General features: G+C 44.3%; 1 protein-coding gene across 1 annotated transcript; it reads right to left on the minus strand.

The window, feature by feature from the left end:
* Positions 1-11,252: 11,252 nt before the first annotated feature.
* On the minus strand, positions 11,253-42,887 carry EMP1 (epithelial membrane protein 1). Its single transcript, XM_048501975.1, has 5 exons — positions 42,729-42,887; positions 23,348-23,464; positions 15,207-15,300; positions 14,945-15,085; positions 11,253-13,363 (listed from the first exon to the last, which is right to left on the minus strand). The coding sequence occupies exons 2-5, from the start codon at positions 23,423-23,425 to the stop codon at positions 13,203-13,205; spliced, it is 474 nt and encodes a 157-aa protein (XP_048357932.1). The 5' UTR covers positions 23,426-23,464; positions 42,729-42,887; the 3' UTR covers positions 11,253-13,202.
* Between the last annotated feature and the right edge of the window lie 29,202 nt (positions 42,888-72,089).

A 72,089-nucleotide genomic window follows, 5' to 3' on the forward strand; every position in this document is an offset into this window, starting at 1 on the left:
GTGCCCCCCCCCCCGGCAGCTGCTGTGATGCTGGAATCCACCCCCAAACAGCATCACTTTCAATGGCATTTAAACTAGAGAGCCCAAATTCTCCTTTTAAATCCACATTAAAGGGAGAATCTGAGGCCCCTAGTTAAACAACATTGAAAGTGATGCTGTTTTGGGGTGGATTATCCCCCACCCTGAAACAGCATCACTTTCAATGTGGTGTAGTGGTTAAGAGCAGGTGCATTCTAATCTGGAGGAACTGGGTTTCCCTGCTCTGCCACTTGAACTGTGAAGACTTATCTGGGGAATTCAGATTAGCCTGTGCACTCCCACGCAGGCCAGCTGGGTGGCCTTGGGCTAGTCACAGCTTTTGGGAGCTCTCTCAGCCCCACCCACCTCACAGGGTGTTTGTTGTGAGGGAGCAAGGGCAAGGAGCTTGTAAGCCCCTGTCAGTCTCCTACAGGAGAGAAAGGTAGGATATAAATCCAAACTCTTCTTCTTCTACACTGAGGACCTCAGATTCTCCCTTTAAATCCATGCCGAAGAGGGTGGATTTAAAACGAGAATCTGGAAAAATTGGGGGGGGGGGTGCCTGCTGTCAGGGGTGCAATTGTTAAGCTAGAAGCACCAAACTTTCAGGGTATCTTTAGGAGTCTCTCCTAATGATACCACCCAGGTTTGGTGAAGTTTGGTTCAGGGGGTCCAAAGTTATGGACCCTCAAAGGTGTAGCCCCCATCTTCTATTAGCTCCCATTGAAAACAATGGGGGATGGGGCACTCCCTTTGGGAGTCCATAGCGTTGGACCCCCTGGACCAAACTTCACAAAACCTGGGTGGTATCAGTAAGAGACTCTTCTGATAAAACATCCCAGGTTTGGTGAAGTTTGGTTCAGGGGGTCCAAAGCTATGGACCAAACCCGGGTAGTATCATCAGGAGAGTCCCCCAAACAATCCCTGAAAGTTTGGTGCTGCTAGGCTAGCCCAAACAATGCGCCCCCTGCCGGCCAAAAAACAAAAAAGCACTAAAATGTTTTTAAAACCCACAAACTGGTGGGCGGAGCTTCAAACATGAATAGGGGGGTTCAAACCCGAGAAACCCCCCCCCCTTACCTACGTGCATGTACAGGGTCAATTCAAGTAATCTTGGGTGGTTTTACTTATGTGTTCTCAGAGTTTAGCACCCTTCACTACCTCTCTTAAAAATAGTTCCCATTGATCTCCCTGTACATAAAAATTCTGATGTTAAATAAGGATGGAAGAAAAAAATCACCAGGAAAGCTGCCAGATACCTACTCTTCAAAGGATAATGTTAATGGTCTGTAATAGATGGCCGCTTTTCTCCCTCAGTCTCTGTCTGTCACTCTCTCTGCGTTCAATTTACCAGACATGATCATTTGGGAAAGCACTACAATCCCTGAATATGTTTCTGGATCTTCCCCTGCCCTCTCCAATTACAATGAAGTTTTTAGGGATTGTCACTCCTTGCTGGACTTCCTGTGAAGAGGGGGGGGGGGTTCCCCATTTAACACATGTTAAAGAATTCCCTTGTTGAGTGGGCACCCTCCAGGTAGGCAATGATGTTATGTCAGAATTCCAACTTATCTCCACACAGCCCAGAAAACCCACCACAACCAGTTGAATCCGGCCGTGAAAGCCTTCAACAATACTTGGCTTAATGTTCTAAGAGGCAAGAAGTGTCTGGAGGTAGGGGGAGGCTACCTCAATTATAGTTTCTGAACACAGCCAATGTAAATGAGGGTGGTCTTGGGAGAGGTTAGTCAGAAATTTGAAAATTAGATTAGTATTTCTAGAAGAATGACTGGCAGGAAGTCACGTTAACATACTCTTTGTTTCACTGAGGCATGTATACCAGGGCTGGAGTTGGAAATTAGCTTTCTCAGGATGGGGTATTATCTCTTTCTTTAGGAATAGGGTAAAGTAGGTTATTTGCAAGGCTAATGTTGATTTTGTGTCCTTATGGGTGACACTGAACCAATGCAGAGAATGGTGCCCCATCTTGGCACTGCACTGCGTGGCCATCCCAAGTGTTTCCTTAAAAACAGAGCCCCCCCACCATGGTTCGGTCTGCTAACATGGGGAAGACAGAGCCCCCCCCTCCTTTAATCCAGGCTGCATTTTGGGATGGGGTCCAGGGCTGGCCTCCTGCCCCTGCACAACTCCTCACCTGGCCAGATACCCCTCCTCACTTGGCCACACACCTCTCCTCCTCTGCCTCCCTTCAGGCTCACAAGTATACTCCTTTCCCCCATGGCAGCATTTGCCCATCTTCATGACAACTTTGAAGATGGGGGAGCACATACATGCTTTAAAAATGAGTTGTTACCAATATGCTCTGCCTTTCATATAGATAGATTGCTGGCCTTTGTGTTGTCAGTGAGAGAAAACCATTTGTTACTTCTTGCTTAAGGGGTGGGGGGGCAACCTGGCACCTGCACCCTTTTAAATCTGCATGCTTGCTCAATATTTTGTGCAGGATGCTGGCAAAACCAGGTCTTACAAGCATGACTTGAGACATCTGCTTTCCTCCCATCTTCTAATTTTGTGACATCCAGTTCCATGCACAAAATATCATGTGGTCTTTACTTTGGGGCAGATTTTCACTTATGCAACAGATTCAAGACATTATCCAGATTGGATTTTCATTTATGCAACTGTTCTGATGCTGCTGCACTTCTTGTGAATGAAAGGACAGATTTTCCTGATGTGGGCCAACTCTGACTTTTTTCTCAAGTTCGCCAAGAATGCTAGCCTGATTGAACGTGCCATGTCATTTTGGTTGGTCCTCATGGAAGGTATTATGTGGGCTGTGTTCTCTTTTTCAGTAACCTCAACTCTGTGGAGCAGATATACTGCCTGTTGGATTGTGTGTGTGGAAAACAAATTACATTATTTATAATTCGCCTTTCTCACTTGGAGTGAAGGCGGATTACACAGAGTGAGTCAATAAAATCAACAAAATAGGACATTCAGCTAAACAATAAAATAAGCTTTGGATTGTAGATTCAACCAGAAGCCTAAACCAGAACTGAAGCAAAGCATAAGTGTTAAAATGACACATTAAATGGTGCACAATTACATAAGAGTATCCAACAAACAGCAAACAATACACAGTAGTACAGACCATAGTCCTTTAAGGCTTTACACGGCCTGGGGCCCTCGTATCTCCGAGACCACATTACTCCATATGTTCCTGTATGGCCTCTTCGTTCAGTAGAGGCCAATTTATTAGTGGTCCCCGGCCCCTCGATGATACGGCTGGCCTCCACACGGGCCAGGGCCTTTACGTCTCTGGCTCTGGCCTGGTGGAACGCTCTTCCACCTGCTGTCTGGGCCCTGCGGGATCTCATTGAGTTCCGTAGGGCCTGTAAGACGGAGTTGTTCCGCCGGGCCTTTGGTGGAACCAGCCGTTGATGGTGCCCCCCGGTCCGCTGGCCCGCTATATTTGGGCCTCTGCCATCTTCGGATCTGCCGGTCCTCCTTGGGAGAGGATTTAAAAGGGGATTGCCGGATGCCACTTTATTTCTTATTCTTAGTACTTGGTTATTATGTGTAGCCTTTATTTTTATCGCTGCTTTTAATGGTTTTAGTTGTTTTATCTTTACTTGTGACTACTTTGCTGTACACCGCCCAGAGCCCTTCGGGGATGGGGTGGTATAGAAGTTGAAAGAATGAATAAATGAATAAATGAATGAATGAATGAATGAATGAATGAATAAATAAATAAATAAATAAATAAATAGTCCCCAATAATTTATCCAGTAACTTTGTAAAAACCTTTTATTCAGTGCAGGTCTAGTGCCTGTGTAGAAAAGCCCTCTTGAGCAATCTACTACTGCATCATTTTTTTTAAAAAAGCCTGGCTCTTGGTCAGAAATGGCAGAGACTTTGCCCCCTTCCCCAAAGGTGCCAAATATGAAGCTGTGGACTTCAGGGACTTGGTTACAGCTTTGATCCTCTCCTCACCTGCCTTCTGTCATGCACCAAGAAAGGCATTTGCTTACTCCTGCCATCCGGCTTCTGTCCAACAGATGAATTGGCTCAGACAAGAAGGGCTTCTGTTAGTACAGAACAAGGTCCACCCCAAGCCTCTGATTCAACAATATGATGGGAGGGTGGGGGGACTCCTCACAATAATGTAGGACACCTCACAATAATGAGTGATCCAAGATGAGGAAGCAGCTTGTGAACCCGAGCTTTACAGGGGTTGAAGCTCAATGACTGGTTCCCTGAGTCATGTGCTGGAATCCAATCAAGCCATGCAGGGTTACCGACCTTCAGCTGGGGCTGGAGATCTCCTGGAATTTCCAGGTGAGAGAGATCAGTTCCTTTGGAGTAAATGGTTGCTTTGGATGATGGAGTCTATAGAGACTGTTGAGGCCTTTCCACTCCCCAAGGCTCCAGCCTCAAATCTCCTGGAATGTCCCAACCCAGAGTTGGTAGTCCTACATTTTACCCCAGGAAAAAAAAATTCAGTCGAGGAGGCATTCTGGGTGAATCCCCACTGAAAAAATAATTCAGGTAGTTCAACATGGATGTGATGCCATAAAATCCACCTTCCGAAGCTGCCATTTCCTTTTGGACAACTGATTCCTGTAGTCTGTTGTAATTCTATGAGATTCTCAGGCTCCACCTTGAGATTGGTAATGGTAAACCTAATCAAAACTGGTAGGAATCTTGATTGGAGTTCTTTACTATTGTTTTGTGGTATTATTGGTGGTTGTGTTGGTTTTTACTGTTGCCAGTGGCTGATTGCAGGATTAATTTTTTTATACTACCTCAAGAGCATAGTGGCTCTTAGACAACGTAGAACAAGGTTAAATAAATAACTGTAGAGTGTTTTTCTTTCTCTCTTGTGTCTTTTATGATGAGTCTTCCTCCCACCTTAGAAAAATTGCACTGCAGCATTTGCCTGGAGGACGCCCTGTAGTTCCAGTGTGCTTTGAATGATCTGTTGAGAAAATGCAGGATAGGCTCCAAGTATGTATAACCTCCCGTGAAGAAGTAATGCCACACAGATGCCTTAATGAGTCCAGTTTCAAGGTCACTGGAAAAGTTTGTATAATATTGGACATGATTGCAGTTATGAGCACACATTGCCAATTTCTGTAATAATTGGCAGTCAGGTCAGAGCTCATTGGCTTCCACCAGCGAACTCAAACTCAAAATGTTACTTATCAGTGGCAAAATTATTGCTTGTCTCCCCCTGACCTCTAGTGGCATTGTAGAAAAACAACAGAGCTCAGATCCTGCACTGGTGTGCATCAAGGAGGAATGCAGAGATGGAAATTAGAGAGCAGAAATGATTTAACCTTCAGAATTTACATTTCAACATACAATTGATATAGCGGTTGCAATGGATTGTAAATAACCTGATCCAAAGAGAAAACTGAAAAGTACTTTGGTACTTCAGATATTAAGGATGAAATCCTAAACAAATGTATTTGATCCCATCATTGTGAGCATGCTTAGTGTGAGAGCCAACCTATACAATCAACAGCCCCACATGGTTTGCCATTGCCTTCCTTGTCATAATAACCCTGGTATTCCTTAATGATCTCCCATCCAAATACTTACCAGGGCCAACCCTGCTTAGCATCTGAGCTCTGATGAGATCGGGTTAGCCTGGGCCATCAAGGTCAGGGTACCCAGTTTCTTACAGGTATACACCAGGGAGGAGGTAATAGTCTAGCTTTCTGCCTGACATGGTAGGTTTATTTATTTATTTATTTATTTTATTTATTATTTGATTTAATATACCGCCCTATCCCCATATGTCCCTGAATGCTGAGGGAGCCTTCAGATATTAAATGCTACTACCAGCATTGTGAAGTGGCATAGTCTAGGAGTATAACTCTTGGGAAGCTTTTGACCACCAAGCTCAGCTGTAGAGGTGACTTGCTGCAGCAAAAATACTACAGTCTGCTTCATTGCAGACATCCAGTAGATTGAGGTGGCAAAAGCAACATATATGCATGAGCTCAGGAACAGGGTGTTGCCCGACCAACCTATGGTGGACCAAGGGGACCCTGTTTGGATACAGTGGCATCTCTACCAACTTAGCCAACCCTTGGAGTGCCTGACAGTGCAGTGCCAAAATGGGGTGCCCATTCTTTGCATAGGCTCAGTGCACCCAAGGACTATGTCTGGACTTGTCTCCCTGCAAAGCAACTTGTACGATGCTTCTCTCAACCTTTCCTGACAGGATTAAATCAACACAAAGACCTTGCCCTGGACAGAGATTCCATCTCCAGCCCTATACCATACACCCAAGTGAAGACATTAGATGTGTTAATGTGCTTACCTGCCCAGTTTGAACTAATATTTCTTCCTCTGACTAATATCTGTAACAACCACCTTATTTTGCATTGTCACTGTTTCACAGCTTTAATTCCATCAGCTAACTTCGTCCTTGGAGACACTCGTGAGCCTGGAACATCAGGCTGCTGTCTCAACCACTAAAGTTGAAGTTTTTCTCTTGTCTTTCCCAGGAAAGGCAGGAAATCTTTCTGTCTAGAGAGATTAAGGATCACTCTGCATAACACTGAGGATCTGTTTTTTCCCCCTATAAGAAGCCCACTCATACGGTGTTCAGTATCTTTGGACATCTGTCTGTGATACAGTTCCACAGCACTGTTCATCCAGAGCTAAGCACAGGCCACTCAGTTCTATTCATTGGTTGATTCCACTCCAAGATCAAATGACTATAACTTTTATTGTCCTTCTTCATCTATTCCAGACCTATCCCCTCAAAACAGTCTATAGCTTAGGACTGTGTATGTGTGTTCTGCTGCTTTTATTGTGTGTGCTGCTTGTGTACCCCCATTGTCCCTTAATAAAAATTGTTAAACTTTATTCACTCTTCTGTGAGTTTCTTGCAAAGGCTGACTCTCATATACATAGGCAATCAAGGTCTTGTGTTGCCCAGCCTTTAGCTAAGCCAAGAACCTGCTCCTGCTAATTCCCCACCCTAAAAGAGAGAGACTTCCCACCACTTTGGGTAACAAGGGAGAATAGGTTAAGATGCATTCTAATCACAGTGGCCATGATAAAAAAAAGAGGAAATGGATATACAAACAGGTAATCTGCACATTTTCATAAGACAAAAGACCTGACCCACAAGTTGGGGCTGCATAATGTGAAATTTTTGCAATGGTGCCAATCTATTTGTGTGGGGAGGGGGAGGGGGCAGGGGAGGTGGGGGCAGAGAAGCAGTGACTGTGATTCAGTTCAGCATTCCTCCCAACCCTGGGGAAAATTATTAGTGCTATTGTGAAGGCTGTGTTTGCAGCATCCTGTGCATACTTCCTGATCAGAGTATTCTTGAGGAAACAATTATATTTCCTCCTGGATCATGATGAACAAGAATGGAGAGAGCATATCTCAGTAATGAACTACTTGGTCTTCAGGGAGCTTTGTATTGTTTCACTTTACTGTTATTGTTCTTGTTTGTTGGAACAGAGTCAAGGTGCCTCCACACTAATCACTTTTTCTAGTACTGACTCTCTTCCTTTATCTCTTAGAATCTGGACAAAGACTCCCCTGCATTTAGATAAGTGGTGCAGGTCTCTCTAACTCAGGGGTCTGCATCCTACGTGGATCAGTGCAGAACCAAATATGGCTGTTTTCAAAAAGAAAAGAAATTCCGTAAATTAAGGTGTGTTGGAGGGATAGGCGTGGTACTTGAATGAGAGGCAGCCAAGAAAGGCTTTGCAGAGGAAAGCAATAATAAACAACCTCTATTTCTCAATTGCCTTGCAAGCCCCTGGTCAGGGTTGCCATAGGTTGGCTGCAGCTTGATGCCATACGCATACTTACATACAGTGGAGCAGATGGGATGAGAGAATAACCACATGTGAAGGGAATGACAGGCAAACTATTTTATGGGATTAAAGGGCTTTACCGAAAGTGAAAGGATAAGAGGTGAACAGTGGTCAGTAAATCCAACTATGAGTCATGCACATATTTATCCCAGTACACTAAAACTATCATACAAGTTGCTCCTGTATATATTTATTACTTATTATAAGACCTTGTATGTGCTACTTTCTAATACAGAATTCACAACAGCCAATGTTTTGATTGCAGAAAATGCCTTGCCTGGAATGGCGTCTCACAATGTGACTGTCTGCGCTGCTTTCCATATAAGTATGTCCCCCGCTCCTGCAACCCACGCTTCACAATTATCACAATGTCCTGGCCTCAGCACTGATGTGGATTCTCCTTCCCTGTGGAAATGCAGCTATATGAATGAAATGCAGCTACATGAATGAACATGTACGAGTCATGAAATGGGAAGGTGCCAGTCTTCTCAAATATATCATCTAAGAGAACACTGAATGGATCCAGGGTAGGTGAGAAGAACAGGGTTTGGAGCTTAGAGCACCATCACCTCAGGCATGCTGCTGATAGAAGTGATCATTATGTCCCCTTTGGGAAATGCATGCTTTTCCAGTGAATGGGCTGGAGCCCAAAAGACTTTTCCGCATGCAGAAGTGTTCCCTTCACAAAAGACCCATTTCACACATCACGCAAGAGTGGCCCACGAGAAAAGTGAAACATAATGCAAAGTAGTTCTAACTTCTTCCACTTGCACAAAAACTTTCCTTTTTTTCTTAATAATTCTAAGGCTAAATTCACTTTCTTTCAATCACCTGAGCAGAGATTCTTGTAAACCCCTGTGCACATTTTCCTTTCAACTTAAAGCTTATTGAAGGTATATGTATACCCAAAGGTTATCTGTGGTCCGTATTACTTAACACAAAGAATGGATACAGCAGTTAAAATAAGGAAAGGTCAATCATTTATATGTATATGGTGGCAGGAAGTGCTGTCAGGTCACAGCTGACTTATGGCAACCCCTTAATTCTTTTCAAGGCAACAGACACTCAGAGGTAGTTTGCCATTGCCTCTTGTGCATACAGACCCTAGACTTCCTTGGTGGTCTCCAAACCTATCCCATCCAAATACTAACTGCGGCTGACACTGTGTAGCTTATGTATAGGTATATATTATATAATTTTATAATATATATAATGATGTCTGGGATGTGCAGTATTTCAATTTCTTCATTCAATGGCATCTTAATGAAACCTTCAACTTAAAAAAAAGAACTCAGTGGGAGAGTATTTGAAACATTACCAAATAATAGACTGCTTTATTGTACCCCTGTAAGTGGTGCAAGGTAAGGGAAAATTAGTATATATATCCTTTTGAGATCACTTATGAACCCCAAATTGTAGGAGGGTTAAATTGCTTCCTGGTTATTCACATTTTGCTGGATTTGTTCTCTTTTTTAACTTGACTGCCCCCTTGTTCTTTCTTTTCATCTTCAAACAAACATCTTCATTATGCTGCCAACAATTCCCCCTGGATCTTGCTGCTGAGATCTTGAAATACTTCAGAATATATTTGTATTATCAGCCCTTCTGGCTAAGATGAATTAACCGGTGTTTAGCTCAAGTGGGACAACAAGAAGAAGAGTTTGGATTTATATCCCCCTTTCTCTCCTGCAAGGAGACTCAAAGGGGCTTACAATCTCCCCGCCCCCCGCCCCAACAAACACTCTGTGAGGTGAGTGGGACTGAGAGAGCTCCGAAGAACTGTGACTAGCCCAAGGTCACCCAGCTGGAATATGTTGGAGTGCACAAGCTAATCTGGTTCCCCAGATAAGCCTCCACAGCTCAAGTGGCAGAGCGGGGAATCAAACCTGGTTCTCCAGATTAGAGTGCACCTGCTCTTGACCACTACACCACGCTGGCTCTCAAGCAGGTTGAGGAATGAGGGTCATGTAAAAGATGCACCGTGCAATGAAGAACTGAAGTTCATTTGCTCTTTTAGCTTTATATGTTATCATTGTATTATTTTCATTACTATACATGCACTTAGATGCCAGGCCAAGCTCATGGAATATAGTTTTAGTGATGCAGTTCCACAGATTTCAGTGAGAAACTAAGACTGAATCTCTTGTATGCTTGAACAGGCAAGTTGAGAACACATACCCAGCACAGCACTGAAGAGTAGCATAGAAACTGGTCATAGCCAGAGTGCAGCCACCCTGGGGCATGAATTGTTTCCAGCTCAATCAAAATGAATGAATTTTCCAGGTATCTGGGGAAGGGGGCGAGCAAAAGTAACTGATGTCAGACTGTGGACATTGTCTGACAGATAAGATCCAAAGTTGCCAATACAAATTAAATAATAATATGCTGGATCAGAACAAAAAGCTTTCCAGTCTGAAACCATGACTAGCTAAGGGGCTTTCTGCCCCCCTTGCTAGTGCAGCTTCTCCTACTTCCCCCTCCAGCTGTTAAGCATTAACAGAAACTGTGGGCCAGCTCAGCGTGGTAGAGGGAGTTGCTGCTAAGAGCTGGGAATAAGGAGAAAACAGTGACCTCTTTCTGCCTGGTGAAGAGAGGGTTTTTGCTTGCACAGCGGCTGGCATCCAAGCTCTGTCTTGCACAGTGCCAAGCAATGGTCCTGGGAAGCTTTAAAGAAGCATGGCTGAGGGTGCCACCTTTGGTAGCTTGCCCTCAGCATCTGGAAAACAATTTTTTACTGCCTTTATATATGAAGAAGGAGGAGGAGGAGGAGGAGGAGGAGTTTGGATTTATATCCCCCCTTTCTCTCCTGCAGGAGACTCAAAGGGGCTTACAATCTCCTTGCCCTTCCCCCCTCATAACAAACACCCTGTGAGGTGGGTGGGGCTGAGAGAGCTCCGAGAAGCTGTGACTAGCCCAAGGTCACCCAGCTGGTGTGTGCGGGAGTGTACAGGCTAATCTGAATTCCCCAGATAAGCCTCCACAGCTCAGGCGGCAGAGCAGAGAATCAAACCCATTCCTCCAGATTAGCGACATGAGCTCTTAACCTCGTACGCCACTGCTGCTCCTGTGTGGAAGTTCCATTGCTTCATGACCAATAGTGGTTGAGGACAATCCTTCATGAATCTGAGCAATCCCTTATAAACCCATGGGGGTAATGGTAAGTTGCTTTGCTCTTTAAATGTGGAACACCTATAAGTGGCATAATGGTCAATTGCATGTGATCTCTGAGAACTGTCCTCTGATTCACATGCAAAGCTGATGAAAGGCATCATATCTAGCTTGGCCCTTATTTAAAGTGTTCAGAGCTCTTTAGTAAAGGATCATGGAGAAATGCTCATTTTGACATTCAAACCTGACTATATAGAGGGGAAAAGGAACAGTAGCACATACTGAAATGAAATAAATTCAAACAAGGTTCTTATCTATGAGAAAAGGAAATGGATTGTATTGGTGTTTTTTTTTAATATCCCTCCATTCAGGAATATCTGTATCAAAATATTTACAATGACTGCACACAGAGAAATAGTAAGTACAATATTAGAACATATCCACCAAATTCCAAAAAGCTTACATGTAAAAAGAATGTAACAAAGAGAGAAAGGGAATACTGTTTATACTAAACCTGCTGCAGCCCTGAATTAAGCCAGATTCAAATGTGATGCTGGTGAGGCAAAATAGCTGTCCTGGGGGGCTTCTGTGCATGCACTGCATTGGCTACAGAGTGAAGTTTGCACTCCAGCACAGGATCTGCAAGGACTGTAGTCTTCTGTCATGCAAACTAAGTACACACAGTAGATCTGTACTGGTTGCAGCAAATAAGACTGCAAAGTTCTGCCAAGTCATACAGGGAAGCTTTTTCTTTGCATCTCCTACCTCACATTCAAAACTGGCTTTTGTTACCCCTTACACAAGGCTAAGCGGGATGAAGCAGAGAGAGAGTCAACCAACTTCTTACCAGTCGCTACTTAGATGGATCTAACTGACAGGAGTATCTGGCCTGAATGTCTTGATGCAGACAGTCACTATGACACTATAAGAAATCCGTTCTGTTCCCATGCAGCCATTTCCTGCTTACATCCATTTGCTAAATGTCATGAGCTGACTTTCTTCTTACTTCCCCCCTCCCCAAGAGGGGGTCACATTGAATGCATTGACAGTATAGGCAGAAACTGAAGATTGACACAACACAGTGAAGGTCCTTTCTTGAAGTCATGCAGTCATCTCAAACCCTGACTCAGGTAGCTAGTTCTACCATATGTGTGTTGGGTGGGTGTGTGTAAATTATTCTGTGATATTAAAGTTTCTCCCTCACCCAAGTCAGATCATACTTTCAGTGCAACATCCATGATTAAAAACCTTATCCTCCAAATAGAAGCCCACCTCCCCTTCTTTAGGTTTTCAACAATGGCAGGACAGCTAGTCATACAAATCTCCTTTTGTGGAGACAGGAACGCTCCTAGAAGCCAAAGGAGAATGTCTCACTGATTAGACTATTGCCACCCTTTCTGACTCATTGCTTGTAGACTACATCTATCTCAGAAAGACCTTTCAGTTCTGTGGCATCAGTGGGACTCTGGGAGGTCTTTGTAGACACGTTGTGAACTGTAACGGAAATCCCATCCTAATGACCCTCATTTCAGCATTAAGAATCCCATCCTGTAGGAATGTTTGCCTGTCTGCTTCTACCCCTACCTAGCCTCCCCTCGGCCACTCACATTTGCCCCTCTCTTGTCCCCATAGTTTTTCTTCTACTCTCATCAGCACCAGTAGCTCCAGTTCCTTCTTAAGAATGAAATGTGAAGGCGATGGAAACAGAAAACCTAATACTGGGATTCAGTCTCACTTCAGTTTGATTGGTTCCACATTTCATGTATTTAACCTTTGTAAAAATGTATCTAGTGGTTCTGTACCATCATTTTACTGGGCACAAAAATTAACATCTCTCATAACGAGTGAGAATTGCCTACAGGGAGCATGGGGGAATGCATCACAGCTGCAGAAGGTTTGGGGAAGAAAGCTGAAAAGCTTATATCTCAATTAGTTTGCCCATCATCGGGGAGGCAGAAAAGTTAAGGTTCTTTACAGTGGAATTGTGCATGCCATTTTGTTAGTCAGAAGACAGCATCTGGCTGCTCTGGCAGTTCTTCAAGCATCTTCATGGTCCCGTTTATCCATTACAAATGGAGGGCCTGGAGTGGCTTTTCTCTCTCTGGTGGATTCATGTTTGGGATTGGGCAAGTTAGCTGAGCAGTGTATGATTCATTTCTTTTGGCAAACCGTTCTTGTTGTGAAAATGACTTCACATCCCTCCCACCAGCCCCCCCCCACCCCCGATATTTCCAATCCTCCCTCCCCATTTCATCCTCAGGACCCTCATTTCTTTCTAAGCACAAGGTACAGAACACCAATGATGAAGCTGAAGCAAAAGCAGATCCAGACCAATATGAAAGAGTAGCCATGGTGATACTGAGGTGAGTTGAGGTATTGTGGGAATCGGGCTGTGTAGATGGAGGCAGCGATCAAAATGCATAGCCCTGTGAAGAGAAAGAGAGAAACATCTCAGATGCCACAGTGGTGTCTAACAGAAGTGAGCAAAGAAGGCCCAGAGAGATAGCCAGAGTGGCAAGGATTGATTCCCTGGTCCAATCTGAACATGAAAAATATTCAGGTAGAGGGTTCATTTTTAAACATAATTGTGTACCAGATTATTATCATAAGGCTTCTAATACATGCAACAGGTTGTGGTAACTGATGTTATAGAGACCTTATTTTCACTCATATGATAGAATCCTTATTTAGACAGGTTTAACGACTCCCTGAACATTAAATGTGAGCCATGGCAGTGACTTTTGCTATTTCTATCTCCCCCCACTTACTCTACTAGCAGTGCCTTTCTTTTCTAGTTGCAGAGAAGCAAAAAATCACAACTCTGATTTTTTTTTCTTGTTATCTTTGGCATGACTACTATTGTAGTTCAGAGGATGAAGAGCAGAATCCAGCAGCCTTTGTATTCTCTCTGGATGCAGCTGGCCAGCAGCCCAAGAGCCCTGCTGCTTCCCTGCACTTGAATGCACAGCAAGAAGCTTTGGTTGCTGTTCCACGCAATGTTCTCCCTCATTGGCAGGCAGACAGGGCAGCCAGTTGCCCAAGAAGCCTGCTGTTTGCCATAGCTAAGAACACAGCTGTTGGTTGGGATGACTCCTGACAGTTGAACCAGTCCCTCTCTCTCTCCTGCCAGTCAATGGATGCCAACCTCCATGTGGAGCCTAGAGATTTCTTGGAATTACAACTAATCTCCAGAATACAGAGATCAGTTCCCTTGCAGGAAATGGCTGGCTTGGGAGGTGAACTCTGTGGCATTATACCCTGCTGAGGTTCCTTCTCTCCACAAACCCTGCCATTCCAGGTTATACCCCCAAACCTCCAGGAACTTCTCAACTTAATGCAGGCAACCCTACCTACCACAGCAGGTCTTATGGAACTCTGGCCTTATCAATACTTTCAGTAAATAAATAAAGGAAAGGGTTTGGGGCAGATACTTAGCCTCTTGCTCCCTGTTCTATGCCCTACTGTGCTGTAGCCAATCTGCTCCCCAACCACTGGAACATTCCAGTCATCCTAAATCCTGGTTGTGTGCACAGCACAATCATGTGCATGTACACACTGCTTCCTTGGGGCTTGCTTTCCAATAAGTGTGCACAGGATTGCAGCCCTGAGTAAGTTTTTCTCTCTAGGCCAGTGAAGGCGAACCTTTTAGAGACTGAGTGCCAGGGGCGGAGTGAGGTGAAACTGCCCCTGGGGCACGCGTGCACCCTGTGCCCTTGCCTTGCCCCACCCTGCCCTGGAATGCCCCTGGAATGTCCTGAAACACCCCTGTCCCACCCTCAGAACACCCTCGCCACACCTTCATAGGGGCGTGTGCCCAGTGCGTTGTGCACCCCTCGTCCCCTTGTCGCTATGGCACTGCTGAGTACTCAAACTGGGGCAATAGCTTGCATGCCCACAAAGAGGGCTCTGAGTGCCACCTCTGGCACTCGTGCCATAGGTTCGCCACCACTGCTCTAGGCCAAGGATTTGTGCTTCCCAAAATGGCACAGGCTGTGGGTGTTACTTACAGCAAATCAGCAGGATGCCTCCGGTGATGTAGAAGCGTTTCCCTTTCTCCATAGTGAACAGTTGCACCATGAACATGACCAGGGAGATGAAGGAGAAGATGATGGCCAGGATCATGAAGGCTTGGACTGCCTTGAGGGCAGCTGGAATCATGAGAGAGAGAGAGAGAGAGAGAGATTAATGGGAAGGCACCACTTGGAGCTAAACAAAGCCCCATGAAGCAAACAGTGCAGATAACTCAGAGATAACTGAATAGTCTCTTACAGAGTTCATCTTCTGGGAATGTGACATCCTCACAGTGGCTTTCTATACAGTGCTTCCAGAGTCCAGATGAGTTATTTTTGTTTACCATCCAGGCCTAAATTGAAACAGAAGAACAATGCATGGTTTTTATGGGTTTCTCATCAAGAAAATCAACTTATCATGCTAACTCCAGAAAGGCAGCTAGGGTAGTACAGCAACTAACATTAATTCTTGCAGTTCATATAATTATATTTATTTACTTCATTTATGCCTAACCTTTCTCCCCAATGTGGCTTGTATCACTCTCCTCTCCTCTGCATCCAGATAAAAGATCTACATTCCTCAATTGAAATGCTTTCTAAATTACATAGCCAGAGAACTTCATAATTTGGCAAATGTGTGTCTTTTTTCTGTTCTTAATTATTTCTTAATTATACATTAATTTCTTAATTATACATTATTTTTTTCATTTTCATTTAATTAATTAATTTATATAATTTCTTAATTGTGCGTTAGAAAAGCAGGTTATATACAATTTTAACAAAAATTTAAAGAGGCAGCTGGTTTAGTACACTCTGAATCCAGTGACATTTGTTCAGTTCTTTTAATTTTGTCCTATTAAAAATATGATAGAAAGCTGTGATGGTGATAGCTCGTTTTCAAAGGCTCTGCCCTGAATCCTCCTTAAGAACTGCTTTTGTAGAAAGAAAGGGTGCTGAGTCTGGTCACCACTTGCAGATTGCAGTGAAAATCAATTCCTCTGTTCTATTTCTTTTGAAGATTATCCAGATATATAAAATTCTGAGTCAAGTGCACATTCTAGATATGCTGACCTTCTAGATATGCTGACCCAAGGAACAACTCTAAACAAGTCTACTCAAAAATAAGTATCCTTTTATTCAATGATGCTTACACCAGGAAAATGTTGTTAGGACTGAAACCTCAATTAATAAGGCTTTTGTCTAGATAGGGACCAGTATGGTTAGTTGAGATATGTATGGAGGTGTTTGCATGCGAGAAGCCCTTTTCCCAGTATCCTTCCTGTGGTCACCTCCCAAGCAAAATCTTCAGAGCTTGCTGTCTGCACAGGGCAATGTTTTCTGAGACAAATACAGAGCTTCCCCATAATCTTTATCAGGGCAGTCAGCAGATCACAGAAGTTGGTCCCCTCAGAGCTGTATATTAATCAGGCCACGCCTGGAGTACTACATGCAGTTCTGGAGGCTTTATTTCAAAAAGGATGTAGACAGAATGGAGTGAGTGCAGAGGAGAGCAACCAGGATGGTCAGAGGCATGGAGGCCAAGCCCTGTGAGGAAAGGCTGCAGGACTTGGGAATGACCAGTCTGGAAAAGAGGAAGTTGGGGCAGGGAGGACAGGACATGATTGCTCTCTTTTATTTGAATGGCTGTCACTTAGAAGAGGGCAGGGAGCTGTTCCTATTGGCAGCAGAGGATAGAACTCACAATAATGGGTATAAATTCCAGGCAGAAAGTAATCAGCTAAGCAAAAAAAAATCCAGCTTTATGATTTTAATTCAACTGAGGTAGAAGATGTGTCAAAATAACAAGTGGTAAAGCAACAGAGTTCTGGAAAAATAAATATGTTGTTGTGGATTCCTCAGGTTTTGGCTTCAGAATGTCCTTCCTGTTGTTCAGTGTTGTTCTAGCTTCTTTTTTATTTAAATGATGGGTTGTTATTATACAGGAATATCCATCAGAGGTCATCTGGGCTCAGGCTGTATCAGATCTCAGAAGCTAAGCAAGGTTGGCCCTGGTTAGTACTTGAATGAGACACCAACATGGAATTTCATGGTCACCATACAGCAGTAGGAAAACGGCAAACCACTTCTGTTAGTCTCTTGCTTTGAAAACCCTATGGGGTCACTTTAAATTGACTGTGACTTGACAGTATTTTACACACAGAGAGACAGAGAGAGTGAGTTTGAGAAGTCATTATATATGCTTTTAAATTATTTCACCAGTCAACAATGCATCTGGGTACTTAACATTTCTAATCAGATTAACTGAAAAAATATCCCAGAAATCCAGTGGAGCATATCCTATCAAGTATTGCTTATTAATGGAGATTTGGTAATAAGCCATTTAACCATCAGTCCTCAAGCTGTTTACCAGACAGTTATTACATTTTATGTTCTCCTTTCTTCAATAAGGAAATTTCAGGTGGTATACATAGAAGACTTTGGGTGGCCTTCCACTCAGGCACTAATTAGACCCAGATTAGTTTCAACACATTTTCCAACCTTGATCGGGAACCCCACATGAATGATTCTTTTTCAGATAATTATCTGACAATAACTGTCAGATAATATGGTTTGGAAATAGCAGTTTTTGACTCATTCCCCAGCCATTCCTTAAAAACCACAAGCGTCCTCTCCTCCCTAAAGTTTAATGGCCTAGGTAAGCCAAACCAGAAGGCTGAAGTCCCTATGCTTGGTGCAGAAGATATCCCAGCAGAGCTGGGGATCAAAGCTCCAGACACCAAGATCAGCAGCCCTGACCAAATAAGGAATTTATGGGAGGAAGCAACTGGTGAGCTGTCACCAATGATGGTTGTTGTGGAAAGGCTTAAACCAAGCAATTCCTTTACAAAATGTTTGTGTTTGAGACATATCATTGTAAGGATATACAAATTATAACAGTAGTAAAAATTATCATTGTGAAGGTAGGAATACCTTTGTGTTTATTAAGCATGATTTAAGGAAACTGTTTCACACTATTTGACCCTTAAAGGTACGGAATATTCTTTTTGATAATTAAGAGGATAAGCTACTTGATAGACAGCAAACTGTTTAAGGTCATTTCAAATGTACAGCTTCCCTGGAGCCCAATCTGAACTGAGATCACTGTCCTTGGGAGGTAATTTCCAGAAGTAACCTGCACTGCAGTCACCTGATTGAAATAATCATAATGGTCTGCAGTGGTGATCAGAACTACATTGTTCTCAGAGGAATGCCGACTTGATGGAGCTTGGCTGCTCTTAAAGACGAATGTTACGGGGTTAGCACCCTTTTCCAGGGTGTTGTCTTCCAGTTCACTTTACTGGCTCATCTCCATAAATTATCTAGAAAGATATGTGACTGACAGAGCAATCCTGAATACCCTTATAAGTTTATTGAAGTCAGTGGGCTTAGAAGGGTGTAACTCTGCTTATCCTGCAAGGTAAGTGAGACATCTTTGTACTGAAACTCATCCAAAAACAAAACAAAACAGTTCCTCCTTCATCCTTGAGATATTTTGGGTTCTTGGGACATCTTGGCATAGTGGTCGCTGCAGGTAGCATTTGTTGGCTTTCATGCCTTGGCAAGCTCATTTATCCTCATCTACAACCTTATATGGGATTCATATAGTTATGCTCTACCACTAATTTTCTTTTTGGAAGGTGTTTATAAGGTGCTTTACTATGGAGCCACAACCACTCCTTTTTCATGAGAAGTAAGGTTACTTTATTAGTAATGTTGCCTTTCAGGAAACATCTCTGATATCAATATATGGGGCATCTTTGAGCAAACACAGGTTACCAGGGGCCCCCCTGACAGCAGGTTTTGCTAGTCATTTTTCTTTTGGTGCTGAATGCTCAAAAATCATATGAATAACCCTAACAGGAGAGAAACTGACTGTATCCAGATGAAATTCTGCTATTTTTTGCCATGCCTGGTTAAAACTCAGATCAAATGATTTCTTCCCCAACCCCGCTCTAAAAATAACAACTGGGTGGAACTAATAAGTAAGTAAAATTGACAAAAATATTCTCCTCTTTTGATCCTCATGACCATATGATGTCTCCTGCTTTTCCAGGGTTAAAAGGAATGGCCACCGAGGGGGCAAAAAGCTGAATTGTTGGGAACACTGCTCTTTTTAAAGATATTTGATGGATGGTTTAGGCTCAGATCTAGAATTATCCCAGTTGCTATGTTTGATGTAGGAGATCTGCAAGAGTCGTTCTGCTGTCTATTTTAAAAGACAAAAACAACTACATTGGGGGTGGGGATCAAGGCCTGGTCATGGCTTGGGGGCCAGGAATTTTGCAAATTCCACCACAGCTGCTGTTTGGTCTGTATAAGGGGAGATTACAGGCACCATTATGCCCCTTCCCCCCAAGACATCTTGAGGCAGGTGTAATTTGCTTGAAGAAAATAGGATGAAGGACAAAAGTTAATGACATGCAACCCGTTAGGACTCCAAACACCCTTTCTGGGGTGGATTCTGCATGGGGCAAAAACAGCGGTGTGAAAACGGTGTAAACTCTTTTACATCGTTTTAAACCATTTTACACTGTTTTCACACTGCTGTTTTTGGTCCATGTAGAATCCGCCTAGCTGCTTCAAAACAACAACAATAACTGTCAGATCTTCTTTGTCGCTCAGCTTAGGAAATAACAAGCAGGAACCTGCAAGGAATCACAGGGGCATCTCATTTCCCTCCCCCACTATTTCCTCTTTTCCTTTCCTGAAAGCCCCCAAAGCCTCTCCCATTTACCTGCTTCCTGTGGCTGTGAGGAAGGTCAGTTAAGAGCTGCTGCAGGTTAGCATCTAATCAATGGAGGAACCGGGCTCTTGATTCCCAGCTCTGCCACCTAGCTGTGGAGGCTTATTTGGGGAATTCAGATTAGCCTGTACACTCCCACACTTGCCAGCTGAGTGACCTTGGGCTAGTCACAGCTTCTCGGAGCTCTCTCAGCCCCACCCACCTCACATGGTGTTTGTTGTGAGGGGGGAAGGGCAAGGAGATTGTAAGCCCCTTTGAATCTCCTGCAGGAGAGAAAGGGGGGATATAAATCCAAACTCGTCGTCCTCCCCTCCCCCTCCCCCTCCTCCTCCTCCTCCTCCTCCTCCTCCTCCTCTTCTTCTTCTTCTTCTTCTTCTTCTTCTTCTTCTTCTTCTTCTTCTTCTTCTTCTTCTTCTTCTTCTTCTTCTTCTTCTTCTTCTTCTTCTTCTTCTTCTTCTTCTTCTTCTTATTATTATTATTATTATTATTATTATTATTATTACCCAACAGCCAGCCTATTTTTATACGCCCTTCTGTCTTCAGTCCTCTTTCCCCCCGCCTCTTACTAACAAAACCTGGAATCTGTGGTTGCCTAGCAACAGCCACTGAGGGCTTCCGTTTGTTAAACATGCAGGTGCTCCACTTATCATTTTGTTTCTTTTAAGCACCCCACCTGGATTTTTAAAAAAGATTTCACATTTTTCTGCAAACCTGGGGCATTTATCAAGTTTGTAGAAAGATTTATCTTGCACATTCCCAGCTCCAGTCACCACATTTAAGAACTGTCAGATTTGGGCTGATTTCATTAGTATATAGACAAATGAGAGACCCACAACAGTCATAGGAGGAGGGAATCCTATCTCCTCTCATGGATGTCCAGTGCAACTCACTATGGATCCTAACCGCAGTGGTGGCAGTGCCTAGGAGCTGCTCTCAGCCTGGAATGGCTCCTGGCATTTGCTGCACAAGGTCTGAAGTGACTCCCTGTATCTATTGCCGCAGATGGGCCCAGTGGCAGCTCCTGGGCTCTGTCATGGCTGGGCTCCCAGGCTCCACCCCTGCTGCAGTCACCACCAGTCTCCAGGGATTCACTGTTAGAACAGCCATCATCGGGCCTCTTCCAGCTTTCAAACATTTATTTAGAGGGAATCTCAATTTCCCAATTAATTTCCTTTAACTTTTCAGATTTTTCTGTAAACCCAGGGTGTTTGCAGAAAAGTCTGTTTTGGTTAAGCATGGCCGTAATCTGTGGATATAAGGGGCACACTTGGGAAATATATATAAATAATGATGATAATATGAGGATTCTGGCCTCAGACCTTGCAGTTGAGACACCTGCTCTCTGCAGTCTATTGATTTGTGGGTGGGAGTAAATGGACTGGTCTGTTTTCTGGGATTGGACTAGACAGCCTTTTCGTTGCTTGTGAATTTCTAATTCTCAGTACACAAGCCTCCTTTCAAAACTGTACCTCAGGCTGTTGTGTGTTGTTGGCAAAGAGGCACAGCTGTCTGCTTTCCCTGAAACATTTAGCTTTTCCTCTTGTGCTTGCTGTTGAGGGCTTGAGGAAATCGGCATTCCCAAAGCTTTGCCAGCTAATGCCTTTCAGGCAGGAGTTCCTGGCTGTGTATAAGTGACAGTCTGACAGACAGACAGAAGGTGTCTGACTGTGTATAAGTGATAGACTGATGGATGTTTTGCATTTTTTCCTCCTGAATATAAGGCCATTTTCACTTGGCAAGACTGCTGATCTTGCAGCTCAGTGACTCGATGCTGCTGACACACACACAGGCCTGAACATTTTCCTCTTTGCCAGCATAATCAGGCCTTCATTGCAAGAAGCACACAGACCACCAGACAATGGTGCTTATCAAAAATCTAACAGAAAATATGTTATTTATATAAGTATATATTACAATGTGTGTTCCTTGTAAGCAGGCAGGACTAATCAATCATGAAGCACCTAAATAATTCATATACTTCTTCTTACTGGTTTGGCCCAGGCTGGACAAAAAGCATTTGGAATACTTTGCCCCACCCTCTTGAAGTCTCCAGCAAAGGGTACATAGTACATGTATGGAATTTTTTGCAAGGTAATGTTTTAAAGATGTAAGTGCCCACCAGAGGGCACTATAGTCATAAGCTGTGGAGAAGGAAAATGACGCTGCCTGAGAGGAGGGTCTGGAATGCGTTTGGTTCTTAAATTAATTGATGGTAAGTCAGTTAAGGACAGACACTGGGAGACAAAGCAGGACAGTGATGAGACCATCTCAAAGCACGAATAAAAGGGGACTGAAGCGTCTAATTTGTTGAACTAGCTTGGCCTTTAATGTGCTACCCGACTCTGTGTCGTTTTAGCCTGAAGAGTGATTTAAGGAATTAACATTACAGAAATGTCCCCCACTTGCCATGAATCTCAGCCAAATATGATCATCAGCATTTGCTGGTGTACATTTGAAATGTGGGGGAAAGCCACACTTGAACCTTTACAAAATGCATCTGCGTTTGTCAGCAGCTCCATGTGATTATTACAATTCACCCAAGTTTCAACCATAAACCTCGTTATCTAACACAAGTAATTATTTTGTTCCAGTCTACCTCCTAAAATGATTTCCACTTGTTTTTTATAAAACTTGGATGTTTTATTTTTAAAAGCAGCCATGAAGCACATGCTTTGGTCCTGAGTGAGGCTGCTCTCCAGCATTTGCTCATATGCAGTAGCAGCAAAACCACTAAGATCTAGCAGCTTTGGAGTTGGAGCTTGCAGTGTTCTGCTTCAGGGTGGGAGGAGCCAGTCTAGATCAGAGGTGGGCCAACTAGGGCCATGTGAGCACAGGAGTCAGGAGTATTGGGCTTCCAGACTGAAGCACTGGTTCTGGAAAACTGGGAAACAGCTCAGCAGCCAAGTGCCACAGATAGCAAAGGAGCTAGAGAAGGAGCCCACACCCAGGTCTCCATATGCTTTCAAATGCTACTTCTGTTTCCAGTGTTAGCAGCTGGTGCTGGAGACAGGAAGACCTGCTTCCAGATTCAGAGACCCTCCCTTTCCCCAAAAAGCAGAGAATCAGATGTGCCTTCAGGCTGAAAGAAAATTACCCATCTCAGTCAAAAATGACATTAGACAATCGTCCTGGTTCCTTACTTTGCCCAAACAGTTTGTGAGAATATTTTATAGTTCCAGAAGCAGACGAGCAGGGAAAGACCTTATAATTATACAGCAGACAGTCTGACAGGTGGGATGATAAAGCATCGCAAAACTAGTATCTTCTAATCTCACTCACTCAACTGGTTTTTGAGTGGGGAGTGCCCAGGTGTTTTCTACTCCAGGATAGGAGGGTGTGGAAACATCGCCCGTTCTTTCCACACCTCTAGGCTGCCTTGAATTGCTGGTTTCTTTTGGTTAATAAATAGGGAAAATTCCAGATCTCAGGGCGTGACTTGTGTTATAGATTTCAGCGGCAGGTAAGCAAAGCTTCAGAACCTTAAGTCATATATATATACCATTGAACTTTTTGTATTCTCATAGAACCATGGAGTTGGCCCTTCTATCTGAAAAATATATTGGGTCTCAGATTGAAAAGGAGTGCTTTCCTTCCTTGGACTATACCAAAGTGGAAGAGATCAACAAGCAGAGTGCATCTGCTGACTTGTTACTTACATTAGCAATGGTGGAGACAAATAGCATGATCACAGTTGCAGTGTGGATCACAAAAATACCAGCCAGTAGCACCAACATCTTGGCTCTGCTGCAGAGGTGTCGCTAGTGCTGAGAACTCTGTGGAAGGAAGGGGAGAAACCCATAAAGGAAAATGTAAAAAAGAGGTGATGGATCTCAGAACATGTTCAAATGATCATGCATGTGCAAGACACTCAAGACAGTTAAGTTAACCTGAAGGAGGAAACGTCGACACAAAAATGGATCAGCAAATGGACCAGCAAATCTTCGGGGGGGGGGGGGGTTGTAGAGGAGGGGCACAGTCCAATGTGCATCTCTTCACTGGCAGCTTGACTTGGTAGAAGCAAAGAAATGCTCTCCCACTTGGATCAGCTGGTTATTCAAACGGGCCCCGGTTAATCAGAGCGAGGGCTGCCATGTCCACAGGCAACATGTGAACTGTTTTGTGGGCTGCGCTCAGTGACATTTAAGAAGGCCCATTACTGGTGGAGACGGATCAATGAAGTTACTGTAATGGTTCCTGCCCAAGAACAAGCCTCGCTTTTAAGCAGCCATCTCTCTCTCTCTCTCTCTCTCTCTCTCTCTCTCTCTCTCTCTCTCTCTCTCTCTCTCTCTCTCTCTCTCTCTCTCTTTTTTTTTTTTCTGGGATACAATGAAGTTGCCTCAGTACATTTCTGAAGAAAGATGCCAGTATTTCTAATTAAGTTGATTCATTTCCTTTTCTGTCCTCTCTGAGAAACAAAGTTCTGATTAACTGTGGGACTTCTCACTGGTGCCCTCTATTTTGGTTAGGAAGTGGAAAACATGTTATCTTAGTTACTTTTCTTGGGCAATTAAACAGGAGCAGAGGCTGTGCCATTCCCAGCAGAGTGAGGATTTCAGGTAGCTGCAGGGCCGGTTCTCTTGCCAAACTGCTGAAGCGACTGCTTTGGGCACCACAATGGACGGCACCAACATGCTGCAGGAGTTTGGCTCACCGCTGGCTGCCGACGGCACAGGAGGCAGTTAGCATCCACTTCTGGATTGTGCCACTGCCAGCCAGGTCTGAGTCAAATGGTGTGACAAAAGGGTGCATCTTATTTAACGATAGATAGGCCTGTGATGTTTCTGCACCTTTGAAACTCTAGGTGCTGTGTGAGCACTAAATTGGAACGGTAATGATTCTGTCTACCTCCCCCAGGGAAAGCGGTAGGTCACACAGAGTAACCCAGTGTTGTTACAGATTGGGGGATGCGCTCTCCAGAGTTAATTTCTGGTAACTATCATCACTGGAGGCCAAACCATGAAAGGACAGCTTGGTCTCAAGTGGCCTGTTTTCCTTTTCCTCAAGGAAATGAGAACTATTTCCATGTCCTACAATGGTTAGTGTCAAACAGGGACTAGAGAGAACTGGGTTCAACCCCCCCCCCCCCGCTTTCTGGGTGACCTTGTACCAGTCACTCTCTCTCAGCCTAACCTACCTCACAGGGTTGTTCTGAGGATAAAATGGAGAACAGGAGTTGTTTGATCATCATTGCAGGAGCATCAAAAACTCCCCCCACCCACAGGGCCCCCATAAAGCACAAGTGATTTTGAGCTTATTATCCTGGGAACACTACAAAAATAAGTCCCTCCCAGTCCTCCTCACAAACCTGACCACAGTATTAAAGTGCCATCTCATCTGCCCAGGCCACTTAGATAACCAATATTAAAATTTGAGATAAAATGTTAAATGTTTGTGGTTTGTGGGGTTTTTTTTAAAAAAATCTTTGTTTATTTTAGTCTTGAGAGAGAGATAACACTTGTACAGTTCTCTTGGGTTGGCTGCCCCTGGTGCCCCATCGATCCAGGAGAAAGCACGGTTGATCACCCCTTGAGGGAAACTTCATTTTCACTGATTTGTCAAGGGGCTTTGTCCAGCAGTCAGCTCATGGCTTGTTGTTGGTTATTATGGGAAAGAGAAGTGTGACTGTTATGAAGGAGACACATTGCAGGAAATGAGCCACAGAGGAGTTGTGGCACTGCAGTAAGGAGGGCCCAGCTTTCTTTTATGATTTCTCTTTCACGTTTTGGTGGAAACCTAAACCACAACGCTCTGCAGAGTCACACTCGCTCCTCATTTACAGGGTATCTTCTCTGCCTCCTCCCCTTCATCTAGTTGCACTCTTCTGTATCAGAAACAGCAGCGTTTAAAAAACCAATTTGGTCTCTTGGATCACAACAGCACAGTTTTTCTTTCACAAAGCATGTTCCCTCCCCTCTCTTTCCTGCCATGGCCTGCCTTTGCAGTCTCTTTGTTCGGCACCATCCCCCTTACTGTAACTTTTCATCTGACTTTAAATTGTGAAACTCTCCCTTTGCATTCTTCAAAACACCTTTCAGGCTGTTGCGAAATACTCATTTGCAATGGTGGGATAACTGTTTCTTTCTTTGGAACTGCTCTGCAAAAATATTCTTCTGTTTTGATTGCTCATTTACAACCAAGCAAGTTCCTCTGAATGCAAACTGACAGCTCTGCCCTGAGCTGGTGTCGTGCACTGAGTTTAAGAGGACTGACTCTCGAGTAAATGGGCACAGGGCTGCAGCCCAAACCCTTGTTTAAAATTCTGCAGGGCAGGATGTGCCTTACCGCACTTTTTTCAAGGAAGTGTAAACTCCACATCTCAAAGTGGATCTTCCATCTTGGCAAGAAAGATGTTCATTTCCTTAACCGGTGGTTCTGTTCCTCAACAACAATGGCCCACACCCCTCCTCCTGACACGTGAAGCCAGATAATCATACACCTTGCTTAGAGATGTGCATTTCACTCTGGCGCCTATATGTTTAATTAATTTCCTCCTCCACAGGAAATTAGGATAAATTGTCATTAGATATCTTAATCCATTCATGGGAATCAGCCAGGATTGGCTGGGCGAGGTCATAATCCCATGCCCTGTTGCATTTGTTGCCTTTTAAAAAGAAGCACCAAGGAGATGTCTTTGTGTTTTGAGGAAAAACAACCTACCCTTGACAGTAAAATTCTTGGCTTGCCAGTTTCAGATTGAAGGAATGACCAGGGATGGTGACTCTTGATTACAAATTCTATTCAAGAACAATTCTACCTCATGAGTCAATTTTTCCCAGTGATGTAGCCCACGGCAATGTTTTGTAAGTAGCTACACCATTTCCCTTTATTTCCTGTATGCTATTGGTTCGCCTACAAATAATCATTTTCTAATAAAGAGCTTCTGCAAATGCTGTGTTTGGGGCCCTGTCCTTTGAAGTCTTGCCCAGCTGCTGGTTTGCCACATTTAGAGGATTCAGGATGGGGGAGTGGGGTATGAGAAAAAGTGTGCAATTACTTTTTGAGCACAGATGAGAGATCTGCATCCCCCTTTTCAAAACCAAAATATCTACCATGAGAGCTCCTGAAACAATAGGTAGACAGGTGGCAGTAATACTCTGAGTAAACTGATTAAGACAAGGGCTGAAATCCTTTGCACACTTACTTGTGAATGAGTTTCACTGAACTCAGTGGAATTTGCTTCTGAGTAAGCCTTCATAGTCACACACTACATCATACCTCAACAGTTTCTTATTCATCTGCCCAACTACATCCTTTTCTGAGTTTAACTGTCTTCTTCTACTTGGACCAGGACTTTCACTCATGACAATGAAGTTGGTACTAAACAAATGACAAGCAGCAATAGCAGCTGTAGATGTATGGAGGCACTGTGGTGGGGCTGGGGCACTTATTTAAAGTCTCCCTGTTCATCTGTTATATGGTTTGAATGTATTCCCTAAAGCCCTGTTAAATCCTTCTGAATAAGTGGCAGGGTGGCTTTATCTCCAGCTCCAAGAACTGGGCATGGCATAGCCAATGGGAAGAGTAGAAGATCCTGTATGTCTAGGACTGATTTATAACATAGTGGAAGTTTGATGAGGTTGAAATCTAGCTATAGTGAGACAGGAGAATGAAACTACGCATGGAATGTTCAACACGTTTCTTCTGTGTCCTCGTGACCTTACCCAACCCAAAGAAACACTCTCCGTATACACCTCAGAACAAAGAATAAGTACCCCTGTCTCCTTCATTTCTGTCATGTGAAAATATTGAATCTGTACCACAAATCTAGAATGTGGAAAGGGCAAGGGGACAATGAATTAATTCATGAGCTTGCAGTGCAATTCTAAGCAGAGCTCTTCCTGACAGATCACACTGAAATCAGTGATCTTACACTGGAGTAACTCTGCATAGAATAGCACTATTGGTTACCCAGTAATCAACTGGAGGATTATAAGAGTCCCACCAGCAAAGCCAGGCACTACAGGACATAAGTATGTAGAAACTCTATTTGAAAAAGAAACAGGGAGAAGTTGTCACTTTAGACCAGTTGACCAAATCCTCATTCACACAGCCTCACACATGTAGGATGTAGCTACTGCTCAGTTAATACCTGCCATGAATAGAAGCTCAATACTCAGTGTAAGTTTAAAAGGAAGTATATGTGGAGGGTGGGGGAAAGAGGAGGCTTTCCTCAAACTTTTCACTTGCTAGATAGTCAACTAATCATGACAGGAAGAAGGGAGGGTTGGCTGAGCACTCCAGAAGTACTTGCATGTTTGAATAAGCTTCTGGTGGTGACAGATGAAGTATACAGAAAAGCTGCCTGGTATGGGGAAGGAAAGGGGAATATTTGCCGAGTGCTGAGCTTTTGGAGTTCCAAAACAGCTGTAATTTCTGAAGCCACGCAGAGGTATGAATTGAATCTCACAAGTGCTCAGAGACAGTGTTGCTGAGCTGTTCTAACCCAAGAAAGCACCTTTGTTTTGCTGCCAAGTCACAGATGATGGTTTGCCTTTACCTGCCTCTGTGTCACAACCCTGGTATTCCTTGGAGGTCTCCCATCCAAATACTTGCCAGGGTTGACTCTGCTCAGCTTCTGAGATCTGAAGACATCAAGTTAGCCTGGGCCATCCAGGTCAGGGTTAAGCACTTGGGCCTTTCAAAGCATTACTTAAGATCAAGCAAACAGTTCATCTATTGGTTCTGCCTGTGGGCATGTGAAGAGTGGGAGGAAGTGGCCACATGAACTCAAAACATTTTCAAGGGGCCCCAAATAAGGGAAAACTGCTTAGGCTAGAAAGCTTTGGAAGGGTAGCCTCGTCATGACGTAGCACTATGGAGGAGCAGAGTAGAATGAGGGGCCAGTAAGAAAGAGAATCCAGCCTCTCACAATAATTTAGGAGGGCTTTTCAGTATCCAGGGCAACTGGGGTGATGCTCTCCAATGGACTACTCCTCCTGGCTTGTTTGTACAGCTGCCAGGCCACCTACTCACCCGATGGACACCCATCACCTCCCCACACACACATTAGCTCTGTTTACATGTTATAGTGAACATACACCCAGCCTGCCTATATGTGAGCACATCTGTTTACGAGAAAGAGCCAATGCACATTCACTTAGCAAATGAAAACAGGAACCAGTGCCGGGATAAATGTGGCTTTTGCATCACACATTCAGCTATGTGTGTGTTGATTGTAACATGAGAATTATACTCTGCACAGAACTCCTGACAGTTAGAGTGTTTCCTCAATGCAACAGGCTTCCTTTGGAGTTTTTTTAAAGCAGAGGATAGATGGCCATCTGACAGCAATGCTGATTCTGTGACCTTGGGCAGTTCATGAGAAGGAAGGTAGAAAGGGATGAATGAGTGTTTAGCTCTCATAGCCTAGTTGTGAATTTCCTGCGATATGTAGGGGGTTAAACTAGATGATCCTGGAGTCCCTTCGAACTCTGTGTTTCTATATAAGGAATGAGAGCCAGAGTGATGTAGTGGTCAAGAGCAGCAGACTCTTATTCTCTAAACTCCTCTTGCCTTGAAAACCCTATGTAGTCGCCGTAAGTCAACTGTGACTTGACAAGACTTTCCACCACGTATAAGGAATAATCAAGTGTACACTGTACACAGATTGTAGGTGCATTCACTGTAACTTGTGAATGGAGTGAGAGAGTGTCAAGCAGGGCAGCGGGATGAGGGATAAAGGTAAGGGACAAAGATAGCAGAGAAGGTGGGGGCAGATGGGATTTGCAGGGAGGCAGTTTGCTGATTGGGTGGTGAGGTGGAAGAAAGCTTTGTGCACTGGAACTGATCAACCAGTATAGCAGCAATCATCCAATTTTTCATAGCAGAAGAAATTCTATTCTATTCAATTCACATTTATTACCCACCCTTTACTACAGTCTCAGGAAGTTGGATAAGTAACAGGAACACACATCAGGGAAGGCTTAGAATGCAGCCTTCTTTCATAATGGTTTGTCCCTTCCTCATAAATTTATCTCCCACTGGCAAGGGGGGAAAAAACCCAGATCTGATTCAAAGGATGAGTAATAGATCTAACAGCAGTTTACATCAAGGACTAGGCCATTTGGAAATTAAAGTGATGAATCAAAAGCTGGAGCACACATACTATACATGCTAAAACTCATGATAAACAAAGTACTGAGTGCTTCCCTCATTAAAGTATGTTACCAATCTCAAAATCAGTACAACTGCATTTAGGGTCCCTTGAACTCAAGCAACCAACTCTTTGCTGAACAAGGAAATAAGAATGCAAGTGGACCCTAGCCCAGGTTCTAGAGAGGCCCAGTTGTGAGTATGTGACACTTAGGCATCAGATGAGGCTCAAATACTTTGGAACAGAGCAATATTTGTGACCTTTATTCCAGAAGAAAGCGCATTTCAATTTGCACACACTCCTAGAGTGAGAAGTGATACAAGAAAGCATGAGATGGGGAGAGCCAAAGATATATTATAGGAAATTCTATGTCCCGGGATAACCATGTAATATGAGCACCTCCCTATTCCTGTGCTCATTTGTTCCTTTGTTTAAAATATTTACATTCTGCCTGTCCACAATACTCAAAGTGGCCTCCAAGCATAAACAGAAACAGTTAACAATATAATCAAAACAGATAAGATACTGTTAATCAAGTTAGCTGCAACTCTTGCATCGTATGTCACTCTCTGCTGCCAATCAGAGAGATCAGTTTTTTTCCCCACAGACTGCAAGGAGGTGTTGATCCAAAAGTCAGACAATGCCAAATCAATACTGCCTAGGCTTGCCTTCTTGGTACAATCCTTTTTTTGTTCCACTCCCACAGGTGTGCAAAACCTGAACACTCTGTCCTTGACACTACAGCCTGACTGGGCAGGTCGGTTGTTTCCACAGAGAAATCTCTGCAAGGGTGTGTGTTTGTATGCAAACCCTTCAGGCGTCTTTCTTTTATGAGCAGAGATTATTTGTATTCTGCACGTGCGCATATCGGGTTGGAAGTCCACCCACCTAGCTGTGCGCAAATAACCATGGCAGAGGTGAATTAAACCAAGTAATTTAAGGGGGCTAACTGGAACGGCAAAAGGGTGCAGTGAAACCAAGCAGGGTGGGGGGCAGAGCATCTCCTTTGACCTGGAAAGCTCCAGGTGCAATCTGTGGGAGCTCAGCTTAAAAGGACAGGGTGGTGGGTGCTCTGAACCACTCGGCCTAAGGCCCTGGAGAGCCGATGCCAGTTGCTAGGCCAAAGGTCTGACTCAGTGTAAGGCAGCTGCGTGTGAAGGCACTGGCTGGTGATCAGGAGCAGTTCCCTGGAGGGGAAACCCATGAAGCAGTGGAAACTCCCCCGCCTAACAGGGCCGGGCAACGGTCTGCCAAGCGCACTGGAGGGACGAGCTCTGCTGTGGCTTGTGGTGAGGGGAGGAATGGAAAACATGAGCAGCGTCTCTGCTTTCCCAGCGCGGCTCGCTCTGATTCACAGGGCAAACGGCGGCAGCGGCAGAGGCAGAGGGAAGCTCGCTTGGCAGGAGGGCGGGAGGAAGACATCTGGGGATGGGCCTGGCAGGCAGCCTGGAGGGGAAGGGGGAACTCCAGACGTGCAGGGATGAGGGGCGCGGCGGGCGCACGGAACACGGGAGGGAGGGAGGGGAGGGAGGGAGAGGCCGGCGGGAGGGGAGACGCGCACAACTTTCCCCGGCCGGCTGATATGCAGCCTGAAACAGGCGATACTGCAGCTGCGTTTGTCAACCTTCAGGCGGTGCCTGAAGATCTCCTGGAAATTCAAGTGATGGCCAGACCGTATGCCTAATAAAGGTCTCTGAATCTGAATCTATTATACCCTCCCGGTCCCTCCTCCTCTCCTCCGGCTCCACCCCCAAATCTCCAGGAATTTTTCTACAAGACCAGGCAGCAGCATGCAATGCATTGCCTCGAGTTGTTCTGTGCGCAGCTTACAACCGTCTAATTGCCCCAGCAGAGTCTCCTGGAGAATCCTGCCACCCCCAGTTTTAAATGGCTAATCGTGCAAAGCACTGAGACGTCTCTGGAAACGGCCTACAGAAGAAAGCAGCAAGATGCGTGAGGGCCCAGGGCTCAGAGAAGCCTCCTGAATAGTCTGAACACAGCCCTGAGCAGCACTAGAGGCTTTCCTTGTGCTGTAGCCACCCTTTCTGTTGCATGAGATGCACAGGGTTGCCAACTCCAGGTTGGGACCTGGAGCCTGGGGAGAGGAGGGATCTCAGCAGGGTGTAGTACCATGGATTCTATACTCCAAAGCAGCCAGCTTTTCCAGGTCAATAGATCCCTGATGTCTGGAGATCAGTTCCAGTTCTGGGAGATCTTCAGGCCCCACCTGGAGGGTGGCATCCCTGAATCTGTCTGTATTTTAGAGAACAAGGCTTGCTCCTGATTTAGCTTGGGGTTTGGAGAAAGCCCTCCACCATTTGCGCCCATTTATTTCTTCTAACTTTATGGTATATTGAGCCACCTGTGTTTGTGGAGCCCTCCAAAGAGGGATCAGAGGCTTCAGTGGCAGCACAGAGGCTTGGGGTCCAGAGGCTTGGCATTCAAACCCATCTCCAGATTACAGACATCAGTTTCCCTGGAGAAATATATTGTTTTAGCAGGTGATATCTATAACATTATACCCTGTTAGAACCTTTCCAAACCTAGCCCTCCAAAGCCTTCACCCCCTGCCTTTTTCATACATTTCATACAGCTTAGACCCCAGGGCTCTGGATGCTGCACCTTATGCTCATACCAGCAGCATGCATCAGAGCTGGGTTTTTTCTGCTCTCTAGGGCCCTGAAACAGCCTGTGTTGCCCCAGACTCTGTGCAGAGCACCATCTATGCCTGGGGGTTGGGTGTGGGAGATGGCATCTTGATCCTGCGGCCTCCTCCATGCATTCAGAAGACCCTGTACAAGGCTAGAGACTCAGTTCACACATTACCAAAGTGTGAAGCCTCTGGAAATCAAATTCAGGCTAGGGGCTCTGCATAGTGTAATGTTTATGACTCTAATCTGGAGAATCAGGTTCAGCTCCTCCACATGAAGCCGGCTGGAGAATATTCTGACCTACCTTACAGGACTGTTGTAACTGTTATTCCACTAATACATAAAGATCTTGGAATTGTCACCCATGCATGCTTCCTAAAGTTTAGCTCCAAATATTTTCCTCCTTTTCTGTTGTGATTCTTACTGTGGAATTCATCATTGTGAGGGCTGTGACAGCCCTCTGCTGGCATTATCCACCGTTTTTAATGATGATCTTATTTGTTGCTGACTGGGATATCTTTTGAGATTCTTATTGTTTTAAGAACATAAGAAAGAGCCTGCTGGATCAGACCAGAGTCCATCTAGTCCAGCACTCTGCTACTCGCCCATTAGGTGCCTTTGGGAGCTCACATGCAGGATGTGAAAGCAATGGCCTTCTGCTGCTGCTTCTGCTCCCGAGCACCTAGTCTGCTAAGGCATTTTCAATCTCAGATCAAGGAGGATCAAGATTGGTAGCCATAGATCGACTTCTCCTCCATAAATCTGTCCAGGCCTCTTTTAAAGCTATCTAGGTTAGTGGCCATCACCACCTCCTGTGGCAGCATATTCCAAACACCAATCGCACATTGCGTGAAGAAGTGTTTCCTTTTATTAGTCCTAATTCTTCCCCCCAGCATTTTCAATGTATGCCCTCTGGTTCTAGTATTGTGTGAGAGAGAAATTTCTCTCTGTCGACATTTTGTACCCAATGCATAATTTTATAGACTTCAATCATAGTCCCCCTCAGACGTCTCCTCTCCAAACTAAAGAGTCCCAAACGCTGCAGCCTCTCCTCATATGGAAGGTGCTCAAGTCCCTCAATGATTCTCGTTGCCCTTCTCTGCACTTTTTCTATCTCTTCGATATCCTTTTTGAGATGTGGTGACCAGAACTGTACTCCAAATGTGGTCACACCACTGCTTTTTATAAGGGCATGACAATCTTTGCAGTTTTATTATCAATTCCGTTCCTAATTATCCCCAGCATGGAGTTTGCCTTTTTCACAGCTGCCATGCATTGGTTTGACATTCCCCTGGAACTATCAACTAAGACGCCCAAATCCCTTTCCTGGTCTGTGACTGATAGCACTGACCCCTGTAGCGTGTATGTGAAGCTTGGATTTTTTGCCCCTATGTGCATCACTTTACATTTTGCTACAGTGAACTGCATTTGCCATGTCTTAACCCACTCACCTAATTTATCAAGGTCCGCTTGGAGCTCTTTGCAATCCTTTGTGGTTCTCACCACCCTACATAATTTGGTATCATCCACAAACTTGGCCACCACGCTACCCACCCCTACTTCCAGATCCTTTATGAATAGGTTAAAGAGCACTAGTCCCAAAACGGATCCTTGGGGGACAGCTCCATCCCTCCATTGTGAGAACTTCCCATTTACACCCACCCTTTGCTTCCCGTTTCTTAACCAGTTTTTAATCCATAGGAGGACTTCCCCTCTTATTCCTTCATTGCTGAGTTTTCTCAATAGTCTCTGGTGAGGAACTTTGTCAAAAGCCTTTTTGAAATCCATTTAGACAATGTCCACTGGTTCCCCCTTATCCACATGCCTGTTTACACCCTCAAAGAACTCTAGTAAGTTTGTAAGGCAGGACTTGCCTCTTTAAAAGCTATACTGACTCTTCCTCAGCAGGTCTTGCTTTTCTACATGTGTTATAATTTTATCTTTAATGATAAATTCTACTAATTTACCAGGGACAGATGTCAAACTGACTGGCCTTTAATTTCCTGGGTCTTTCTTAACGATTGCTCACACGCAGAGATACTGAATCTGACAGCATTGTGTTCGCTGTTCCCTATCAGCTCAACAACACTGACTTCCCATACCAGGTCCTGGGTCCCACAAAGAATTAGATCTAGGATCACCTCTCCCCTGGTTGGTTCCATAACCATCTACTCTAAGCCACAGTCATTTAGCATATACAGGAATTAATGCTCTGCCTCTGAGCTGAACGGGACAATAAAAACATGTGTGTTTTCATAACTGAGGCTTGCTGAGTTTTATGATGAAAGAAAGAAGATAAATCAACTCGGTGTCACAAGGAAAAAACCTCCCAAGAGGGAATGAAAGGCCTTTCCCGCCTCATCCTCAGTTCCAAACATTGGCCTCCTGGTGAAAATTGCCAACTTTCCAGCTAGTGCCAGCAACTGTGCCTTCAAGGTAGCTTTGCAAATAAGTTCACTAAGTTATAAGCCATGAAAAATGTTCATTAGCTGGCCACCTACACATAGGCACGTTAATCACTGTGGAAAGAAAAATGAAGTCAACTTCCTTTCAATTCATGAGCAACTTTCCTGTTTGGTCATTGCCTTGAGCCTGCTTTACCTACCAGTGAACTTGACTAACCAGCAATAACATTTATCTCCAAGCTGTGAAAAGTGCTCACTAATTGGAGCAGATCAAGTCCAGCTGAAGGAGATGGTTGACAGTATCTGTGCTGAAGTGATAGACGGCTGTCAACAAGTTTTCTCTCCTGGATGCTTGATTTGGCATCACATACACTAATACCTTGTACTTGTTGACATTAATTTATCCCATAATTTATTTATGGTTTAAAATCCCTGTCCTATCCATACACTGATAATATGAAAAGATATAGGGGAGTTGACTGGGGTACAAGCAGTTAGTTACAGGGTGTTCATGAAAGTCACTTTCAGTATGTATCTGTAGTAATAATTTATTTGCCATGAGCAGTGCTACAAAAGAGTCAGCTGCAAATCCTGGACTTTGCATGTCTTGGGGCAAATGAAACTGCTTTATGCTCAGTCAAACCCCAGGTGCATCAAGGTCAGTATTATCTGCTCTTATTGGCAGCAGGGCTCCAGGATCTTGGGCAGAGGTAAATCACTGGGACCTCTGCAAGCAAAGCAGTTGCTCCACTACTCTACCCATGGTTCTACCCTCATTGTTCCCACAACTTCTGCCTCCAAGTCCCACTTTCCTTTACAGGGGCCTTTGCGCAGTGACATCAGTTATGTGGACATTGGACTCCAACATTTCTGCTTTTAGTACTGCTCAGACTCTGACCAGTGTCTGTAAGAGAGAAAAATGTGCTTGCACTCTGCACTTTTTAATCAAGAGCCACGTCCACACACCCTACATAATTACCACAGAGAATTCTCAAGATTAATAATGACATCTGAAGGGGGAAGGGGCTAGGGTGTGGCCAGCTGGGAATGTAGTATTCCCCAGACACTTCTTTGGTAATAACATGCACAATACAACTCTTGTCCTTCAGTTTTGTGCTGGAAAACAACGATAATTTTAACCTTGCCTACAAATGCTGTATCCCAAATTCCAGTGGTCTGAGGGCTCCTGTTTCCTGCAATAAAATGAGCAAACACGGTGGAATCCTTTTTAATTCGCTAGAAATCTTTTCCCACCACACCCAACTAAACAGGAAAGGGCCATCTCATCATGCCTCTTTACGCAGCAGTACCTTTGGAGGAAATAGAATGAACCAAACTAAAGTTATTTCTGTTTTGGTCTCATTGTGACTGCAAATGTATTCACAGCTACCTCCAAAGATTCTCCTCCAAATCCCCAAGAACTTCCCAAGCTGAAATTGCCAAGACTATGTGCTCCTCATGCCCACTTTCTGCCTCCTATCTCCATTGGCCTTTTAGCCAGTTTTTCTTTAAATCTGAAATTTGAGTATTGCTATAGTGTTAAAACTACCAATAGTTAAATACTACAAATGGTTCCTACTAGAAGGAATAGTGGATAGAAGGCAAAATAGTGCTGGGTGTGGGTGGAACGGGTGGAAATCTGCGCCTTCCTCTCCACACTTTCCCCAAACCTACTTTGATTCAAATCTCCACTTTGTCACGGAAACCTGCTGGTGATCTTGGGCTAGTCACAAAGTTATAATCTATCTATTTCACAGGGTTGTTGGGATGGTGAAAAGAAGGAGAGGAGAATCTTTGGGTCCCCATTGGGAAGAAAAACAGTGAAAAATGAACCAAATTCATATGTTTCTCCCCCCAAATTCATATGTTTCTTCTCCAGAGTCACAGGCATGAGAAGGGTGTTTTTCTAACTGCCATCTGAGCGCCTCTGACTGGAAATACCAGGGATTCTACATGGGAACTTCTGCTGGTAAAACAAGTGTTTTGCCAGAGAATTGCAGTCTCTCCACTGGACTTTTTTTCATCCTCCTCAGATAAAAGGTAGGGCCAGCAGATCCAGTCCTGTTTCCCCTCCATAGATCCACCTTTAACTGTCAGTGGTACACTCCTTAAGACATCTGTTATAAGGATAATTGATGTGTGTTTCCTGACACATGCAATATTTGGCTTTATATGACCGTATATCTGTTTCTGTGTGCACAGAATTTTGTCCAGCTAAGGAACATCAGGCAAAACTGTGATGTGAATGATGAAGAGACATCTCTGTAAACCTCACAGCTTCTTCAGGCAAGGTTGTCAACACGGCTGGAGAAAAATGCCTTTCCTTTTAATAGAGGTTTAATGCATTGAAAAGCACAGCTGAAGATTTGTTGTTGTTGTTATGGAGGTAAAGAGCATCACTTGGTAAAAAACCCCCACATTAAATCTCTGTTAAAGGGACATGGCATCTTTCTCCAGGGCTGCTGGCAATCCTGATCTCACAGTCTTGTGTTAAGTATGTATTATGTATTTATGTATTATGTATTTACTAGCAGTAAAGCCTACTGTACGAACAAAAACTGTTGGTAGGTTAATGGCACCCATGTGTGCAAGGTGACTGTGGGAAGTAAGTCATGCATGGTAATTGGCTGGAAGTGAGTTGTCACCACCATGGCTAGCCTTTTATAAAATAGGATTTGTTTTATTAAATTTCTACTCCGCCCTTTCCTGACACTTGGAGCTCAAGACAGCTTCCAACAAATTTCTTAACAAATATATATATAAATATATAATTTTTATATAAATAACGTTAAAATCTTAATTAATATAACTCAATGACACCAAGACCTCCAAAGACTAATCAAAAGGAAGTGCAAGACAAGTTAAACTCTAATTAAAAAGAGAGCAAGTTACATGGATAACATGCAAGAGGAACAGGAGAAGGGAAAAGGGAGAGAAGGGGAAGAGAGGCCAGCAAATAACTGTCACTGTCCTCAACCATACACCTGGTGGAACATCTCAGTCTGGCAGGCCCCATGGAATTGCATCAGGTTCTGAAGGGGCCAGGTATCACTTGAGAGAATTCCACCCAGTGGTAGGATTCAAATAATTTAACAACCAGTTCCGAAAGGACTCAGTGGTTCTCTGAACTAGACAAAAAAATTAGCTACCAGTTCTGCTGAACTGGTGTGAATAGGCTGAATCCCACCACTGGTTCCACCAGGCCAGAGCCAAAGCCGAGAAGACTCTGACTCTGGTCAAGGACAGCTGGATGCTTTTTGGGCCAAGGACTACCAGCAAGTTGTCACCTGATGAGCAATGTATTCTATCAAGAGAGGTGGTCCTGCATTCTCAAATCTCCCCCCCCCCACACACACACACAAAATCCATGTAGGAATTGTTTAAGAAATACACTTCTACATGTTACAGTACCAAAAGAAGGGAGAAACATTTATGTTTTATTGAAATCAACCTGTTGAACAGCAAAGGGGCAAATGACTGTTGACTTTTAGGTCATGAAAGCATCAACAGTAGCTGGGTTTGAAGAAAGCTGAAATTGTGGCTTGCCAAACACATCAGACTCCAGCCAGATCAGCATGACAAAACTTCTGCTCAGTACCCTGTGAAACTGCCATCCAGAAGACCTTTCATCCATCCAGCTCAGTATTTGCTCTGGTTTGACAGACCTCAGCTCTCCAAGTCTTTCCCTACAGCTGATCCCAACATGAGCTCCATAACATGGGACTGAACCTCAATGTGCACACACTCTACCATAGAACTAGCACCTCTCCCAAAAAGTTTCTTCACATAGTCTTCAAAGCCTCCCTTTTATGGCTGGCTGCTTCCTCAATGATGTTTAGCTTGTCCTTGCCTTCCAAATGCTACACAACATCATCATGCAATTGTCCACCTTCAGGGTTTTCCCATGCCACACTGGGATATTTTCTAAACCTGCTTTGAGATTATCTTCACAGAAACATCATCCTCAAACTGGGTTTGGTCACCATGTGAACAAGAAACTGGATTTTTAGACCTCCCTACCCTCATCAGTGCAATTTCATCTCCCTGTTCTTTCATGCTTGCCACCACCCCTCTACCACTGCAGTGATATAATTGCTACCTTAAAAAAAGCTTGCCAATGGCAGGAGGTCATGGTGAAAGTAAAGGATAGGGAGGCACAACTGGAGAATCCTCCACTGCGGTTGCTAATGCCTCTGGGCACACCATAGAACTACCCCTGTGTGGAAGCAGTCTAGTAAAAGGTCTGTTCTCTTATTTCCTTTTGTCCTGGGAAAAACTAAAGGCTTTTGGCTATTCAAAAATCCTAGCACCTTAGCTTTATGTGCACAGGGTGGATTCCTAAGAACTCATGCTATTAAATGTGGCATTTTCCTCCAATGCAAGGAGCTGTCCCCTCCTTGCAAAGTGGCAAATTTGAACCTTGAGTTTCCCCCCATTTCCATATAATGTATTGTAAGGAAACATAGACAAACTAAACAGTGTTTCAAATGCATCCTTAACCTCCTTTTCAAAGCACCACCCTAGTTGCTTTCCCAAGCATTGGGCAATGCACTCTCAATGCAATCATTTGCCACTGTATTTTCCTGTTCCACACAAGAAAATCCACTGACAAATGATTGTAATAGTGCATTGAGAGTGCATTAATCAGTTATGTGTGAAAGCAGCACTTGAGCATGTCTGACAACAGGTTTAAATATCACTAGGGGTTATTTAAATATCACTAGGAGCTCCCACTGTACAGTATATTTGGTTTGGTCTTCAAGTCTATTCTTGTGCATACTTCAAGGGTAGTGTTGGGGTTTAATTCCATCCTTAGGCCAGGAATATAAATATGCATTACTCTTATAAATTATTTGGAAGCCCCTTCCCCCCGCCCCAGTCACTCAGCAAGCTTCAAGGAGCAGCAGTGGCGTAGTGGTTAAGAGCTCGTGTATCTAATCTGGAGGAACCGGGTTTGATTCCCAGCTCTGCCGCCTGAGCTGTGGAGGTTTATCTGGGGAATTCAGATTAGCCTGTACACTCCAACACACGCCAGCTCGGTGACCTTGGGCTAGTCACAGCTTCTCGGAGCTCTCCCAGCCCCACCTACCTCACAGGGTGTTTGTTGTGAGGGGGGAAGGGCAAGGAGATTGTAAGCCCCTTTGAGTCTCCTGCAGGAGAGAAAGGGGGGATATAAATCCAAACTCTTCTTCTTCTTCTTCATGGCAGAGTGGGGCTTTGAACCTGGGTCTCCCAGCTCCTAGTCCAACGCTCTCATTCACAATGGCTCACTCGAGTCTAACCTTTGTGGCTCTTCAATACAATGCCTTCAAAAGGGAAGGCTTGAGGGATTTGATATCTAGTAGTCCTTGCTGGTTCACCATTTATCAACTCTGCCAGTGAAAGGGAATCTCTATGTTCAGAGGCAGGATATGGCTATGGTAGGAGAAAAAGCAGTGGGATTTCATGGCTCCTTGTGGTAACTGGCTGGCCACAGATAGATGGTTTAAATGGATCCTGTCTGTTCCAGCAGGGCTCTTCTTATGTCCTTAGGGGTTTCATATTTGCAGTTTGAGCACAGAATAGCACCATGGGAAGCCGCAGTAGGCAAGACCATGTGATATTTCTTGAGTAGGTTGCATCTTCTCAGCTCCATTTCTACACTGCATAGACTAAGTCACCCAAAACATCTGGGCGTGGCTCTCAGCAGAATCATACAGACATTGTGAAGCCCTCTGTCACATGGCTTCACATGCCATGCACCACCCAATCATCTTGGACACACTGTGTGTGATGCACCTAGCATAGAGCTGCAACGGGAGCAGATTTCAGGAAAGAGTTTCCCTGCTCATGAGTTCTGATCATTCATGAACTTCAGAACATCCAGTTTTGTTTTCACTAGTGGGTGGAGGCACGGGTGGGGTGAGTCCAGAGAACAGAAAATTCTCATAGATTACCCTCATATACTTCTCCATGGGCTTTCTCAATAGGACTGGTTTATACAATCACGTCTAAATCAGTATGGGAGGCTTGAACCTAATGGTGAGCTCCCCACCCAGAAGTGATTTTTGCATTTCCCAAGCCTATAATGCAAGCACAAATCTATATTGACTATAATGTTGCTTCATTTTAACAATAACTGTAGTATCCGCTAGTGTGCAAGTTCATCATAGGATCAAAAGCATATAAAAACACCCTGGTTTGCATCCCTGTGTTCAAAAACATCAAAAACCCCTATCATGTTCAGCATAATGGTAGCCGAAGTCTTAGTACTCAATATAACAATACACTGATCTTATACTCAATATAACATAACACTGATTAACGTTGCTGGGGTGCCACAGACTATAGTTGAAGGAATCCAAACAACTGACTGCTTAGCTAGACAGATCTGCACTTCTTTATTACCTAGAAACAAACTCTTGTTGCCCCAGAGCTTACCCATTTTGCAGCCCGGACTTCTTCACTAATAGCAAAAGTAGACTCCAGAGGCAAAGCTGGATGATATGGAATACTTGGGTGAGACTGCTGAAGAACATTTTTAAGATGGCAGTTTGTTTACACCAGGGCAAACTGAGATGTTCCTTTAACCAAATGTATTCCCTTTATTGCATGTGCCCAGAAAGAGCCTTCCTCTTAATGAGAACATATTGGAATGGGCCACACCTAAGTACAGCTGCATTCCTTCAAGGAGAGTACAAGTTTAATCAAACAAAATCTTTCCACCCCACTTTTGATAACATACATTTTTTTCATCTTTTAAGAACAACAGGTTTTTTGTGCATGAGGATCTCTATAGTTGCAATCCTATGCCCACATACCGAGGAGCAAGTCCCAGTAAACACAGTGGAGCTACTTTTGAGTAACTATACATTGTAGCAGATTGGGCTGCAATAATCTTAAAAACACTCTCTGGTTTCAGCTACCACTGGAATGTAGCTGTGGAAAGGAGGGGCAGCAATTCAGACAGAGCCGAACTGGTTGGAAGATTTGGGGACTATCTACTAATTCACATGGTATGATCCACATTCAAATAATGCAATAATTGTACCCCTTAATTCATTAACAGTTCAAAAAACAACCACCCAAGCAGAAGGTGCACCTATCAAAGGATCATTAGAGGAAATAAATGAAAGGAGCTGCTAGGAGCCAAGTGAGAACAGCACGGTATGCCAGATTAGTGAATCATCCCCCAAACTAGTTTGAGTCCACATAGCTACCTTCAGCAGGCACAGTTCCACTCTTCTTTACAGCCACCACCCCTTTTTCTCCTTCATTCATTCAACTAAGGATGCTTTGCACAATTGCCTTGTGCATGGGGAGATCAGGACTCTTTTCAAGTCAAGTAAAATTCTCTTAGCTATGAGAATGAGGAGGGAGCTCAGCACAGGTATGATTTGTGCCCTAAGCTATTATTTCCAGAGCGTTAGCCTGAGTGGTAAAATGCCAGCACTGCCTTTACTTGAAATCCCCTTGGAGACGTGGACATTGCCTGCCAGTCAAGTTTGCAAATATCCTGTTCAAGGAATGTGCCAATCCTCCTCTCAGAGCCGCACACCCAAGGGGCTTCTACTTCTGACTCGCGCGCCAAACCTGGGTTGTGTTTGTCCCAGGGAAGGTGTCCCTGCAGAGTCTAGGCTCATCTGTCTGGGGGAAAGGTTTCTCCAGGAAAGGTAGCTGGACTATCTAGGCAAAGAAAATTCCAAAGGGGTGAGTGTGTTGTGGTTCAAGCCAAAGCAAAGTTACACTCTTTCAAGTCCATTGATTTAGATGGGTGTAAGTCAGTTTAAGATTGCACTTTTGCAGATGAAGCACTCTAAGACTTTGCAAGCATAGAGGAGGAGGACAGAAAGGCAGAGCTTGCAAATATCCCAAACTTTGCAGAAAGGTATATGGAAAACAAGCTTACCTTGAAGAAAAGGGTCGGGTGTGGAGGGAGCCTGCAGTGTTGTGCTCCTACTGTCTTGAAGTCCAGAAATGCAGTGAAGGGAGTGTCCAGGCTGGCGGGGTTATAAGTTTCCCCTGCTGGTGTATTGGGATGTGCAATGGGGTGGTGTCTTTTGACTGTGTTTTAAAACAGTTTCTATGAATCAGTCTGGCTTTCAAGAAAAAAAGAGAAAAGAATTAGCACACTACGCCCTGCTTTCTTGGCAGCAAGCCAGACGTTGCTGGGCAGGAACCAGCAATTGCAAAGTCTCTTTCCAGTGACTCAACGCAATAACAGGAGCAAGCAGGCGGGGAGGAGAGGGGAGCAGCCAGCCACCGAAAGAGAGACCTCCAGCCTAGTGAGTAATACAAGAGACAGAGAAGAAACACAGGCCAGGTCTGTTTAGGAAAACATGAGGTCTGGTTGCCAGCCATTAAAAAAACCTGAAGCGCTGTCACCAATGTGGTAACAACACACACAAACAGGCAAACAACTGCTTGGGTACTGAGGGTGGTGATGCCCTCATGAGTCAGTATCCAACCCCACCCTTCCCTCTGCCATAATGCAGAGAATGTTGATCATTCATAGAAAAGAGCACTCGGGGATTTGGGGAGGCTGTCCCTGAACTCTGGCTCATTGGAATGCCTGGGTTATCCAGCTTCAGGGTGTGTCCTTCATAAGCTCTGTTTTAATACTATGAGACCAAAATTCACATCCATCCTCCAAAGGCACACCCACATGCAAGGGCCTGCCCATTTAGTGGGTATTGTGGTCTCATTCAGCCCACTCAACTTGGTACCATCTGGGCTGGGGCTTCAGATTGTGGTCTCGGAGCTGCTGAGAAGTAGAGAGTAAAGGGGCCAAACATATTTGGGGCCTAATCATCTGGGTCCATGGAGCCAAGCAAGTCATGTTTTGTTTTCATAGGGTATTACAATTTGGTTGTGATGGTATGAGGAATTTTTCCTCCTGCCCTGAGGGCCTATAGTGACTCTCAGTGGCTTGCTGCTTCCCAGACTGGACTTTTGACAAGGGCATCTCAGGGAGGAATGCAGGTGATGCCCATCTATCCCTGTAGTGACACCAGAGAGCCCCAGGGAGAAATGGAAAGGGACTGCAGAAGCAAGGAGAAAGACACTGTGACCTAGAACTGCCAAGCCCAGGTGGCACCTGGAGATCTCCCACTATTACAACTGATCGCCAGCTGACCAAGATCAGTTGCCCTAGAGAAAATGGCTGCTTTGGAGGGTGGACTCTATGGCATTATATTCTGTCGATCCTATATCATACCCAGTGGTGGGATTGAAATAATTTAACAACTGGTTGTTTACAAGCACCATTTTAACAACTAGTTCTGCCGAAGTGGTGCGAACCTGCTGAATCCCACCACTGATCCTACTCCTTCCAGGATGAAATGTTCCATTATACTGCAAAAAGTCTTGCCAGCACTTTGTTGCTGAGAAATGAATTTCTTTAAAATCTAGATTTTGATTAATGCTACACCACTGAACAGTATTTTTGCCAATTTACTTCAAGTCTGAGAAGGGCACGATGCAAGCATAACCTGAACTTGCTAGCTTGTAGAGGCATTCCATCAGCTGTCTCACATAGAAACATTTCTTAGCGATTGTTTACAGTGATTACAATATTTTCTATTACATTTCAGCACAAATAATGCTATTTGTGTTTAGAATGTGAGCACCTTTTGTGCTTGGAGTTTGCTTTCACTGTTCATATTGTGTGTCATTTTAATTTTCTTCAGCACAATCAGCGCTGTATTTTTTAATTGTTTGATATGTTAAAGTTTTTTAGTTTGTTAACACTTTCATGGGGAGAGCATTATTTTGTATAAATAGACACCACACTTAGAGATGCTTTACAGAGTCCTTTATTTTGGCAAGCTTTTTTAGTTCATTGATGTTAGTCTTTGAGTATTCAGCTTTTTGATTTTTCAGTCTTTTGACTGAAGCCATGGTACAGTTTGTATTTATGATTACTGAACTCTTTGTACCTTCTCACTTATTTGTTTGATTATTTACTCCTATAGGAAATGGCAGCTGTGGAGGTGGACTCCATGGCATTTCATCTCTCTGAGGTTCCTCTGTTCCCCAAACTCCACCCTCCTAGGTTCCACCTACAAATCTCCAGGAATTTCCTGTTCCAGGGTTGGCAACCCAAATCAGCAGCTATTACCATTGCTCAGGAATACAAAAAGGAGTAGGGACCAGCAGGATTCTTTTTAAAAGCATTGAATTGCTTGGGGTTTATATATTTTATTTCAATTTCTGTTTGGGCTACAAAGCAGATTGATATGTAGTGATGGCTGCGGGTGAGTTCCCTCAGGCTGTGTGACAGTGGGCATGCATGAAAGTCAGTCATGCTGTACTGTGCTATGTTGTGAACCCTTCCAACAGCCACAAACATGTGGCAAGCAGTTAAGGGAACTGAATGATTTATGTTGAAACTGAAAGAAAACTGTAGAAGCGAGTTTCAAACTTAATAAACTGAAAACAGTTTTAACAAAAATATGAAATTACAAGATCAAATAGAGCTGATGAGTAAAACATCTTTAATGCTGAAAAAAGATAAAATATCTGGCTACTATATTGATAAATGTAAACTTTATGTTAGTTCAGAATAAGTATATGAAAATATGGAATGAAGTCAAAGAAGATTTGTCAAGGTGAAACAAACTTCGGTTATTGTTGTTTTGGGAGAATTTATGTGATTAAGATGAATGTTTTACCTAGAATGTTATTTTTGTTTCAAACAATGGCAGAAGCCTATATCAAATTTTGTGTGGCAAGGGAAAAACTTTGGATTAAAAATAAAATATTACAGTATGCAAAGGAAAGAGGAAGACTTGATTTATCAAATTTGAAGTTATGTTTTGCTGCATGTTGTTTGATTAAATTGAAATGGGTTCTGTTGAGAAATGGAAGACTGCTGGAACTAGAGGAACATGATATGAGGTTCAGATGGCACACTTACCTTGGGTATGGCAAAGTTAGAGTCAATAAAGATTTAAAAAATCACTATATTAAACATGTCATTCTGAGCATATGAGACAAATATAATTCTAAGCTGTGTGAGAAAACACTGCTGTGGCGCTCATCACAAGAAACCCTATACAAACGAGAAATGTTATATGAAAATAGGTAGTTAGCATATGTTATATATTAGATTTTTATCAAGGGGAATGCAAAATGAAATCAAGAGAATTAGTAGCAGAAAGACACATTGTCAATGGTTTTTCTATTGTAACCAGCCTGACCTGTGGTGGCATGGAGGGGAAGAGAATGGTCTTCCTGCCTGGAGTGCTGCCCTGTCTGACCTGGCAGAACAGAGCCCTGAATGGAGCAGCCTGATTGAATTTAGAACTCCATGTTGGGACTGTGTCTGACCTTTCAGGCAAGAATACCTAAATGACCTCTTCCCTCAACTTCATGCCTTGCAAGTACTCAGGAAACAGCATTTGAATATGAACAACAGCACCCCTGGACAAAACAGTTCTCTTTTGTCTATATCTCTTAACCCACTCAAGGGTCCCTCTGACTCACCTTCCTCGCAACCATCTATGTGGTAACCCACATTAAGGGTTGTTACTAGTTTATTGTCCAACTTCCGGCAAGACCCATTAAGTTAATGGGTCAGCCATCAGGTCAACAGTCTGACACTCAAGACCATTACCTCACCTGGAACAGCAGGAAAAATCCTTTGGTCAACGCTTCCCTTTGCCCCAAGACATGTTTTTCCCTATAAAAGGCACATCTCAGACCCCAGTTAGGTGTTCAATATTGGTCGATTCCCCACAGTCAATTAATCGTCTGATACTCATGTGAAATAGCAAGGATTCAGGAAGAACTCCCCACTACCTGATTGACGAACAAGGATTCATCCCGGTTCTGGCACTCATTCTCCCCCTTATCACATGTTTTTTCACAACCTGTATGGAAGTGCACCTTTTTAAAAAACACGTGTCCAATCCAGATCAGTGGGGAGGATTGGAGTTTGAATGTAGATTTGTTTTTCCCACTGTAGGGAGTGACATGGTGTCTTCCAGCCAATCAGAGCGTGGTGGGCTGTGCACGATGTGCGTGCAGCCTCTTTTTTTTTTGTTTCATGCCGGCGGAGGCTACGTGGAATTTTTTAAACATGGGCATAACGAGCAGAAGCTGTTTAAACGTGGGCACAAGGAGCAGAAATTGTTGAAATATGGGCATGAGGAGCAGAAATTGTTGAAACATGGGCACGAGGAGCCAATCAGAAGAAAGTGGCATATGCAGGGAGATTGTGCATATGCACCTACGTGCTTACGTAACCACGTATTTTCGCACCATTTTTTTTAAAAGCTCCCACTCCAACATAGCACGACAGCCAATCAGGATACTGATACACCACTACAAAACTGGTAAATATAAATATATTCTTTGATGTCCCATCCCTTCTCGCTCTATATATATCCAAAAACCTGTCTTTCACCTCTAAATTACATCCTAGGAAACCTTGCATGTGTGTGTGTTTACCCCCAATAACTGAGTGATTGTGAGTGGGAATTTATTTCATTTCATCTTATTTTCTCAATAAAATCCTTAAAAAAAACATTTATTTCCAGCTAATTTCCCCAACTAAAGAGGGTTGTTGTGTTCCATCATTTAGGGCAGGGGTAGGGAACCTGCGGCTCTCCAGATGTTCAGGAACTACAATTCCCATCAGCCTCTGTCAGCATGGCCAATTGGCCATGCTGGTAGGGGCTGATGGGAATTGTAGTTCCTGAACATCTGGAGAGCCGCAGGTTCCCTACCCCTGATGTAGGGTAACACTATGCACAATTATTTAAAAAATTGAAAGCAGATAAAATTGGCTGAGATGATGGGCAGCCCTATCCGTGTGTGTGTGGGGGGGGGGGGCATTCCCCTGTGAAGCCAGTGCACCCCTGCACTGGCAGGAATGACCTCCTTGCCAGCACAAGAGGCAAATGGGGTATTACGTACTCTGGCAGTCTCTATGAGGCTCTGTGGTGCCCAACTCAGAAGCCACCTGTCCTGCCCAGGCACACCAGTGCAAAAAGTAGCAGTGGCATGACTCGGGGCATTCTGGGGATGAACCAGAGGGTGAAGCCAGCCATAGTTGGTTTCCACAGGTCTGCCTAGCCCCCTTGTGCCAATGGAGTTGGCTCAGAGATACACCATGTTTTCCATGGCATATCTCTACTTTCCCCTATGGGGGATTCTCTAAGACTTTTCCTTCCTTTTCACCTTTTGGGCTTCCTGCACCATGGGAAAGCCCTTTGAAGGGAACAGGATGGTTCCGAAGCAGTGCGTCACTGCCCACCAGCCCACTCTGGATTGAGCTGTTAGAGTTGCTTGATTAGGGAAAAGAACTTAATTAAGCTTATCGATAACTGGACACCCTTCATAGACTTTTTTTTCATAAAACATTAAAAAATGAACTGATGATCTGTAGATTTGAGGGCTAGGAGAATAAGGAAATGGACATAATAGAGGAAAGTGTGAATCCTACTTAATTAGAAATAATAAGCAAGAATTATTTTAATTATAGTTTTATAATTGTAATTAGGGAGCAAGTGGTATTTGGCTCACAAAAAAAATGGGGAGCCCTCCCTTTTCCTCTTACATTAGAGGTTTTTTTTGTGTGTATGTATGTTTCTGTATCATCTACGTTGTTTGCTTGCTTCCTAAAAGACCTTAATAAAAACTGACTTTAAAAAGAGTGGCAAGAGGTTGACTAATAATTGGAAAACTAACTGCCTGGCAGTTGAGACATGATCCAAACTAGCTGGTGTTTGAGCATCCCTACTGGGAGGTTATATCAGAAGGTGATGTAGAATAGTTGCTAACTGAGCTGCATTTGGATTTTATTCTAGTTAGACACTCACTAGATAGACTTCAGCAAGCCACTTTCTCTTAGTATCTGACAGTCTCTCATCAGCAAAATATAGAGATAATTCTCTTTCATCTTGGAAGGCTGCAATCAGGATTTCTGTGATAATATATGTGCTGAAAATGCCCTATCATGCCAGTTGCCACTCTATAATGCCAATCTTCTCCCACTCAGGAGGAACACCAGCTAGGGCTTACCAGGTTGGCCCCGATTGGAAATAAATGCTGATCCTTTGTCACTTGTCTCATGTTTTTCATTTGCAAACCTTTAGAAACTCACATTTTTCCATAGGTGTAAGTTGTTTAAGGAGACAATTGTCTGGAAAGTAAGATGTGAAATATTTAATCAATACACCAGCTTTCTTTTCAGAGAAAAATTTCATGTGCTTCTGTGTCTGTGAGTGACTGTCCCTGACCACTAAAAGTCCCCTTGTGATGACATATGAGTGAATGAATAGGTCTATGAGAAATTCCATTAAGGTATGATCCACGCTTAAAAATGACAAGGAGGAAGACAAAGTCAGGAGATCAGCCCTAAAAATGGGTGTCTCTTGTTCCAAGTAGAAAAGTTGGCAAGCTTGATATAGTGCTAGTGGCTAAACCGGAAACACTGGAAGCTCCTGTGCTCCAAACCCATTTATTGCCTTTTTGACAGGTTTAAGCCTTGAATAAGGTACATGGAATGTGAAGGTCTAAGTAAGTTTTCAAATCCACACAAATTCCATCATATCAGGCTAATTTTTTTCTTAAACTAGTTCTATGAGGTCAGTTTTGCAACTCCATTCCTCACTTTCCACATAAATATCCTCAAACTATTTGAATGGTGGATTAGAGGGAACTGTCCTCACTTGACTCCTCCTGAAAGATACTGGATGCCATGAAGAGCCGCAGGGGAATCAGAGCACAAGTCATTCTGGCAGGACAAATCCAGGAGGGTCAGCAAGTTAGCCAAAAGTACAAGTTGTGTTGTGTAGACAAATTGTCAGCCAGACTCACAAATGTCAAGTTTCATGCAGTAAAATTCAGTGCATTCAGTTGTATAAACTCACATGATGGTGGAATCTCAAGATTGGATGCGTGATCTGGCCATAAAAGCAACCAAGAGAGGGACTGACATGGGTTGTAGCCACAGTGTTAGGGAACGGTCGGGGTTAACTATCAAACATGTCAAAACCTGCTCGGGACTTGTTGTAAATCCAAGTGTGGGTGAGGTGGCGGGGAGGGGAGACAAGTAGCTTAAAGCAGCTGAATGTTTGATCAGTGAAAAACAATATGAGGAAGGAGGAAGAGTTAAGTTCTCCAGGGCCAGGGCCCTATGCACCCAACACAGCCATGGTATACCAACTTGTAGTAGAGAAATAATTCTGCTTTCTGGGTACATGTTCTCAGAGGCGGAGCAAGGGGAAACTGTACCCAGAGTGTGCGTGTGCCCTGCGCCCCTGCTGCAGCATTGCCCATCCCTGCCCTGCCCCTGGAACGCTACACACCCTCGACGGCCAGCCACACCTCCGCCGCTGCTCTGCCCGTGACATCGCGCGCGCCCCCGTCCCATGGGCGCTACGCCACTGCATGTTATATATAAAGGTGAAATATGCAATTCTAGGCAAATAAGTATTCTCTTACAAAGGTTTATAGACTGATGGCTATAATTTGTCAATGAAAATGGTGTCAAGAAAAGTTTTTAAGAAAAGTGTGTAACTGAAAGCTTGATATGCTGTCTGACGGCTGTTCTGAAGAAGGGTGTGCAAGATCTGAAGACATCCATGTGATTGTAGACATGTGATGTGCTTCAGAACATTGTGATGAACTGAATGTGTCATGTGTTGCCTCCAGAGCTAGAAACAGGAACTTTCATTGATGCCACAAGAAAACAGAATTCCAGTTTTACAACGCAGGATGCACTGCATATTTCACAGGGCTCCCTAGTTCTGAGATAATAAGAGGTTTAACATCACAAGATGGGCTCATAAGCCATGTTTAGTGTGCCCACAAATGTTTTCCTTCCTTCTGAGAAGTTCACAATCCTGAGAGCAGGGCTGGAAGCATTCCTTGCACACCACAACTTCTGGAACTTCCTCTCTCACAGCAGTCTTCTTCCATGCTCTATCACACTGCTGGGCAAAACTCAGGAGCAGTTTCCAAGGATTCAGCAAGACCTTCTGGGAAAAAGCAAAGTATCTTCTCCCCACCATACCCTTCTGTCCACAAGAAAGTGATTCTGTCCCAAATCATGTCGCCAAAATTCTGTCCACAGTGAACCATGCATGTGTAAAGCTGCCCTATGCCAAGTTAGAGACATTTACTGCAGAACTTTGTATTCCAACAGCTCCAGGCCGAGAAAGGCATTTCCATGTCCAACCCCAGCTACCTTTGAGTGGGGTTGCTGAATACCTTTGAAATGCAAAAGCACCTTGCCCCAGTGCTGCAGCACTTCCCTTAGGATGCTGGTTTTCTTGATATCTGGGTATGTGGCATACTAGCTATCTGAATAACATTAAGGAGTTATAACATTGGCACAGCTCACATACTATGACGAACTGCAAGCCACAATTCTAGGATGTATTTTTTGAAAATTCTCCCTGCCAACTTAGAACTCAGGAAATGTGGGAATCAGGGGAGAGCTAACTCATGGGCCAATGAATGACCAGAAGAAGGAAAACCCATTTAGCCTTATTACAGAGCAACTTCCAGGTGCACTGACATTCATATATTGCTAGTTCTATCCCACGCTGTAAGAAAAATGTAGGACAGAAACAGCAGCAACTTTTAATTTTCTTCTTCCGGAGGTCCATCGTAACGTGAGCCGTGGTCTGGTGGATCTTGTTCCTAACATTTCGCCTGCATCTGTGGCTGGCATCTTCAGAGGTGTATCACAGAGGGAAGTCTGAACAAGATCTACCAGACCAAGGCCACACAGCCCGGAAAATCCACCACAACCAGTTGAATCTGGCCATGAAAGCCTTCAACAATTCATTGTTATTAATTGTTTTCATCCTTGGGAAGAGTCAGGATTTAGTTTAATAAATATGATATGGATAAATGATAATGAATTAGCACCTGAAAGCAATCTTTGCAAGATAGAAACCTGCACCTCTTTCCCAAAATTGTGCCTTCAGAGGCTAGAATTGTGAAGTGAAGGCAGGGACTTTGACCCCTGCTCCATGTATTGCTATCAATGAGAAACTTCCATTTGTGTCCAAGAGGCCTCACTGGTGGATCTTAAAGCTGCCCTTGCAAATGAGCTACACCTAAGGAGTGGCAACATGCCATCTGGATGCATGCTGATCTTATGAGACAAGAGACCTGCCTAGAAACCAGCTTCTGTTGTTGGCATTGGGAGCACATGGTTTCTCCTGCAGCTGCAGCCACGGTTGCTGGGCTCTTGGAACTGTGGGGCACATAGGGTTACCAGTTCCAGGTTTTTGAAATACCTGGAGATTTGGGGGGGGGGAGGGTGGGATTTGGGGGGGGGGGAGGACTTCACTAGGGGTTAATGTTACAGAGGCCACCTTTCAAAGCAGCCATGGTGAATTGATCTGTCACCTTGAGATCTGTTGTAACAGTGGGAAATCTCCAGCCACCACCTGAAGGTTGGCAACCTTAGAGTGGAACATGAGCCTAGCAACACTTGGAGAGTGGAGAGACTTCAGTGGAGTAGAATGGGACAGTCCACCTTCCAAAGTGGCTGTTTTCCCCAGGTAAACAACCTCTGTTGCCTGGAGATCAGACATAATCATGGGAGATCTCCATCCATCTCCTGGAGACTGGCATCCCTAGGCCCATTCCAGCCCATTAGTGCTGGTAGCTTTGCAAAGGTACTCTCTCACCCAGTCAAAAGAATCAGATCCAAAGTTAATGCCTTGTGCTTTCTCAGCACTGTTTATTAATAGTAACATAATGCTAATCCTTTTCCAAGAGATTTCTAAACACTCATCAACTGTAATTGATGCTGTGGCCAGCCTCATATTCAGTGGAGTCTATGGTTACTTCACTCTGGCTGTGGTTTTCTAGCTGGGAAAATGAGGCAGCTGTTGGACAAAGTGGCCAATTCACAATAGACTGCCCCTGGGTGGAGATGGCTTCCATGTCCCAGCCATTTTTCATAATGTTAAGAAGCTTCATTTTTCTTTGTGAAAGGTTCTAGTCCTTGTGACTCAAGTGTGGCTTGAGAATAAAAATTAATGTTCAGAAACTAGAAAGTAAATAAAGTTTCAAAGGTTACTATTGCTTATGGTTGCCAATCTCCAGTTGCGGCCTGAAGATCTCCCAGAAGCACACCTTATCACCAAACTGGAGATATCAGATTTCCTGGAGGGAATGGCTGCTTCGGTGGGTGGGTCGTATGCCATCATGCTCTGATGAGGTGCCTCCCCCTCTCCACCCCCTGCCCTCCTCATGATCCATAAACTACAGGAATTTCCCAACTAGAGCTGGCAACTCTACTTTTATATCGCCTTTTCAGGAATGTGGTGTAGAGATTTGGAATTTGCAGTACCAAAACAATCAGATGGCTTTGCTCAATAAATTATCAAAATCTCTTTTGAAATAAGTAACACATTTATCTGGCCTTTGGCCGTATTAAACTATCTGTCTATCTATCTATCTAACACATTTATTGTTTCAAAATGTTCTAGACTTTTAGATTTATGTTCAGCTTCACGTACACTTTCAGGTCTCAGTTTGAATACTTGCCCAGCTCAAATGTACATGCCTTATAAATTAAAGTTGTTGGTGAGGCACATTGCTGGATGAAACCTAAATAATCTTTTGATATTTTTTAAACAAACTGTAGGGGTAATTGCATTATATTATCATACTGTTACATTTAAATATTTAACAGGAGCATACTTTTGAATTTCCAAGGGGGACTGTGGAAAAGGTAGGTGCTTTCCTGCCATTCTTGTGACTTTCCCAGAGTCATTTGTTTGGAATATCTGGATAAGGACTTATGGTAATGATAAACAAGGAAGACAGTCTGGGGGTTTCCTGTATGGAGTGCATCCCCTTATACTTTGCAATAGCCATTTCCACAGATCACAGGAGGAGGGTCTCCTGGTGGTATCTCCTCTTCAGGGGTGCAGGCAGCACAGGAGAGCTTTCTCCATGTTTCCCCTTATGCTCTGGAATACTCTCCCCTCATAGATTCACTGGGGCCTACCCTTTATGGATTTAGGCACCGGGAGAAGAACTTTCTCTTCACCCAGGCATTTGGCTAGCCTCCCTGAAAGCCCCTCCACAGCTGCTAGTCTGGGTGGGGTTAACTTTTATGGTGTTTTTATTGTCTTGTCTCAATTGCCACTGTTTTAGTTATGATGTTTTGATTGGAATGTTTTATTGTTTTAACTTTGTTGTTAGCCGCCTAAAGACTTTGTATGAGGTGGGATTAAACAAACAAACAAACAAACAAATAAATAAATAAATAATCCCACCTCTATGTGGGCTTCTCTCAAGATCCAATTGTGATTCTGCTTCTAATGCAGTCAGGGACCCCATCACAGAGAAGAAGCTTTTCTGTAGCAGATACCATAAAGGCAATGTATCAACTGGGCCTCGGTTCCTCAGATCTGAGTAAGCCCATTCATTGGCATGCAGGGTTTTTTGCTGATTTCCTCTCTCCCACAGCCAACCTCTGACTCTTCATGTTGCCCCTGGGGGTTCTCAATCCCCCAGAAGCTGCTTTTTTTGAGGGGTATTTTTAGATGCAGCAGGATGGGGGAGGCAGGGAAGTCATGCATTGCTGTTACAAATCCTTCCCTAAATGGTAATTTTCAGCAGGATCCTTCACAAGTGGCTATCTGTTACAAAAAAACCCTTGTGGGTAAAACCTTGTGGGTAAAATTACGTAGGGGGTGTCACACACTTACAAGCATATTACAAGCATGTGCAATTGTTAATAATACAAATTAATAACAATAATTATTAACAATTAATAATGTACATGTAGACTGTGACTCCCTATGTATGGAATTTTACCAAAAATTATTTTACATTAAGTGAATGTAAGTAAAACTAATGGATTTTTATGCAGTTTTTAACATTTATAATTTGATTAGAAGATTCCATGATGCAATATAATTTTAGCTTTTTTGGAACTGATGTTGCTATTTCCATATAAAAGGCTCTTCTTTTTGCAAAACTGTCCAGACTTCCAACTATCAGTTTGTTGAATGTTTGGCCATATTGATCACAGCTGGTGGACAGATTGAGAATTGAATTGGCGGGAGATCAAGTACTTTTAACCACTGTAGTACACTACCCCTCCCCATCATTAGCATCGAAACCACATATATATTCATCCTAACCTATGCAGATGGGAAATGAGTGCAGTTCCCCACAGGGGAGCCTTTTAGGGGTAGCAGAAAGGTTACCTGGGCCTGTCTGTCGTCCTGTATGCTTGGATCTGCTACCAGGGAACAGAACGTTTGTGGCACATCTCTCTCTCTCTCTCTCTCTCTCTCTCTCTCTCTCTCTCTCTCTCTCTCTCTCTCTCTCTCTCTCATCTTTTAGAACTTTGAAAGCATGTGTGGTATTGAGTCTTTGCATCCAGGGATCAGGCAGGGCCAATGTATTTGGAATTAAGGCTCAAATCTTCCGCTCTCCTTATCTCGAGCCCAATTTGTGTGTTTAAGAACTGCATTGTTGTTCTGTATTGTCACTCTCTTTATGATTCTCTGGTTTGGAGACACCATATGGACAGGAAATAATAGTGTGAGATTCAGCGTAGAAATATGCAAGCCGTTTATCTTGGGTAAAATAATGTGAAACAGATATTTCAGTGGGAGGGAGATTTGGAAACTTAACAAGGAGACATCTATTGTTAAAGCAGATGTTGCCTGAATAAGGGCAGGAGTGTGATTGTTGTGCTGGCATGCTTGCCGTGAAAGCTCCATGCTTACTTTTAGTCCCCACCCATATTCTTTGAGCAGAACAAATGCTGCACATTTTCCTTGATTTTCCTTTAAATGCTGCTTATTTTCCTTGATTTATAGTTACTGAAGAATTTGCAGCAGGGGCACTGCAGAATTATGAATGTTTGGCAGTCAGAAGAAGGTAGTAGGAGATGGGGAAGGGGAAATAGTCCTGGGTAAGCAACAATCCGTTTGCAAGACTGTAGAAGAATTGTCTGCACTGGATCCATTATAAATGGATCAGATCACCAGCTCAGATCCTATGTATTTTAAAGCTGTCTGTGGTAGGCTCCATACATATAGTTTGCATTTGGGTCCTTTGGTTTCTCATCCCTCTTCCAAGTTATTGGCTTCTCTCTGAACTTCTGCATATTAGAAATGTGCAGCTTTACAAAGCTGCAAAGTTCTTTTTACATGTTATTGCAGGCAAGGGTAGATGTCAACAGAGGGTTCTTGATATGGCTGCAAGCTGTAGTCTTGGGATGGGTGAATAAGCCATTTAAGCTTTATTCATAAGTGAAAACCTTTCACACCAATTTATTTTTTGAGCCTCCAGCAGGGGCAGGTAGGTGTATTTGTAGACACCAGGCAGTGTTGTGATGCCATCCCCAGCTCCGTAGGCGTAATATCAATAATGCATGGCCCTTACCCTGCCAAGTTTACACCAAGCATGATCAACCACAGCTGTATCCGCCCACCATATCATGTGGCCTTTTTCTTTGCTGCTGAAAGCAGGCTGGCCCCACCCAGTTTGCAATCAAGGATTGATGGGATTTCCTAAATCAAACTGGAAACCAAGAGGCATATTTTATTCTAGTATTTATGAGTTCCCACACTTTGTACCCAAACCCTGCCCTGGACCTGAAAATCATCTTCCATTGGTGGCAGCCAAATCAGAAGGCATGGACACCAGTGTCACCTCCTCACAAGGGACTATATATCACCTTTTTGTTGATGTTTTTGGATCACAATCTAGTTTCACTACCAAGTTTAGCTGTTTGTGGCCATGGGGATTGTCTATTTGATGAAAAAATTTCCAGGCCATCTGGGATTGAAAGTGATGTTCTAGAACGTGTGGTTTGAGTGAAATCCACTGCTGGCTTTTTGTTTCCGGGCTACCTGGTTCTGAGCTGTCATCCAAAGCAAGTGGGTTCTCATCTTTAAGACTGTATTTGCTGCACTCTGGAGTTTGATCGAATTTGGATTCCTGTTGTTCTGTCGCATTTGTTTCCGCATCAAGTGATAACAGTGAGGATATGTTGCTCATTTTCACCTCTCATCGGCTTTTGCTTTGCAACTGATCATTTCTGGAAGATTATAACATTTCCTTGTGACACTAACTCTGATCTTGTCATCTCTCCCTTTGCTTCTCTGGCCCTTCTTTCACTTTACTTTTTCTTTTCATCAATATTGCTGGGGATTTTATAAGAGAACACAACATATGTTTTAGCAAAGATGCTAACTGCAGCATGGGTGATCCAAATTTAATATAAAAGGAATGCATTAAACAATGTGTGCTGGTGTCCTTGGATTGGAAACAATCCAGCCCCACAGAATTTTGAGAGTGATGCCAAACTGTACAGAAATGGAACAATTACATTTATCCAAAGAAAACAGGGATGTCGAACTCATTTGTTATGAGGGCTGAGTATGACATAAATGTGACTTGGTTGGGCTGGGCCCGGGGGAGGGGGTAGTGAGTAGCAGCCTGGACTGGCTCCAGAACAGTTTGGGGCTGGTCTAGCGAGCCTGCAGCCTGGGTGAGATGGCTGCCTTGAGAGGGCATTATCAGACCCATGAGCCTGAAGAGGCAATCCACCCACCCCCCACTCCAGATCCACTTTACCACACTGTAGATCACACAGTCATGTTTCCAACTCAGTGGCCCATTATGCATGGAATGCTTACCTCAGGGCTCTTCATTGCGCAGTGGAATTGTAGTGGGGTCTCCTCACGTTTCTCCAGTTACACACGAGGAGGCACCCACTGTCTACTGTACAGCATGCCTACTGAACTCTCCTAGGTCTCTGCTTTTTCTGCTTCTGTTAACTACGTCCATCAACTCACTCTTAAAGGCACACAGTCACAAGATCGTTGGCTTTGTTAAATCCCTTTAAATTGCTGTTATATCAACACTGCTGTGATTGCAGTTATATCAATATTATAGCCCCTTTACAAAAATAATCCAAAAATAATGAAAGAGTGATTCTGTTGAGGAAGGGAACCATGTCCTAGAACTGATATTTTATACCCCACCCTACCTCCACACACATTTCCTGCCATTGCTGCTACTGCAAGAGGAGAGAGAGGCTTGTTATTTTGCTATTCCTTGATATTTTAATATTGCTGTATTAGATCTGTCTTTATTTCAATAGATCTAATATGTTGCAAATGCTTGAAGTTGAAATAAAGTTTTGCAAAGCTCTCCCAAAGATTGGGGAGGGTGGAAGTAGAGTGGGAGAGGTGGGGTGGAGCCAAAAAGCCGAAAGCAAAGAATAACACAGGGCCATTTGTTTCATCTTCCCTGAAAATCAGGGGGAAAGGTCACTCTTTGCCCACTCTCACAAATAGCAGAAATTATAGGATCTGCCATGCAGTGAGCATGAGAGAGGGGGGGAAAGGGGTCCATAACAGAAGCTCTGCCCTGAAGAGAATCTCTTTTCAGCACAGGGCAGAGCATCAGTGTATAATTAGCCAGTGTTTGTTCATGCAACCTACTGATTTGTAACCATTCAGAGCCACTCTTAAAAAGACAAGTGACATTACTGTGGCAATTTAAGTTGTATCAGAAAGAACCCCTGGAATTATTCTACCAGTTCCATCAAGAAGGGAAAAAATCACACACACCCACTCAGTGAGATGAGTGACTAGCTAAGCTTGACTAACTGGCTGTGTAACCAGAATCTCAACAATTGGGATGATCAAACAGAACAAGAAGGAGCATGAGATCCAGAATAAAAAACTCCAATTTGTTGGCAAAAAATATTTTTATATTATGTTTATTTCAGTAAACTCTGATGTTGATTGGCAAAGCAGGCATGAAAAGTTCAAACTCACAAATTTTCCTAACTGTCCAGGACACAATTGTGGGCAGAAACTGAATGACCTCAGTGTAGATAGGGCATCAAGGCAAGAAGGATCTCTGGAGAACTTCAAAACTGGGTCACCTGGTACCCCTAGCCGCCAGCAGTAGATTGGGGGTAGGGTTGCCAGATCCAGGTTGGTAAACTCCTGGAGGTTTGGGGTGGAACCTGGGGAGGACAGAGACCTCACTGGAGTACAATGCCATAGAGCACACCCTTCAAAGCATCCATTTTATCCAGGGGAACTGATCTCTGTAATTTACAGATGAGGTTCAATTTTAGGGGATCAGCAGGTCCCAATCAGAGGCTAGCATATCTATCCTAACACAAAGTCAGGTGCCAGGGACGTAGGTATAGATTGTTATTGGGGGGGTTGGGGGGCATGCCCCCACCTGCCCCTGGGGGTGTGGCCATGCCTCCCCAAGCCCCACCCTGGCCTCAGTGCTTATAAAAGCAGCTCTCCGAGGCCAGGGATGCCAGACTCCCTGCAGTGGCGTAGGAGGTTAAGAGCTCGTATATCTAATCTGGAGGAACCGGGTTTGATTCCCAGCTCTGCCGCCTGAGCTGTGGAGGCTTATCTGGGGAATTCAGATTAGCCTGTACACTCCCACACAGCCAGCTGGGTGACCTTGGGCTAGTCACAGCTTCTCGGAGCTCTCTCAGCCCCACCTACCTCACAGGGTGTTTGTTGTGAGGGGGGAAGGGCAAGGAGATTGTAAGCCCCTTTGAGTCTCCTACAGGAGAGAAAGGGGGGATATAAATCCAAAACTCCTCCTCCTCCTCCTCCTCCCCACAACTCCCGCCCTCCCCTGCCCCCCCAACTGGGCTCCCAGCCGGCAGCCCCTTCTGCCCTCCCCTCTGGGCAGAGGCAGTGGTGGGATCCAAAAATTTTAGTAACAGGTTCCCATGGTGGTGGGATTCAAACTGTGGCGTAGCGCCAATGGGGCTGGGCGGGGAACAATGGGGGCATGGTCAGGCATTCCTGGGCGGGGCTGTGGCAAGGACGCAGCCGCTGCGCCGGTCCTTGGGCAGGAAACGAATGCACGCAGGCGCAGGCTGCCATGCACGCCAGTGCACCTCCTGCTAGACTGCTTCAAGTTCTGCGCTCTACTGCTGAGAGGAGGGGCGTAACTAAGGCAAAAATCACGTGGCAAAATCACCCATTAGTAACCCCCTCTCGGCACACACAAATAATTAGTAACCTACTCTCGGGAACCTGTCAGAACCTGCTGGATCCCACCTCTGGGCAGAGGTGTAGGTAGCGGAAATGGAGCCCGGTGCAAAATCTGAGTTTTGTGCGCACCCCCCCATGGGCGGCCACTGTGATGCTGGAATCCACCCCAAACTGCATCACTTTCAATGGTGCTTAGAGTGCCCAAATTCTCCTTTTAAATCCACCTTAAAGGGAAAATCTGGGGTCCCCAGTTAAAACAACATTGAAAGTGATGCTGTTTTGGGGTGGACTATCCCCCATTCTGAAACAACATCACTTTCAATGTTTAAGCTGGGGACCTCAGATTCTCCCTTTAAATCCATGCCGAAGGGGGTGGATTTAAAAGGAGAATCTGAGGAAATTTGGGGTGTGCCTGCTGTCAGGGGTGCAGTTGTTAAGCTAGCAGCACCAAAATTACAGGATATTTTTAGGAGACTCTGCTAATGATACCACCCAGGTTTGGTGAAATTTGGTTCAGGGGGTCCAAAGTTATGGACCCTCAAATGTGTAGCCCCCATCTTCTAGTAGCTCCCATTGGAAACAATGGGGGATGGGGGCACCCCCTTTGGGAGTCCATAGCTTTTGACCCCCTAGACCAAACTTCACAGAACCTGGGTGGTATCAGTAAGAGACTCTCCTGATGATGCAACCCTGGTTTGGTGAAGTTTGGTTCAGGTAGTCCAAAGTTATGGACCCTCAAATGTGTAGCCCCCATCTTCTATTACCGTGGTGGCGAACCTTTGACACTTCAGATGTTATGGACTACAATTTCCATTAGCCCCTGCCAGCATGGCCAGGGGCTAATGGGAATTATAGTCTATAACATCTGGAGTGCCAAAGGTTTGCCACCACTGTTCTATTAGCTTCCATAGGAAACAATGGAGGATGGGGGCACCCCCTTTGGGTGTTCATAACTTTGGACTCCTGAACCAAACCTCACCAAACCTGGGTAGTATCATCAGGAGAGTCTCCCAAAAAATCCCTGAAATTTTGGTGCTGGTAGCTTAAAAATGTGCCCCTTGCAGGCCACAAAACGAAAAAACACTAAATAATACAAAAAACCCACAAACGGGGGGCGGAGCTTCAGACATGTAATGGTAGGGTGGAACCCGAGAACCCCCTTTACCTAAGTCCTTGTCAGGTGTGCTGTATTCTGTAGGGAAGGAAGCAGGCAAGGAGACAAGGGGAGATAGCAGCCAGTGAGCTAAAAAAGTGACTGGAGGAAATTATGTGTGGTATCTAGATGGAGTTGATTAAAAGAGGAGCCAAGGAGAAAGCAGGCCTGAGGCCAAATCTCACATATGGCTAGAAGTGTGGAAAGTTGTACATTACTTGGAGGAGGGAACTAGAGAGGTAAAATAATTGGAGGACTGAAGATGATGGCCCATGAGCCAAGGAAGACTGTTCGACCATGGCCAGGCTACTCTTCTGCATCAAAGGGAACAGGATTGGGGGAGGGGAGATATTTTTGTCTGTTACAAGTTCTGCTGCAGAATTTGGACCAGATAACCTCAATGAGGCAACAAAGGCCAAAGGCCAAAACAAAGTCCAAAAAAAATGTGGTTTATGTGGGGGGTTATTTTTAATTTTATTTATTTTACAAGATTTATATCCTGCCTTTCTGCCCTCACAAAGGCCAACACAATAAAACATACAATTAAATTTAAACTTAACACCTCTAAAACCAACTCCTCCCCATGATACATCATTAAAACAATGTTAAAATACAGCTATAATACAGCTAAAATACAGATAAAGACATCAAAACAGCAATTCAAACACTGGTCAAGAATAAGGGATCACTGAAGAAAAGCCAAAATCTTCACCTGCTGGTGGAAGATGGCAAATGGACACAGTGGACCACTGAGCAATCTACTTCCTACGGCAGACCAGAGAGAATTGATTTTCACATACTGCTTAAACTAACCAGCCAACTCCTTGTATTCATACCGTTGTGGTTTCTACTTGTCAATGTGACAGGTACTCCATCAGATGAGTAACATTTGGGTTGATAGGAATCTTGTGCACACAGTGGCAACAGGAGTGCACTGAGAGATTTGAAGATCAAGAACTCCTAAGACAACTGCTTGCTAGACAAGTTTCTTGAGGCATGGCAGCCTCTGAGCTCAGAAGGAAGAGCTTCCCCTTCCAATGATATAGCTCTTTTAAAAAAAAATGACAGTTACAGAAGCAAGCCATTTGCAATTCTTCCCCATGTGAGCTTCTGTGTAAGTATTTTAGACAGGGACAAATAAACTTTAACTTATACTGTTCTACATTCAAACTGAAACTCTCCTTATGTACATTAAAATTGTGCATCTATAGTATAATGTTAATGAATTATATCAATCAGCATAGCTCCAGGGGCTATATGGATTCTTATAAATTCAAATCCAAACTCAGCCATTAAGCTTTGTGGTAATTTCTTCCTGGATCTGATATTAGCAGTAAAAGGGCAACTGTTTTTTTTTCCCCACCATTGGGATCAATAGCAGGTTTGCAGGGATGAGGGAGAGGATTTCTACTAGGAAAACATTGTGGATTAGCCCCTCTCCCCCCCCCACCCGCCCCCTTCCCATCTCAGCACCACCTCACTACTTTTTAATGTTAAAGTCAGGCTACCTCTCACACAACTTATAGTTTGTCACCACTCTCAGCAAAAATGGGAGTAATTAGTTTATTCTAATAACAAGATAGGAATCATAAAAGACCACAGAATCATAAAGGCCAGATCTTGTGGCATGCATATTTAGAAGTAAGTCTCATTGTTTTCAGTGGAAGAGTGCTAACAGGACCAGTTTAAAGCAGATTATAGACTTTAAAAGATTATAGGGCTCTCAATCGGGCCCTGTGCCTAAGAGGCCCCTGAGGTAGGATAATCTAGTGTTGTCAAATACCCATGTACATTTGTAGCTTTTCTTTATACCATGAGTGTCAAACATATGGCCTGGGCCTCACCTGTGCCCTTGAGGGCCCTTATCTGACTGAGCTATTGCAGTGCTGGCCAATGCTGAGCCAGGGCTAAACTGCGGGTTCCAGTGCACACAGCTCAGCACTGGGACGTGACCAGGCTGAGCCCACAGTTCAACACTGGGCTCCACTTGGCCAGTGCTAGAAAGCCTGGATAAGACCACAAGGGTCTGGTCCAGGCCCACAGGCAGCATGTTTTACACCCAAGCCTAAGATTTTACAGACCTTTACTCTGGGGCCCTGCAAAAGAAATCTAATTGGGCACTGCAGCTCCTAAGGCTGGCCCTGAGTGTTAAGGCTGCAGGCAGACTTAATACACTCAAAGGAACTCTTAGTCTCCTATTCTGGATGCAGTTTTTTTAAAAAAAATTAAAGTAAAAAATCCAGAATTGGGGAAGGAAGAGAACAATGCAAGTATTCTGCTTGCAATATGTTTTCAAACGAGGCAGTGAAAATCGTTGTCGATGCCAAGCTCAGTTTCAAATACACTGTTGACAACTGTTGCCTTCATGTCTCTCCTGTATTGGCTATCTAAAGAAATTTCAGATTGTACCATGGGATCAGAAGCCCTGACTTGGGAGGGGATGGGGGTGTTGAACTTCCTGAGACATAAATCCCTTCCTCTTTATCCCTTGCTTGACAGGGCCCATCCCATGCTAAATTGCTTGAGGTTGGATTTCTGATAGCTGATGTGTAATTTAAAATACTACCACACTCACAGGGGGAATATTATATTAAACACATTGTACGCCCTCAAATGTTTAAAGAGTGCTTCAGTTTTTCCCCTTGCTTCTTTTTTATTGCCTTGGATCTTCTTTCTTGCCATTGTAGTGAGGACAGGTTTTTTTTCCATTTTGCTACTGAGATGCACATGAGGTGTTCCCTGCTCCCTATCCCCATGCCTGGATCAAGACAAGAAACGTCCACATCTGGAAGACATTTACATTTTGGAGAATCTCTTTTTGACATTCCTCCCTTTGAAATCCAATCCATAGAATGGCTGTACAAATGAGGCTTTTGAACTCTGTATCATTAGAAGAGGAGCTCTGTGAAGGGTGTCTCAGTATACACTGCCTAGCATGGTACTATGAAACAAAAATCAATCAAAGCATTTTATGAATCAGAGAAACTTCTGCAGAAATATCCATGAAATTTAGTGTCTGTGTTTTTGCCCTTCATTAGAATTCCTTTAATGGAATTATGACTTGATGCAATGTCTTAGGAGTAATTTACATACAATCAGTTTTACCAGATACATGATTGTCAGTCCATAGTGTGATTCCTCATTCTTATGAAATGGCTCTTACATAGTACAACACAGCCATGGGAAAAGCACTGTTATTTTTCAGTGGAGTTTAAGCTTTTTTTCAGTAACAATAATAATTTCATAAGTATTTTTCATGTTTTTACCTCATGCTTGGATTTTCTGATAAAAATGGATCATCTAGCCTAAAGCTACAGAAATTGTGAAGACCCAAAATCAAGTACTTCTCAGTGCTGGACCTTATTCGGTATCTTATATCTCAGTGCTGGACCTTATTCGGTATCTTATATTTTCTGCTACAGCAAAAGATTTCTGCTACAGCAAAAGAGGTCCCTGATCCCTGCCATTTCTCAATTGGGTGTTAGAGAGAAATGAGAGGGATTTGGTATCACACCAATACACAACATCACTTTCACACAAAACTGGAAGTGACATCCTTGCACTGGGACTGCTAGGATTCACTCCCCCCAAAAAACAGAGTTCTGGGCAAATCTTAGTGCAATTTCATTTTTGCACAAGAAGTGACATCATGCAGAAGCATATGGCCTATAGGGACATGGTGTCATCCAAGTCCCCATGCGTACGCCTTTCGGTCACATCACGAAACAGCATGCACCCCAGCCGCACACCACCAAGCCCTGCCCCCCCTGCAGGGAGGTGACGGTGGAGCTCGGGGGTGGGTGGCCACGGTGCCCACCTGGGCCACCCACTGTCATTGAGCCCCACCCCATGCCTCAGTGTAGGCCGAGTGTTGCCTCCCCAGGCCCTGGGGATGGTAGGAGCCAGCCTGCAGAGAGGCGGGGGGCTCAGTTTGCGGGAGCGGGGGTGTGCCTGGAGGAGGTGTTGTCCCTGGGTGCCATTTCCCCTCGATACGCTTCTGACATCATACGTTGATGTGATGCCAAATATCTTGTCCCCATTCCCCAGAATCATCCATCAGGGTGTTAGCAAGGACTGGCTGCTCTAGGATCTACTTAGAATCCTATTCCATTCTCTTCAGTAGGGCTTACTCTCAGGGTTGTGTTCTTAGGATTGCACTGTGCATCAGCCAAATGGGAACAGTAAAAGTAGTGGCTGAAGACCAATTCATAATAAGAGAATGGAGGAGGGAAAAGTTCTCAGTGATGGGCATGATGGCTGAGGCAGGGCCACAGGACCTTGATTTTCCTCCTCTGGTTGATTGTACAGATATGTGCTTGCCTCCCTTGTGCCTGTCTCCAATTAGGAAAGTAGAATAAAAATGCCTGAAGCTAGGCAGTGCAAGACAACAGCTTAGCTTGCTTACATGCCCTCCCCACCTCCTTTTAGCACAAAAACCCACGTTCCAGAGGGCACTGCTTGCATTACATTCTTTTTAAAAAATGCATAGTCAAGTGGCACACAAATGCAGATTTTTGTAATGTCTGTATGGTGAAATCTCTTAAGTTGTTCATCTGACGAAGTTGCTGAAATCATGTCCACAATTTACATGTTTCAGGCTTGAACCTGATCACTGCACACTGCAAACACATGCATTTAATGTCTCACTGCTTCCTCTGCACTTTTCAAGAAAGCGAGCAGGGAAAAGTAATGTTTTTCACATCTGTTTGACTTCCACACTAGCCATGGGCCGTTACTGAACATGAAACATAAGCCCTAAACTCACTAGAACAGTGAGCAACTTGAGAAAGCAGGAGTGACTCTTTCATATTGTGGGTAATGTGGATTTATTAAAGTGTTGCTAAACAAGTTACAGCAGGAAACAAAACCTGCAGCTATGATATGGGAATAATTGCTGGTTCTTGTGTGTTGCTCATTTCCCAGCTCTAGAGTTGGCAGTGTCTTCTCTAAAAGAAACTGCGCTAAAGACTGCAAGATGAGAAATGGTGACTTTAATCAACTTTTTCAAAGAAAAGAGGCAATTTCCAGTGAATTTTCCATGTGCTTTACCTTTGAGAAGGAAAGCAAAACTTGACAAACCATGACATTTTTACAAACTGAGGATGAACTCTTTCATTATTGGCATGTTAGACAAGTTGTGTTCTTTCCTTCCCCGTTGGAAACTTTAAAAAATGTTTTTGGTTTTGCTTGTTTCCTAGGATTGGCTCTTTTAATGGTTGCTATCATCAACATACATCTTCCAGATGGCAAAAATCCTGTTCTTCAAATGACAGTCCTGATTATCTTGAATCATAGCCAGTGCTGTTCTGCTGCTTCAGTGGAGCAAATGTTTCTCTGCCCTACTTGGGGGAACAGGGTGCCACAATTAAATTAATAAAAATGCTTAGGATCACAGGTGTCTTTTCTGCAGCCTGCTCTGATCCTTGGCCATTTCAGACTAAAAATATTCATTATGTCTATGCAACAGTTACATTATGGAAGAGATGATCATCTCTTAAAAGTAAGGATGTCCTGGAAGAGCACTTTTGTAAGTTTTAATCCCTCAACAAATAGATGACTGAGGCAGCCAGGGCACAACTTACACTGGCCCTCCAAAGGCACCATTCTGTGTGGGCTGGGGGCCAGGTGAGGGCTAGGGGCTTGTCCCACAATGGAGTGCAGTGGGGGGGAGGAATCCCACTCAGATACACATTTGCAACCCAATAGCCTGCCAATACGAAGTTCTTATGGGGGTGGAGAGGAGCCTCTTCCTTAGGGTTATGATGTTAGGGAGGTGAGGTGGATCTGAACTGACCTGGGAAAGAAGGATTCTGAAGGCTGGGAGCCAGTGACTGTGAAGGCTTGCAGCCAGCTTTGGTTACCATTTTTCTGAAGAGTTCGGGAACCGGGCGCAATGTGGGAGGAGTGGGGACCATTGTTAGAATAGGTCACTGTCTGGATCAGCTTGGGGTGTCTGGACTCCACATTTCTCCAGGCAGGCTTAGTGGGGGCTCTCAAAACTCCAGATTCCCTGAAGATATTGGCTGCCCTTCAGATCTGTTAAGGTACGCTACTGGAGAGTAGTAGGGTCCAGAGGGCCATTCGTCGTCACTTTCATCTGTGAATTCAAGCTTGTGTGAATTCATCCTGGTCTGTTACCCAGAATGACGGGACACAATGACCCTCTTCGGTTGTAGAAATTAACTATAGAGCAAAAGGTCGCTTAGCAAATAAAATAGATTCCTACTCACAATCACTCAGTTACTTGGGGTAAAAACACACACATACAAGGTTTCCTAGAACGTAATTTAGAGGTGAAAGACAGGTTTTGGATATATAGAGAGACAAGGGATGGGACTTTAAAGATTATGTTTACCAGTCTTGTAGTGGATGTCTAGGAGACAGAGTCCTAATGACCAGCAGTAGGCTCTGGATGACCAGCACTGATGGAACAATATTACCAAGCAGCATGGTGGTATGTGATAATACTGAACACCTAACTGGGGCCTGAGGGAATACAGTGTCTTGGGGCAAAGGGAAGCTTTGAACAAAGGATTTTTCCTGCTATTCCAGGTGTGGCAATGGTCTTGAGTGTCAGACTATTGACCTGATGGCTGACCCATTATCTTGATGGGTTTTGCATTGGACAATAAACAGGTAACAACCCTTAATGGGAGTTACAACATAGATGGTCACAAGGAGGGTGAGTCAGTGGTAGACCCTTGAATAACTTAAGAGATATAGACAAAAGAGAACTGGTTTGTCCAGGGGTGCTGTTGTTCATATTCAAATGCTGTTTCCTGAGTACGTGCAAGGCATGAGGTTGAGGGAGGAGGTCATTTAGGCATTCTTGCCCGAAAGGTCAGACACAGCCCCAACATAGAGTTCTAAATTCAATCAGGCTGCTCCATTCAGGGCTCTGTTCTGCCAGGTCAGACAGGGCAGCACTCCAGGCAGGAAGACTATTCTCTCCCCATTCATACCATCACAGGTCAGATGGGTTACAGGTCATAACTGAGATTCCCACTACTGACTGGATTTTTTCCCACCATGATAACCAACTATTTCTGGTAGGTGACGTAGGCATCAGGGTTCTTGCTCGGCACCTGGCATTCCGTGACAAGCAGCACTTCTGCCATCTGGAGTGGAACAATCTCCTTCACCCATTCCAGTTGTCCTAGAGTGTTCAAATCATGAGCAGTTGCCACCATCTTGATGACTGAGGTCTCGATGGTTGATATCTGAGCCTAAGGCACAAGGACAGGAAAGCTTGGTTAAGACAGCACTGGTGGCTGTGGAGTGAGAGTGACTGACATTGGTAAGCCATGCCACTTCAGTGTCTCTAGCTAAGGGGCCTTACCTGGTCAGCAATGGCATGACCTGCCATGGCTGTCCACAAAACCCATTTGTTAATGTTTTAGATCTAACCAGATTTATGGGGGCTGAGTCCTTCCAATCAGGGTTATAAAGGAAGTTTGTGACTGCATGCTCAGGGAAGTTATGGAAGCCACCTGGGTGTATCAATGCGATGGCCATGGTTTGAATTCCTAATTTTTCCTTCAGGGCTTTTATTTCCCTTGGCTAAGTACCCAGGAGTACCCAAAGGTGAGGAAAGGGCTGATTCACTTACAGCTGTAATACAATGGCAATGGAAATAAGGTGGTCTGGGTGAGAAGTTAGTCAGAGGAGGAAACTAAGAATAGTATTGTGCTGGCAGGAACACCATGGAGCAATCACATTGCCATGTTCTTTGTCTTAGTGAGGCAGATAGACCAGGGCTGGAGGTAGAAATAGGCTTCCACAGCAGAAGATATTGTTTTTGCCTTAATTCTTTAGGAAGGGAGGGGCAAACCAGACAAGATTTCTGTCCTTGTTGGGATACTAGCCAACACAGAAAAATGGCACGGCACTGCACTGCCACGCATTCCAAGGATTGGCAGGATGTGTAGAGCCATCCGCAACCCACAATGGTTCAGTCTTTGGAGGGTGGACTCTGTGGCATTGTAACCGAGGTGTCTTGTCCTTCCCAGGTTCCATCTCCAAATCTCCAGGAGTTTCCCAACCTGGATCTGGCAACCCTACACCTTTACGCCCCACGCCCACCAGTGGCCAGGGAGGACCTGTCTAGAGTTGATACACCATATTTGGAGCACCTCAGGTGGTTTGCCAGATCTGACACAGTTTATCCCCTCCCCTATACAAGAGTCTTGCTGTCACTCACAATGAAAGATACCCTGCCTTCACTTCTCTTGTTACATGCCTTCCCTTATCTACCTTCATACAGTCCATACCTCCTTTCACACAGATTTTTGCAGCTGAAGCAGAGCAGGCCACTATAATTTCAACAGTTCATTTTCCTGTAGCCTCTTCACTGTGGTTTGCATGCATCATTGCCCCTGTGACTGTTAATCTGCTCTGGCATTCCTCATGGCTCCAGGGTCACCAGGGTGTGTAGAGGGAAGCAAGGGTGAGGCAGAGGCAAATACCTGTGCTTTCACAATAGAAGGACCTGTTTCAGCAACAATAACCTCTTTGGATCTCCCTGCCTGGGTAATCACACTGAACAAACAGTCAAGGGTGCTTCATCAAATTCAAGGTTCTCTACCCTTGATTGGAACTTTCAGTACTAATCCTTATTGGTCAAGACTGACATGTCTCCAAAGGCCCGGTGGAATAATTCGGTTTTACAGGCCCTGCGGAACTCTCCAAGGTCCCACAGGGCCCGAACAGCTGATGGTAATGTGTTCCACATGGCCGGTGCCAGGGCTGTAAAGGCCCTGGCCCGTGTGGAGGCCAGCCGCGTCATCGAGGGGCCAGGGATCTCCAGTAGATTCGCCTCTGCTGATCGCAGAGGACGAGCCGGGACATATGGGGTAATGCGGTCCCAAAGGTAAGAGGGGGTACCTCGTACCTTCGGGTACCTCGTACTTTAAGGGGGTAAAGTGCTCTTAAATGTATGCAGGTTTATTTGTTTGGGTGCACATTCACCGCAGTGTGGGTAACTTCATAATTATATCTAGTGTACTAGATCCTGGCAATACCACAGGCTGCCTTAAGCCATACCACTCCACATAGTTTTGCTTTGGGCTGCCTAATTAACATAGTGAGCTTTCAATGCAAAAGACTCCACAAGAGCTTTCAATGCAAAAGACTCCACAGTGATTTCAACTGCATGTGTTGAACTTTGGGGACTGTGGATCAAGGACTAAAATACTCTCTTCTTGGCGCTCAGTTTCAACACTCTGACTTTGGGGGAATAGATGCTGCACCCCCTCAAATAATATCTTCCCTTTTGCCTTTTGAACCCTCAAGGCTCACTTGCTGTTTTGAGGAGGAAGCAGCAACCGCCCAAAAGAGGAGTCAGTCTAGTCCCATCCCTCCCACTCCTTAACAGCTAATAAGAGTTATCTACTCTTGTCTGGCTGTTGAACAGGGTTAGGAAGCAACATGTTTGGCCTTTCTTTATGCACATGACTCTCTAGCCTGCTATGGCCATGTGCTTCCCTATAGGTATGATTCCTGACTGAGACATTTTTGATCATGCATGACAAGCAGAGGCGTATGGCCTATAGGGACCTGGGGTCACCCATGTCCATGGACACATGCCTTTTGGTCACACCTGGGACCCCCACACACACATAACCAAAAGGCAGGCAGCTGCAGCGCCTGCCTGGGCCACCCGCCAGCCTCCGTGTAGTTCAGCTTTTGCCCTCCCCAGGCTCTGCACAGAGGCCAGGGTGGGGCTCGGCCTGCAGGGAGGCCGAGGGGAGGGCTTGGCGGAGGGCAGCCCTGCCCCCAAGCCCCACCCCGGCTTCCATGCATTCTGGCTTTTGCCCTCCCCAGGCCCTGCTGCCCTGCATGGAAGCCAGGGGCAAGGCTCGGTGGTGGGCAGCCCTGCCTCCCAAGCCGTGTCCCCCCTTGGTCTCTGTGCTGGCCAGCTTTTGCCCTCCCCAAGCCCTGCTGGCCTGCATGGAGGCTGGAGGTGGGACTTGGTGGTGGGTGCCCCCCCAAGCCATGCCCCTAAGCACAAGGGGGCACGGGGGCACCCAGAGAAGGCGTTGTCTCCATGCTCCATTTCTGCTTGATACGCCTCTGATGACAAGCATGGGAATTCTTACTGAGGAAAATAAATACTCAACAAAAAAGGTTAATGTTTCTATACCTTGTGGCTGCAAATACAGACTTATAGCCAATGGCTGCTAAAATTTCATAAGCTAAAAAAAGGTGGGCCGCATTAGATTTTGGCTTCTTTCACTTGGGGGATTGATTATGCCCTAACTGGAAAAAAAATGCTCCCAAGTATCCATTAAATAGATTAACGATTAATTTCAACCAATTTGTTCAAAAATTGCAGGTGGCGATTATCTCCTCAAAAGAAACACACACACACCCCGCCTTGCATGTGAAAGATAAATGGCTGGTGGTGTCAGCTGTTCCCTGCAAGGAAAAGTAATTGGCTTTTGACTACACAGTGAGCTTGACAGCTGAATGGGGTTCAGATCTGGGTCTTCCAAATTCTAGTGCAACACTGAACCACTGCAGCACACCGGGTCTTCTTTATGAGCAGAAAAGAATAGATTCATAAAGTTAAAGGGGCAGTGATTAGAAGTGAGAGGAACATTGGATTTAAGATCTTAAGGCAATCTGGAGGAAAAGAAAAAAAACACCTGATGGAAAGGTTCATACCAAAGAGTTGCAAGATAACGGCCCTTTCCGCACAAGTCACATGGGTGCCATGGGGGGCGGGGGTGTCTCATTTTTGGGAGGGTTCTTTTTTATAAACAATGCTTCATAGAACCTTAGATTCTCTGTAGTAGTCATGGGTTTACTCACAAGTAAATTTACCCGCACATAAGAGAAAATAAAAGAGAAAGAGAAAAACAGCTAAAAAATGACAGAAAATAAAGAGGCAAGGGGAAAAGAGCAGCAGGGACAGGGAAAATAGTGCTAAGGGAGAAGTTTAGCTAGGGCATGGAAAATGGCAGCAGGAAAGATAGAACATTTTTTAAATGATCACATAGAGGCAGAAAATTACTAAAAATGTTTCAGACAAAAGAACTGTTATAAAAGGAGTTTCAGAAGAAACGTTTTCAGGATGGAAATAAAATATTTCTGAAACCAAAACGGGGGGGGGGGGGCCATT

Source organism: Sphaerodactylus townsendi, linkage group LG06 (assembly GCF_021028975.2).
Source record: "Sphaerodactylus townsendi isolate TG3544 linkage group LG06, MPM_Stown_v2.3, whole genome shotgun sequence".
NCBI classification, from domain to species: Eukaryota; Metazoa; Chordata; class Lepidosauria; order Squamata; family Sphaerodactylidae; genus Sphaerodactylus; species Sphaerodactylus townsendi.

Coding starts and splice junctions, on each gene's coding strand:
- EMP1 (XM_048501975.1), bottom strand. CDS start 23,425: ATGTTGGTGCTACTGGCTGGTATTTTTGTGATCCACACTGCAACTGTG. Junction 15,301..23,347: donor TTGTCTCCACCATTGCTAAT/GTAAGTAACAAG, acceptor GTTTCAATTTAG/GCCTGGATGGTAAACAAAAA. Junction 13,364..14,944: donor AGGCATCCTGCTGATTTGCT/GTAAGTAACACC, acceptor TTCTCTTCACAG/GGCTATGCATTTTGATCGCT.